Below are 72089 nucleotides of genomic sequence, written 5' to 3' on the forward strand. Positions count from 1 at the left end.
ACTCATGTTGGTTTTGATAACACTTCAGCATGGCACTAAAACTTGGAACTGAAACAATGTGGATGGCTGTACTTGCTCCTGTTGGGACATTAGCCCACTGTGACTTAAGTAGTGAAATAACTGTGCTCTGTTTATTGATATAATCATAACTAGATGTTATTTTTAATGATGTGAATTACTGATGCAGGTCTCCAACTTGTATCTGAGAACAGGCAATACTTGTACTACATGAGACAATTGACAAGGTTTGATTGCAAAACCTCTGATGCAGTCAGTGTCAGGTCAACTAACATTTCATTTTACAAAGATCAAAAGCAGAAAAAGTCCATATAACGTGTCTTGATAAATTAAAACAGCCTCTTTCCTGAACACGAGATCTTCAGGAAATGTTCAATAGACTTTGTAGTGCCATAAAATGAGATGTTTGATATGATTTGTATTTTTCCATGTGAGAGTATATCATATTATAAATACAATATTATAATATTGTATTATAAAAACAATCAATGTTTTCATATAAACTGGATGAATTGGAGACATTGCACTCTCCTTGTTGTTGATTACTGATCTTACTTCACTTTGCAACTTTGTTGAGAAAAGTGCTTTACAAATATAGATTTATTGGCATTTTATTTATTTATGTACACAGTATCCGTTCCTTCAATTAAGTTTATAAATAACGTTGCCCATAATTTACAGTTCTAGTACATTCAGGTCACTTTCATGTTGAGCAGTGATCGGTGATTGCTATTATGAATATGTTACACGGTAAATAGGTTACAGATAACAATAAAGCATCAAAACACATACTCAATTATAACATTATACATATAGTATAATTGTAGATTTTGCACTCAATGACTATTGCTAATCAATGTAATGCAATTATATCTTAACAGTATATTCATTGTTCATGTTTTCCAAACCAATAGTACAGACAACTACAAACATAAATAATTAACACTGACAACAGCATGTATATTACATACCAAACATATAGGTTGTAATGGAAATCCATTCTTAGAAAAATGCATTAGCATTTGCATGTACAATATACATTTGTAGAATTCACACATCAACAGAACAACAGACAAAACAACAGAACAACAGAACAATGGTTCTCAACCTGGGGGTCAGGACCCCCCAGGGGGTCACGAGATAATCCATGAATAAACAAACCAAACAAAAGTGCACATTTGGCCAAAATAAAACACAAAGATATGTACAACTTCTATCTTCTTGGCAGTGCATTTTTTAACAGTGTTGGTCATCAGTGTCTGAGTTTTTTTATTTCATAATTGCTATTTCCGAACATCAGATTACAATGTTTATGTTACAGCTGGCAATATATTTGAGCGATGCATTGATCCTATGACCCATCTCTGAGGACTGGACTCTGGTCAGGTGAAACTGTGCATGGTGTTGAGGTTCCTGATCCTCTCCCTGACTCTGCTGTGCTCTCTCTCTCTCCCCTTGGTGTGTCTGAGAGATCACCTTCAAAACCAAGATTCGTCTGCCCCTGCCTGTGCCGCTTCTGGACCTCCTCAAAGATTTGCAGAACCTTCCGAGCAGAGAAATAATAGCAACAGGCATAGTGTGAACATACACCGAATTTACATAATTTGTGTATAATGAGTGGGATGTGAAGGGGAATTTATAATACCTTGGATTTAGGGATGAGACCCACTCTGAAGAAACCAATATGTCCTGTTTCAATCTTGGTGCAGTCTACCACAGTAGAAGCAATATTCTCTGGGGATGGTCCATCGCATAGCACGCCATCCACCTAACCAAGCAAAATACACATATGGTTTGCCAGAAAATCAAAATAGCAATTGCCTCTTGTATTTAATAAAGCTGAAATATTGTCCCCACCTTGTCGCCCAGCTTGGCATAAACTTGGTTGTGGTGAGTTGTGTCTGCCTCGCCTGTAGGGTTGGCTGAGGTTACAGCGATGGGCCCCACCTGTATGGAAAAAAAATGGTTGTATTCACTAGTTGGTCTGCTGGTCTGACTAGTTTTCATTCACAAGGCTTTAAGACATGTAGCCAACATCATTGAAATATTACCAGATTAATGAGGTGCGTGGCCACAGCGCAGTCTGGGTTTCTGATCGCAATGCTTTGTGGAGTTCCAATGTGTTTGGCTGCTTCCCCTAAACCAAAGGTGTCCATCCACGGGCCTATGTAAGAGAGGAAACCAATGTCACTCTCAAAATAAAAACCATCATGCACCCACACAGGCACACACACACACACACACACACACACACACACACACACACACACAATTACCTCTGGGTATGACCATGCTGATGGAGGAGGGCCACGCAGCCTGCATGAAGTCCAGGAGCAAAGGGCTCAGCAGGTGTCTGACTGGCTCCAGCTGCTTTATGGAGGAGATCCACAGAGACATGGGCCGGTCCTGGGCCTGCTTCTTCACGCTAGAGTCAAATACAGCAGTTACGGAGTAATGAGAATTAATCAATTAACAGATGTGGAAAAGGGGACCCATGTGAAAACTGAAGCTCACTTGAAAGCTTTGATGACAGCATCAGGCCTGTTGCAAGCTGCCACTAGCACATAGACGGTGTCAGTAGGCATTCCACATATGCCACCATTTTTCATGATGTCTGCAAAGGGAGAAGATGACAAATAAAGTGAGTCACATAATTTAGGAAACCAAAGGTATAACTTCATAATCGTTTTTGACTTCTTCTCACCTGCGATCTGCTGGACAGAGGTGGCCTTGCGGGCTGGTACATGTGGACAGGCGCTGCTGGCTCCCCCAACCCCAGTCAGCTTGACTAAAGGGTCTCCCAAGGGGATCTGCGGGGACTGGAAGGTGCTGTTGAAGAGGTGAGCCAGGAAACAATAGAAACTGACAAGGCCAAAGATGATGGTGACTCCTATGTCATAACCGTAAGGCAGTGCGTCTACTGCGTCCAGCAGGAAGCTAATGAGGATGAGCTGGAAGGTGAAGGCGTAGGCGAACCAGGCTACATTCAGAAACAGCGCTGCAACTGTCACTAAACAGTTAAACAGCATGAAGCTAATGATCCCGACGGCCACACTGAAGCTTCTGTTTTCACCGTACAGGCCCCCGTATCGTGTCAGCCCCCACACTGTCCACATCATCCCGTAGAGAATAAAGGCTGTGCTCTCTAACGTTTTACCACGAGAGAAAGCCACAGAGCCACAGAGCAGGTGGAGCACCCCACCAGCCACGACCGCCCAGGGAAGGATCAGCACAGAGAGAGGACTTCTGTCACCAACAGTGGCTGTGATGGCAAAAGCAGCCAGCACGCTGCAGGCATGGCCTAACACCTCTGCGCCTGCATATTTGGAGTAGCCCAGGTAAGGCGCATGCAGGTCTTTATCATGGGGTCTGAGAGTGAGACCATTCATCCTGGTCACTAAAGCCTTGAACCAGCCCTGCCCCGTGGGAATCTTCATAGTGACGACCATATTGAATGTGGTAACTAAAAGCATGATGGCAGACACCACAAATATAGCTGCCTGTACGCCCTGGGCACCTCCGTGGAAGAAACCTTGAGGCTGGGCGGCAATGGCAATGCAGTATGCCACAAAGAAAAGCTGGTAGAGCCCATCCAACAGGCTCTTCTGACAACTAAACACAGCCAGGATGAAGAAGAGCACAGAGAAGACGACAGGGAAAGGAACAGGGGAAAAGGGCCGGATGGAGTAGTTAGTTAGGAGAGCGCTGTAGCCCTCGGCAAATCTCAGCAGAGCCGTGAAGCCAAAGAAGGTGGCGGTAAGCGTGTCCATGGCGCGGTAGAGGAGGATGCACACGCCGAGCTGGAAGACCCCAGCTGTCCACAGCCAGGGTACGTGGCCTGTGAAGAGCTGGGGGACCACACCTAATAGAGGACAGGCTAACACACAGGCGGACAGCAGGTTCATCACCAGGCCCACTGACACTACATCACTGCAGTCCTGGTTCTGCGTTGTTTTCAGCTCAATCTTTCCCTTTAGGCCAGTTCCCGGAGCTTCCACTTTACCGTGGGTGATGAAGGACAGCAGGCGTCCAAAACCAAAATAAGCACCCACCAGACAGACAAGGAGGTAATTAGCAGCGGTAGCAGACTGGCCAAAGCCAGTGGCTGACAGACCGGCGATTTGATGGGCACAAGCTAAGCTAATGCTCAGAGCTATGATAAACAGAACTACTTTCTTTACTAAGAGTGCAGCTATGCCTATGAGCAGCAGAGCCAGAGTGAACGCCGCCAAGCCGGGGACCAGAGATGATCTCAGCTCTGCAGGTCGCAGCACCCCCTGCCCCAGCAGAATGTACACCAGGCCCGAGCCACACCACAGGGCAGACACAGTCAGACTCAGAGTGGAAAACAGCTGGGTGCGGGACAGACTACGACACACACCTAGGAGAGAAACAGATGGGAGGGGGTGGGAGGGAGGGAACAGAGAGCAAGTCAAGATGTTTACTCACAAAAAAATCTGCAAATTAGTTAAGCAAAAAACAACTTGTGATAACCACGTATAAAAACAAACCTGCGTAAGCTAAGAGGGCAGCGATGATAAGGAGCAGGACCCCCAGTGCAGTAGGGGGGATGAAGTTTTCTCCAGGGGAGCTGGCATAGTCGTTCACCAAAAGCAGGAGAGAACCTGTCGTTGAAAACAAAACCCATTATCCTGAGGGGCCCTGAAAGTATTTTCTATTCAACTGTTCTATCAGGGACTGACTAAAACTAACTGAGACTTACTGTATTTAAAGGGTTTTTCAACATTTGCTAAGAATGAAAATCACTTGAAGCAGATGTGCTCTTGCTCCCTCCAATGGCATACATAGTACACTGCAATTTATTTGACAAGAGCAAGTGCATCTACCTATTAGGCACCAAGGTTTTGTTGAGAAGTTGCGCTGTTTATTTCCTTGCATTTATATATACAATTTTCGCTAAATTATTAATTTAAAAATATTAAAAAATATATAGCCTATCTACAGCATTTATGAGTTCGAAATTATGCCTGGTTTTAAGTCTCTCTAGAGTCTATTTCTGGCCAATAATTAATTAATGATACTGTATCTATTTTCTAAAGCTGCTGACTAACAGGATCAAGGAGATTTCATTTGCAGCACAAAACATACACCACAAGATCTTGGTATTTACTTCACAGCCAATATTGACCTCTTTGCAGATTTAGATGATTCATCAGTGTTAGGATACTATAGCCTATTTATATAGTATATGCTATATTTAAAAAGTAGAGGTCTGACATTGTGTTTTGTTTGTTTTGAGATTATTCTATAGCCTATGGCCTCGGTATGATTGTGGCAAATGCTTAAAAAAAATACAGACTTTTGAGCCAACTTCAAATCAAAAAGTATAAAATATAGCTTACCTGCAGAGATGCCTAGAATGCCCACGGAGAAATGAAGCGACTGGAGGTGAGCCATCGCGAGAATGAAGGCTGAGGATGTGGAGTCTTCAATTTATACAGCCGCATGTGACGTCAGCGTGTACTTGAGAGAAAAGCTGCGCCTCACCGGGAAAAACCCCCGTTAAAACAAAATCCTCCCCAGCCACAGACTGATGTTCCTGCAATGTTCCTTAACGGACCTTTGGGGGGTCTGTGGTAATACAACGATACTCTATTGGGACCTTATTGTATTTTATGGCATTTTTTTTTTAATGGCACCACAGTGATATAGGCCCTATAGGATATTATTATACAGTTCATTGATTTCTGCGGATATACTATGTATCCGCAGAACAACAATGTAGGCCTGTATGGTGTCTTTCTAAAATTTACCATAGCTTTACTATTGTTCTTTTTCATAAGGATTACGAACCATTCATCTAATTCCAACAAAACAAAACCTACTTTGTATTATATTGTAATTTTGTATTAGGCAAAGTAAAAGTAAAAATGTAGTATTTTCAATCATGAAATAATTATATAATTTGGCATTATAGATGCAAAAAAAACCAAAAACGCTATTAAAGTCAAGTAGAATAACGCTATGTGAATATATGTCGAAAATATTCAAAATTATGAACCTATTTGAACAAATTCATGTCAATATTTTAGACATAGCCTACTGTATGTGTACATGTGCTATTAGCAAATATATTAGCTTGGCAAATGTATTTACGGTGTACTTACATACATTCATTACTAAAGCTATTGTTGGTTTAGTATTAATGATTTATTGTACACACCACATTTTTCCATATTTTAGAATAAAGACATCAAAATTATGAAATAACACAAATGGAATTATGCAGTGACCAAAAAAGTCAGGCATGGCCAAATCAAAACTATCTTATATTTCAGATTCTTTAAAGTCGCTACCCTTTGCCTTGATGGAAAGGCAAAGGCTGTGGAAAGAAATGTATATGTATACAGGCATCAACTTCACTTTATATTTATCTAAGAACCAAATTTCAAGCATTTAAGCATGAGCTTTAGATCAAAATGACTTTGAGATAATGAAAAACATAGTGCATTCAAGTGTGAACATGTTTCAGAGGAGGTGTGCTGGTTGAACTCTGAAGCACACTCTTTATACTCTTATATATATTTTTAAAATTTTTAAAATTTTTACATTTTTGAAATAAAATTTAACTTTTAAAGGTTTTAAATATATTTGAACACACATATGCACATAAGTGTGTTTATTAAAAACTCCACCACATAAGCTATTCTAAGTATTGGCTCTCAAACACACAGCTTTAATGCCATGAATTATAATATGCTGTTTAAATGCTGTTTTATTGTTTTTTGAAAACTGAATTTCGGTAAGGTGGGGAGTTATTGACCGGAATGATTCAGCAGTTTGTCTCGAAGGCTACCATAAAGCCTACTCTTTTTCCTCCTGCATGATGTCAGCCTGTGGACAGGAGGGTGTGGGCGGGGACAGCAGAGGTAGGCAGGAGTATAAAGAGTGTGCTTCAGAGTTCAGCCAGCACACCTCCTCTGAAGCACGCTCACACTCAGCGTAAAGCCAGGCCACCGACCTCCTCCAGGTGAGACTACACACAATATCTTTACACCTGTTATCGAAACATGGCAACTTTAGCAACATTATCATTCATACTTTATAGAGGAAGAAACATTGAACACATGTTGAACATAGACAAAACTCTTGTGATGAAACATGAGGCACCATTGTCTTTGCATGAGTGAAGCTGTGTAAAGTTTGTGAGAAGCTCTATTTTAATTTGTCCGCTTACACACCCGCTGTAAGTACTGCTTACTGATTCACACCGGTGGGGTTTTTGCACAGAAGACTCCAACCTCTTCCTGTTTAGCTTGTGTTTACTGAGGCCTTTCTGCGTCAGCGATGTGTTACCTGGCAGCTGCACTGCTGTGGGTTTTCTATCACCTGGCTTTGTAAATGTTTAATATGAACATGAGCACCAGGTGGCTTATGAATAGTGCTAAGTCATGCTGATATCACGAAATGAATGGGCAACCAACACTTTATCTATGTTATGAAAGTAATGAGAACTGATAGCTGTATTTACATATCGTTACTCACACTAAGAGCACAACTGCCTTTTGTGCACCTCCTATTACTTCTCTTGGAAAGACTCCAGATGTCTAAATGTGTGTTTTGTGTGTGTGTGTGTGTGTGTGTGTGTGTGCGTGCGTGTGTGTGTGTTACAGAAACCATGGTGAAGCGTGTTGCAGTTATTCTCTCAGGTTGTGGAGTGTATGATGGCACAGAGATCCATGAGGCATCCGCTGTCCTGGTCCATCTGAGTCGCGCTGGGGCAAAAGTAAGAGCACCTGGACACCTAGTTACAGAGAGAGACAATGATCATTACATGAACATTACTGTATTATCTTACAAGCTGTCAGGATTTTCCCCAGTCCCATTTTTAAGCTCTTTGTGCTTTGAATGGAGGCCAGGCTCAAGAGCTTGCACACCGTCTACTTTTATTTCCAATTATTTCACTGAACCAGAGAACTGTGATTTAATTAAATGGTAATCTGGCCCTAATGAGATACACTTGGCCTCCATAACTGCTCCAGTGGGACTCCAGCCCCACACACCTAGCTGTGGAGGCTGCTGGCTCATGCGTCCCGCATAAAAACTTTTACTTATTTGCGTTTCATCTCCCTCCTGACCCTCCCAGGTGCAGATGTTTGCTCCTAATGCAGATCAGATGCACACTGTAAATCACTGCGAGGGGAAACCCACGGAGGAGAAGCGAAACATCCTGCAGGAAAGCGCCCGCATCGCCAGGGGGGCTGTGACCGATCTGGCCAAGCTGGACGTTGCAGCATTTGACGCCGCCATCATTCCAGGTGAGATCGGACTCAGACTCGGCCATAAAAGACAGTATGGCGTTGATGTACAGCTTTCACCTCCACTTTTGTAATATACTAAAAGAATCCTCCTTGTATGTGTTTGTATTCAGGGGGCTTCGGTGTGGCAAAGAACCTGAGTGACTGGGCAGTGAAGGGGAAGGAGTACACCATCCAGCCCGATGTAGAGAAGCTCATCAAGGCCTTCCACAAGGCTGGCAAGCCCCTGGGCATGTGCTGCATCTCCCCTGTCCTCGCCGCCAAAGCCCTACCTGGCTGCGAGCTCACCGTGGGCCAGGACAAAGAGTGTGAAAAGTGCGTGGCATTGTGATTAACGGTCAACACCAGATTATCGAAACGTGCGATTTACAGTCCTAACTCTCCCTTTCCTTATCCTTCCTGTCAACAGATGGCCGTATGCCCAGACGGCCAGTGTCATGAAGGAGATGGGCTGCAAACATGTGAACAAGAACGTTGGGGAAGCGCACGTCGATGTCAAAAATAAGCTGGTCACCACCTGTGCCTTCATGTGCAACGCTCCGTACCATGATGTTTTTGATGGAGTGGGTGCCATGGTTAAAGAGGTGCTGAAACTGGCTTAGAGAATGTGGAAAGTCATGCTGGATGTTTGTATTTATTTACCACAAAATGATCCAATCAATCCAATGACTTTACTGTACTGACATTTTGTTTAATCTCAAGTTGCAGCACCATTTACACCACTCTCACCTTAACTGGTCATTCATCATATGCTGTATTGTACATGTGTTGTTTTAAGATTTTCAATAAAAGTTGATTTACTCTTAAGACTACAGTATTGCAGTTGGTTTATTCTCTTGAAATAAAATAAATATATAATTACTTTTTCCTGGAAATCATAAAAGTTCTACACCATAAATGTGGTGGAATTTTCTTATATCTGTGTATTTGTGTATGAAATATAACCGTCTTTAGACTTGAGTAAATAATGAGCAAGACTGAATGGTCACTCAAGCCCATATTTAAATGTCTCCGTGGGTCAGGTTTCAATCGCTTGTCCAGGGAGAGATCCACACTGCTTCTGCCTGTCTAAATAAAGTGGAAATGCCTGTGAAGGGTTGATAAGCATTTTTACCCACCAAATCCTTGCATGGTTCAGTCATTAAGTGGTTTAAGCATCTAACTTTGGAACAGCATTAGTTTTGCTGAAGTACCATGAAGTACCATTATTAACATTGACCATCCATCTAAAGTGTAGTGCACCATCTTTAAATAAATGCCAACACTGAACCATTTCTGAGATGGTAGTAACTAGTATATACAGTATGTAACACCAAAAGTAATTGTGACTTTTGGAATTGTTAAGCACTTTACCTTCTTAGGTTGTATAGTAAATATATCAGTAATAGTACTATCAGCTCTGGGATGCACTTCCCTCTATCATTGCTTCTTGTTGGCATGACACGTCAACCAGGGAGCTGTTGCTACAGATGCAGCGTATGTTTTCAATTTTTATTGGAAATATGCAGCGCTGCTCATAGACCATAAAAAGAAGACTCCTGCATGCATTGCATCATTGGTTGATTGCACAGATTGAGCAATATATATAGCTCAATATTGTTAGTGTGTTTGCTTCAGAACCCGATGGGCGTGACTGGAAATTAAATGATTGGAAAAAAAAATAATAATAATCAGCCAAACATAAATGAATGGCAAAATTGTAAAATGTCTGTTTCTACCTGAGAGGTTGCCGTTTTGTATAATATAATTAGTTTTGTTTTTATGTTTTCCAAATGGTTAAACTATGTTTTCCTTTTCATAATTTCATAGTTGTCAAACATAATTGTTCAAACAAAATGTGGCAAATCCACATTTATTTTATTTACATTAGTGCTTATAATGAAATATTAGCCTACAGAAATTTGAAATTTGAAAATAGCCAGTTAATTCAGAGCTATATTAATACATTTGCGAGAAGCTGGCTCCTCCTTGCTCCTGCTCTCCACCGTAGATCATGTTGGTATCGCAATGCCTGCTGGGTAACCCTCACTTTTACACCAGCACTTTAAGTGCCTCATTTTCAAGGGAACATCGGAGGGCTGAACAACCACTCGCCCTCGCTTCATTTGGCTCACCCTGCATCATGGCGGCGGCTTGCGGGAACACGCAAATTCGAGGGTTAGTGTCTAGGTCAAGTGTTCAGGGGCCGAACTGGGACTGGGGATGTCAGTCCAGCTGCAGGGCTGCTGTTCTGTAGCTGAACCTGACCTCTGACCTCCCTGCAGAAAGCCAAAAGAAAATGTAGCAAGCCAAAAGAAAAAGTATTGTAGTCCTGAAGTGGCAAATAGAGAAATCCTTTAAGTTGTACAAAGTAAAACTTTTTGTTTGAGTACAATATGTCACTTAATGTGTCACATTTTGATAGCTTTTGTGCTTGTGAGGACGTGTTAATGTATTTGATTAATTTAAGACAAGCTTGAAGAAGAATACTGCTTAGGATATGAATTGACATTACAGAGTTAAGTCTGAGTTTGTGACAATCTAGTGAAGCATGACTCTAATATGGCTCGTGAGGAGTTTGTATTTCATGAAAGTGTTATCAAGACATAATAAGAACATGTACACTTACAGTATCCTTGGAATAATTCTGGATACATTTACAGTCATATTTTTCTACTTCTTTGATGTAGTCTACTGTTAGTGAAGCTGCACATCAGCTGTTATGCAAAACTGGAAAACGATTTTATTCATGTGAATCTCAGAGATTCAGCAGTATTTCCCTTCATACAACCTTTAAGCAAGTTCTGTTGTCAGTTTATTTGGACAATTATAGCAAAACTTTGTGAAACAGTATGAAAAAAGTGCTCCAGCTAAATCTGTATATGGTATAAAATAATAATGGCCAAACCGCATGTACATGAAAACAAATTTTATTAATTACTAAACAATTCACAGTTGATACATTTCAAGGCTTTTGATGAAATCACTAGAATTGTTTGCTTTTAATTCAATTGCTATAGGTCTACAGTTCACATAAAGATATATTTTGATAACAATTTGAATTTCAATTTGTGTGAAGTATATATACAGATCATTTAGAGTCACAGCACTATTATGGACATTTTAAACAAGACAGATGGACACTAAAACCATGATCCCCAGTGCATGAACCATGCTGTAGTGGCTTAATGCACCTCTATGTTATGCTAAAAGTACATTATGAACAGAAAACATTTTGGTCTAAATGTAAATACAAATGCTACATTTCAAAGCAATGTCAAACAGCTTCACATTTTGTAACTATTAAATATCAGTTATTGATATTTTTATGCACAGTATTATCATAATGGATTAAACATACTACATTATTACATTGTTAAACACATACTAAACATAAAATTACCATTTACCATTCCAAGTATGAGATATTTCTGAAAAGTGCGTTAGTAGTTGTAGTAGGTCAGCAAGCAGAGAGAAGCCAGTTAATATTCATTGGCTTTTGTTAGAGAAGTTATTGAACTGGTCCGTTCCACTGGCCAACATTGTCGCATGGAATTTTCTGGGACGGTCAGGATCCTGCCGGGAACACGAAGAGAGTCAGCACTTTAAAAGTCAGGTACAATACACAGTCTTACGCCGTGAAATCACATTCCACACTGAATATAGGAATAAAGTTGTATTGAGGTTCTTTTCACCTGTATGGGGTATGCACAGGTGGGGACATAACGTATCACGAAGCCACAGCGCCTTCTCTGGGATGTGTTAGGGTCACTGGCATGGACCAGGAGTCCATCGTGGATCTATCAAAACACATGTAAAATCATAATTAATTTAATGAGTGTAGTCCTCAAGTCCATTAATAACCTGGCCATCCCCGAAAAAATGAACTTACAGACATCTGCCCAGCTAACAGAGGGCAAAACACAGCATCCTCAGCCTCCACCAGGTCCTCTGGGATCTCCTGATTGACTGACAGCATGTTGCCAGGGCGGGTTGCTAGGTGATGGGGCAACACGCCAGAGCAGTGGCTGCCTATGGGAGCACAAACACACTTGTAAACATTCATTTATTACTTTTATAGTGCAGGTTGTTGATTTCAGAAAGTACATCTTATTTGCAGTGGCTGTTCCACACTGGAATGAATGAAAGACCTTTTTATCGTCTTGGGAGTCTGGAAAATATTTTCATGGAGATATTTAGCTATGGTCCCATTGGGAGGCTGCAGTAGGTAATGGCAGTAGGTAATGGCATACACCAGCATGAAAAGCATAAAAGCATAAAAACAGAGGAGTCGTGGTACCTGGGATGACCTGTAGGGCGCCGTTCTCTTTCACTGAGTCATCTAAAGCCAGCCACACAGAGAGAACAGGACCTCCAGAAATACCCCAGTACCTGTGACCACAGAAAGTTACACATTGATAGCAAATCAGTTTTGTTTAATCCAGGAACCTAGCCAGGGTCTTTAATCGGTATTGCCAGTTTCCACTATGACTGCGACATTGGTTATTTAAATTTCAAAATCTACCTCATGTCTTGATGCCAGGCCACATATGGCAGTCTGTCGGGTTTCACTTCCTCTTTCTCACTGGACACAGTGATGATGTCAGACTTGGCAGTGGCGGGGTTGAGTGTGGGGTATTTACAGATGAACCGGGAGTCCAGCAGGATGACATCAGGGCCCAGGATGGCTTGGACCACTTGTAGGACACGAGGATGTTTGGCCAGGCCCATCACCCACTGGTACTGAAGGTGAACATTATGGAGGCTGTACTGGGTGTACTCTTCACCTGCAGACAAAGACATAAGTAATGTACCGTTAACAGAATAATGATTCCATCTAAATATCACGCAGCACCTGTACAGCAACACTTATTTGCAATCCCATCATGTCTTTCTCATCCTCTTTTATTCTGTTTTATATGGAACGTCAAGCTTAACTGTACAGAAATGCAGGGAGCTGCTTGTATCCATTACATTACAGTGGATCCACTGTCTGGAGGCTGTATATTGTACTACAAGTCCCATCCCTATTCACCTACTCGGGACTTATCGGTTACTATTTCCACTCACTTCTTCTCCCCATCTTTTTTCTCCGTCTGATTCCCCTCTTTTTTTTCCATCCTCATCTCTTCCTCCCTTGGCCCCAGACTCCCCCATCTGCCGCTGGCACTTACCAAATTCCTTCTCCAGCTCAGAAAAGGCATGCCTGGCCTCCCTCAGCTCTGTCTCGTCCAATATGGGCAGCGCTGAGAGGTAGCCCTGCTGGTTGTAGGTCTCCTGTAGCTTGGCCATGGATGTAGTCATCTCTATTTCTCTGCTGCTGCTGCTGCTGCTGCTGCTGCTTCAGGCTTTCTGCTGCTACTTCACTTTAACTTCTCTTCCAACCCTGCCAATTTATAAACTCGAGACTGCAGGGGAGTGGGTGGGGGGGATTAGGCAAAAGGGAAGAGAAAGAGAGAATAAAGTGTGATCTGTCAAATGACCTGTAATGTGTCCAATATTGTGCAAGAATGTCTAGAGGAGACAGAGAGATAAAGTTTGCTCTACCTGGCTGGCTTGATGTGAAATATAACATTATAACCCCAGAGAATATCCTTAGTATCCTTAGTAGCCTATCTCTGAACCAACTGCCCATGTTAATACGACTCACTTTCAGAAACAAATACGGTCTGTTCACCTAAGGCAAGTCAGGTCAGAAAATGAACAATGCTGTACCCTTGTTAACAGGCAAGGCGAAGAACACTAATAGCACCTCAAATATCCTTATTTAGCCTAGGTGTGCCTGTGAGAAACATCAACACTCCACCTGTGCAAGGAAGAACTGCACTCCATCCTACCTGCTATGACTGGTCTAATAATATAGAGGAGAGAGAGGATAGAGAGGACACACTGCACAGTAGAAGCATGCCAGTGAAAACCTTTGAGTAATTATTTGCTCTGCTCCTTACCTGTCTGCTGCTCAGTTGGTCTTCTCTTCTCTTGCTCCCTTTCTGGCTCCGAGCTCGAACAGATACTGCCTTGCTCCTGCATGCCAGGCATTATATATACTGCACAGACGGGTTGGGAACTCTAAATTCTTTGTCAGTCATACAATTGTATTCCAGGTAACAGGTGTGGCCATCAATTCTCAGTGAAAACATAAGCAAGAGGGAAAACCGATCATATGTTATGACACATAGCCTACTTCCTTTACACTGTTGTGACGTGTAAAAGGTGTGGGCAACATACAAAGAAGTTTATAACATAGTAACATGAAACCTCCCTTTGGGCTACCTGTGCTATTACTAGCCACATTCACAGGGCTTGTGCAAGTCAGCATGAAGAACCAGATATTCAGTGATTTATAGACAAATTAGCTGTTTTAGTGCTGTCTTTCATTTTGAAAAATATAAAATAAAATAAAAAAATGCAATTATTGTTTTTTTTATTTGAAAATTGTGGCAAAGGTACAGGCATCAATCATACAGTTACAATTTTTACAGTTGCTATTCCACCAAAATTCATTTCATTTTGAAACTGATATAAAACCTTTGGGACCATTAAGTTACATATTAAATTAAAAGTTCCCCCACAGTGACTCATTAGTCCTTCAGACCAACCTTCCCAATCATCACAACCTTATTCAACTCTCCTGTTTCTTTTCAGGAACTCAAAGAGTGAAAGAGTGATGATTGATAGGACAAAGGCACTTTTCATATTGCATATTGTGTGTGTGTGTGTGTGTACGTGTGTGTGAACAGGGTCGGATAGGGTCTAGATAAGGAATGTGTGCTAAATGACATCATATAAACTTGAGTGCTGGTCTAATTGAAACTGACTTTTCAAAGATAAAGAATGAATAACTTACAGGGGAAAACCCCATGCTCTCCTCTCAGATGTATGGCCAACATTTCAGCCGTCTTCAATGGATAAGTCCTATTATTTGGTATGTTTATTATGATTTATGATTAACACAGATCCAGACATCACCAAGTTGTTGACCCACATACAAACAATGATTACGTTTCCTAACACTAAACTTTCCCACTAATTGAGGATGCTCATTGTATTGGCTGTATGGGATCAGGAAACAACAGTGTCCAGTAAGAGAGAAAAAACATCAACTCCGTTTACTGAAACCATAAACAATAATGTTGCCTGGCATCCTTATTAGAAGTGATGGGGTCACAGATTAATGTGTAACCCAGCTGTTGGCCCATTCAGTCATTCCCATTTCCCAGGGTCTAAACTCACACCTAATTTCATACACTGTTTGTGTGTGTATGTGTGTGAATATCACTTGTTAGAAACACAAAAGGCAAGAAAAATATTTTATGAAAAAGAACACTTTATGACACATTGTAAAAAATCATTATAGTAAATTACCATGTAATAATAATAACAAAAAATACATAAAATAGGCCTATTGAATATGGTTAATTGCTATGCTCTTACAACTGCACAATAAAATGACATAAGTCAATAAATTAATAGACTATAACGAATATTTTGATTATAAAATTGTATAAAATCTTATTAAAATGCACTTTATTTCATGTGTTTTAATATTTAAAAGAACAGTAAAGGAATCCCACATGGGCAAAAACAAGCTTAAACAGAAACATTGCAAGGATGTTGAGTGAATAACTTAGTGAAGAAAACTCCAGATCCACCAAAGAACCAAGGACCAGTGACCAGGAAACAGTGTCAAGTAAATATTTCAGCTTCCTTCACTAAACAGTAAATTCTGAAGGGTTCTAGAGCCCCTAGCGGCCATGTTGGGACACTCGTAATTCCAGTGCAACGGCCTGATAGTCTGACTTGCTGCTGTCAACAGTGTAACATCACGGTCAGCTCTTGCTATGTGGATGGCTCTTCCAATCATAGACTGTAAAAATAAGTTTCCAATACAGCAGGAAAATCAAAATCACATTATAGACTTCCAAAAATGGCCGTACACGAAGGAGAAAGAATAAAACAAAGACCATGCAAGACAGACAATCAGTAGCCCACAGGGTCTGCTCAGATCATTTAATATCTGGTGAGTAATTTTAACGAGGGAGGCCTAGCTATAGTTTTCCAAATACAAGGCTTGGTAGGCTAAGTAAGAGTGAAAACAGATTTGTTTACACAGCCGTTGATTTACCTAGCATAACTAACTAAGTTAGCTACCAAGATTGGTAATGTTAACTGTCTAATGCATTTGGCCAAAGTTACAGTAACGTTACTTCCCTAAACAATTGCTATTTTCTCCCTAACACTTAATCAGATGTCAGTGCCGTTTTAAAGAGTGTGAAAGACGTACTGAAAGGGTGACTTGAGTCAGTATTCCTGGGTTCATGTTGGTTCACCAGCAAGACCAGTTGCTGGTTTTCCACTTGTCAGATAACTTGTCAGTTTCAGCAGAGCGGTACGTGTGGTTGCTATGGTATTTAGAACGCTTCTGCAAAGGTACTGAGGGAGTTACAAATTAGGATGTTTGTGTGTGTGTGTGTGTGTTTGTGTTTGTTTGAGTGGGCCTGTTCGTGGTTTTCTCACTCTTCGTTGTCCTCGCTACAGTGCTTGGGGCAGAGTGGGTGGTGCTGTTTTCGTTGCGGCTGTGTGTGAGCTCTCTCTCCGCTCGGTGTGCTCTTGTCTCCCCGCGGTGGTTGCTGCTCGTTATTGCAGCGGTGGATGAGCACGGGGTCCTTGGTCGGAGGAGTTTTCTTCAACAACAGCCGCTGCAGCATCTGTTTGTCTGACCGCTCCCGTCGGAAGTCATCCTCGTAGACCTTCAGCTGCAGCAATGCCAACGCCACAGATACAGAGTCAGGAAAAGGACATTTCAATGAGAAACGTATTTAGAAGACATCGGGCGAGCAGCGCAAAGTGAATTCATCCCCATCATTTGGCAAAATAGACAACATATCAATGTGTATAAACATCTCAACCAGTCCCCAGGGGTTATTTATTTAAATGAGGCTTCATGAGACCATATGGTTACTATGTCAAAACTGCCAATGCCTGTTCAGCCCATATTTAACTCAGTCAAAAGAGACAATCTGTCCTTGTTTGCTGTGATACATGATGGTGAAGTCTCAAAAATTGCATTATCTTTACAGTCTGGCAAGCACATTAATCTTTTGTTGTTTGTTTTAGGATCAAGATTAGGCTACAGATTAAGATTAATATATATCTGTGTGTGTGTGTGTGTGTGTGTGAGAGAGAGAGAGAGAGAGAGAGAGAAAGAGAGAGAGAGAGAAAAAGAGAGAGAGTGAGTGTACGTGCATGTGTTCATGTGTGCATTCGTGCAAACGATAAAAACACTGCCAGTTCACGGCTCTAACCTGCTCTTGCAGTAGTGCCACCTGTTGGCGCATCTCCTCCCTCTTCTTCCTCAGCCTCCGGTTCTCCTGCAGTGTGTGTTTGTGGTCCTTGTGCTCCGTCTGATAGTCTGCCTCATAAATCTGGGTCTGCTGACACAAGACATCAATATGGCAATGGGCCAAAGTCTTATCTTGTGATCTCTTGATAGATCCTGTTATGCTGTGTGCAAATTTCAGATGGTGAAGAGCCACCACTTGGTGGTGCAGTTCACCATCTAATTCAAGTGCCCATTTAAGCATGACCATGCAGAATATTCCCCCACAAATCTTCCCCTGGCAACAGTGTGTTGACATCAGTTCTGCTCTCATCACAAAAGAAACAGTAACATTTGTGGATACTAGACTGAAGGGAACCACCCACCTGACATCTTAGCGCCTGCAGCTGCTCTTTTAGGTCCTGCACCTCTTGGTGGCAGTCTCCCAGTGCTCCCAGTTGGGTGCTGCTGCTGTGGCTTTTGCCCCGCAGCCCTGCCTCTGGGCTGAAAGAAGTTGGGGAGAAGCAGGGTGGAGGGGCGTGGTCAGAGATGTGGCTGGTTGCTAGGTCAGGACCACCGGGAGCACCGGCGGTTGGGCAGGAGTCTGGGCCGCGTACCATAACACCAAGGCTGCCCTTTAGGGGGGGGCATAGGGGACACCAAGAGGGGAGTGCTACTTTAGTCAAAGATTAGAGAATATAGACAGACATAAAAACAGACAAACAGATTAACTGGCAGACATACAGACTTAATGACAGATAAACTTGAGAGGCAGAGTACCTGTTTGGCCAGTGTCCAGTCTCTGGCAGTGTCTGCGTGGTGCATTCTGCTCTCCAGCGTTCGGATGTATTCTTGCAGGTCTTGGTTCTTCTTTAGCTCCTGCATCAGCGCCTGCTCATAGTACTCCTTTGCACTCTGCAATCCCAAATGCGCTCAGTGTAGATAGCATGCAAGTGTACCAGGGGTATGTTATCTAGCACCATCTATACCACATATACCACCTTCTAGTGCAAAAGACATCACCCAGCTGTTGACGCTTTCGATCATCTCTATTTTTCTGGGTCTATACACTGAACTTCAAGTGTATGTGTGTGTGTTTACCTGTTCGTGCTCTACTTTGAGCAGCAGTCGGTTGTTGAGCTGTTTGATGGCGGAGTTCTCCTGCTCCACAGCCTCCACTCTGTGCTGTAGGCCCAGCGTGGCACTGCGATACACATGGTCCCAGTCCTCGTTCAGCTTCATCAGCTGCAGCACATCATCATCACATCACCTTCGTCATTGCCATGGTTGTCATCACCATTGTCATCACCACCACCATCATTCACATCATCATCAGCATCATCTTTATCACAATATCCCAGCGTAGGCAAATTCAGGTCAGAGGTGAGACACTTCACTCCTCTATGCCTGTGCGCTATCAAACAGCACTTGAATAATTTTCTACAAATCATGTCTCTAATTTACGGAGCAGTGTCTGATTAATAACAGGAAGTAAAAGTTGTATCAAAGTGAAAAAATTAACTTTATCTATGAATCTTCACAGCTTAGCAGCAATTTTCACACAACGCCCACAATCCTCTGCTATTCAAAAAGACACAAAATCTCCAACATCAGCAACACAAATGCGCCGTGGGACTGTGCAGAATCTGTACTGTAGTTTTCGGTGATGTTGTACCTCTTTGTTGACTCTGCGTAGCTCAGTGTTCTTGTTAAGGAGCAGCAGCTTCTCCTGGTCAGTGGAGGTGACCGTCATGCTCTCAGTGATCAGAGTGACCTGCTCCTCTCCGGACAGCAGCCTCTCCCCCACAGGACCCACATCCTCTACCCTGCAGAACACACACACACACACACACACACACACACACACACACACACACACACACACATAGAATATGTGCCATAAATAAAATCGTGATGGAGAACATTAGCAGAGGATTTCCATTAATAAGCACACACACGTACGCTCTCGTTAGAAACGTCAAGGTACTTTTGAACACCCACTCGCATAGAGTGCACTTACAGAGAATCGAATCGGAGCTATTATGCACGCCCACGCACACACATGCATGCACTCAGACACTCACACACACACATAATCATTTCTCTGCTTCTGCTCCTCTGGCCAATCAAAATCTTTGTTTACGATCAGATGTATTTGCATAGCCTCTGGAAACAATGGGGCGATGATCCCTTGAAAATGTTGATTTCTGCTGAACCATTTGGATAATACCACAAGAAAAATATTTGCAAAACACTAATTAGCCAGATCAGCCTCCTTTTCACCAATCCTGTTGTTATGTCTTGTGTAAAAGAAACAGCCAACGGGGGGAGAGCAGGGATGTAAAGCCCAGAGGGGATGTGCTCATGGAGGAACACAGAAGGAGATGAAACTGTGTATGCAGCCCCCGGGGTTTCTGTTCACAAACACAGGACTGATGTAACCTAAAAGAGAGCTAAGTACAACGGGAAATCACAATCTGCAATCACCTCTCATCCCCCTTAAGGCTAAACTCCCCCGCAAACACATGCTTTCATCCACTCATGAACAGTGTCTTGCTATGTGAAAAACAGTGTTACACAAACTCAGAGAAATGTCAGGCTATACAAATAGGAAGATATAGGCTTAGGGCCTTGTCATATCCAACTCCTATAATACACAAGGTTGTTTTCTCTGCTAACATGACATATAAGGAGTTATTTTTCCTCACAGGCTAAATGTTCCTCTGGAGATTTCTTACCAGTAGCATATAGTACAGTAAGCATGCCATCATTATCATGATCACATCTGTAAGGTGCTTGTTGCTGTTGTCTTGTGAAGACCTTGTAACTCCAGTTTTGGTGATTTTCATGTTTTCACTAAAACACAAGCCTGTTTTTCTAACTTCCTGAAAATGTGACATTTTTGTTTTATCCAAGAGTGATGTTATGTTCCTCATGAAATACAGTGCTAGTTTCCAGAGAGATATAAAGAGATATTGTAGTGTAAACCTACATGGCTTTATCAAAAGAAACAAAAAAGAGTTATTGTGTAAAAAGAAAGTTTAATATTTCTCTAAATCTATGCTCTATAGCATCTGTCATCCCTCTGGGTTCAACAAACCAGGAAACGGTTATCCAAACGGTGTATGTGTCCTGTGCGCAGCTGTGCATTTCTTTTAAACTGCTGCTGACTGCAGGAGTAAACAATGTCCATAAGTGATATGTTCACAGCACACTAAAAAGTAATCCGACTGACTTTTTATTATTTTAGTAAAGTTCGCGGAGCAAACAACATGTTTCACATCTGCTTCCTCAGGTTTGCTCTTAACTTGCTGAAAATGAAAATAATAAAAAAAAAAGAATATTACATGAAAAAGAAGACAGTCAGATTATTTTATAGTTGGCAATGAACATATAATTTATAAACCAGGAAACGGCTCGAGTGAAGGCTCTTTTTGTTCTCTAATGTGAATGAATCATTCCACACAAAAAACAATGGTTCTGTAGTATGGGAAGTGTAGGTTGAAGGGAAAAGCCGAAGCTCAATTATGAAATTAAATGAAACGAAATGACAGCTCAATTATAGTGGCAGATATGAGCACAATGTACTACATACTCATATCCAATAACCTGTCTTGGAGACTCAGCATTGCGTATTCAGTCAACCCAGTGGGATCCCACTGTTCCACGTCTCCCTGATCCACTCCCTTTTCTGTTTCTGCTGTTTCTGACAGCTGATATACAGTATGTGACCCAGTTTCAAAAAGTTTTCAATCATATGCCATCTTGGAAGGACACCAAGATGCCACTGCTTCCCCCAGCAATATGGTAATTTATTGTCTGGGAGCATGATAAAGAGGGAGATAATATCTTCCCCTCTTGCTGATGGCAGCTCTGACAAATATCACTCTCACTCTAGATGTATCACCATTTGCAAGAGGTCGGGGGCCAGAGTCTGCTCCCCTTCTGCTGAGGAGAAGTGTGGAGTTTCATTATTTCAACTTGGTTATTCAAAAGCAAACTAATGATTTGTGGAGGTGGTGTGGTTTCAGGATTCACCCACTAACTGGGCCCATGTTAAGAACTATGCCTATTTGTATATTAGTTGTTTAAATAGAAGTGACCACAAACCATATAAATATAAAAGCTTTAGTGATACTAGTAGGCAGTGATATTTTTTCCACAATAAATGTATGTTTTTTTTTTTCATTTTCTGACTAAACCATTACTCCTTTGCTTATTCTTCCCATAGTTCATCCTATTGACTTCATGAGATATAGCCTCATGATGAAGTATCAGTGTTATGATTTGTTATTGAACAATTTGTCATGCGGTCATTCATCTTTATGACCTAAGGGGGAACTCCGCACTCACTCCTTATTCCTCTTATTGAGTCGAGGCCTGTGTTTTATGAAACTATCTGACGATGTCTGAAAAATGTGATCAAACATATACAGTAATTTGGCCAGACTCAGGATTTCACAGAGTTTCTAGCTTTTCATAGATTACACAGATGATGATCTGCCAATAGTGAAAATGAAACTCACATGTACATCTAGCACACTCAGGCTCAGTTTGTCTAAAACATAGTATATTCAAGGAAGGCAGGTAATTGTGTGAAATGTTGAATTTACACATACATACCATAGTTCTACAGTGGGTTTGTGTTCCTGTTGGCTCTGAAGGAAGGTGTTGTCACTCTGAGGTGAAGAATCTGCCTCTGTTGCTGCTGTTGATGAAGACGAGGATAAGGGCAACGACAGCGTACCTCCATCCATGACTGAACAAATCTTAATACACTCTGAAAGAGCCAAAACGAACTTAAATGCTGCTATAGAGGCTGGGTGATGTTACTCTTCATAATGTCTCCTGTAAGCATGCGGCGGAACGTAAATATGGTCATCAGTGTTGATACGTAGCAAAAGAGGAAGCAGCCTAGACCGTGCCCCACGTGATGCAAAGCTGAGTGAGAATAGGAAGTGACACCGAAAAACCCTGAGCTGAGTTTCTGCTCTATGTAATGGACTGCCTTTCGCAATGTGACTTACAGCAGTTCTGGTGAACTTTTTTTATTTATGTCACACAGTCTGATGGCCTTATATGCTAGTTGTTGTCTCAGCTGACATATTGTGTTATCTTAAGATCATATGGGAGAAACTCCACTCATACATCATGGTAGGATGTGTGTGTGTGTGTGTGTGTGTGTGTGTGTGTATTTGTGTGTGTGTGTGTGTGTGTGTTAGGAGAGTGATACCTGTAAGCCAGTCTGTTGTTCTCTGTTTTTAAATGAGCAAGTTAGAAAAAGGCTAACAGATAGGGGACAGAATAGAGATGCATAATTTCTACATGATTATGTATTTGCATGGCAAGTAATTGATAATAATGATAATGCAAACATTTATTCATGCCAAATAATGACGGGGTCAGGGCTGATTGCATTCGGCAGTCTACTCATCACTGCTAGTGGGGGATGTGGGCTGCAACAGGTTAATTAGCAAATCACATGTTCATCCAAGGAACAATCAAGCGAATTAAAGGATTTTTGTTAATTATGTTCCTCTTAGACAGGCTAAGCTGTCTTTTATTAAGACTAAGGAAATTAATTTGCCAGCCTACTTTGCTACATGTTCTCCTCCACCAACTGAGTCCGATAGATTCAAGGCCATTAGTGGTAAAGAATTTGTCTGAGAAGTAGAAACAGCGTGGAAAATATGTCTGAGCTTTGTGACTCTTACACTGCAGGGATGAAAATATTCTGCTCTACAACTGATGAAGATCTCTCATATGTGATCTGCAGAGTAAATCTCCAAGGTAATAAATGGGAACAAAACGCCTTCCGCTTTATCAGTGACACTTGTCAGCATCACTAGGGCAATTCTACTCACAGTGAAACAGTTTCCCTTAAATTAAAGTACATGTTGTACCTCATTCCATTCAAAACCACTTGATTTGATCAAATAAACCAATGCTGCATTTTTTGCACGTTGACCCTACAGTGAATGAAGTTTATTGTTGTGGTATCCACAGGGCCGAGTTAAAGGATTCCTCCGGTGCTGGTGATAGTCTAATTTTCCAGATTGGCAGCTCTCCCTTATGAAATTGTTTTTATTTTTAAACCTTTAGATAGAATAAATATTTTAGATTTCCTGAATTTTATGTAATTGTCCTATCTCTTGAAAGCAGTGTCACAGCAGAGACCAAACTAGCTTGTTGTTATCAGTTCCTACTAATTTGTGGGATGAATTGTAGAATGATAAAATTTGTTTATTCCACACAGACTATTTTCAGGTGGATGAACACGCTTTCATGGCTGAATGGTTTGATGTAACCATGCAAGACATTACAGATTGGTGAGAAGTGCCGTGTAAGGCGGGACTTCGGAAGTAAACAAACCCAACTCAGGTAAAGTTGTACACTCGAGTATGATAGACCCACCAGCTCTTGGCCTGTTCATCCAATGAGTGTGCGCATTGATTTGAAAAAGCGCAACTTTCGTCAGTCAGGAACTACTTTTCATTCACAAATAAAATGTACTGTATATTGTATGCTTTAGTGTTTTATGCTTACTTCTTCAACCCATAAATCTACTCCTTGGATTACATTACTACAGATCTCATAAATTTGAATTTGATATTGTAAATGACGAGCGATATCATGAATGGGATTGAATGACATCTACAAGGTAGGGATATGTCTCATTTTAGCTAATTGTGTGATAATGGCATGTAAACATCATAGCAATCAAGCGAGAGATGAGATGGGCCAATCTAGAAAATTAGGCTAACTTTCACCAACGCTGAAGGAATCTTTTAAAGTTGTGTAATTTTGCTATCTGATGCTCCAACATGAGATTAAGGCAGAAGAAGCAACAAAATGTATCAGTGCTGCCCAGTAGCTCCGACTTGCTCCAGTGATTCCATCCACATGCCTATGCCATCTATCATGAACGCCAGTCAGAGTATTGCTGTTCCAAGCAGAGGCTTTGCTGGGAGGCCCAATGAGGGAGTAGCGATGCAGTGCCTTTATTGACCCAAGCCTCTGTCAGAGCCAAGGACAAATGGGCTGCTGCTCCACAAGGGGATTGATTTTTAGTCTAACAGGAGATAGTGGAGAGGGATAGGGAGTGTCCCAGGGAGAGGGGACTACAGAGAACTGGGTAGTTCTCCTGAACTACTGCTATATCTACGGAATTGAATTCTCCACCAGCAGCTGAAAGGTGGAGTTTCTGTGTTGTAGTCCTGGATTGGAACAAAACACTCTCCACCAGCAGCTGAAAGGTGGAGTTTCTGTGTTGTAATCCTGGATTGGAACAAAACACCCCATTAGCACGCTTTAACAGTAGCTGCCTCTGCTGATCCACGCTAATGGTCACAGCTGCTTCATGCTAAGTTTCCAGCTGCAATAGTTTGACCAACTGTACCAGGGTCAGTGATTGAGTGTTTGCCCTATGAGCCAGCATCTCAGCATGTCTCAGATATGATATATGAAACACAGTCATAAGTGAACACTGGCGTGTGTGTGTGTGTGTGTGTGTGAGTTGCTGTCTGTATATATTTTGTATGCATGACTCTGGGTGAGCCTGTGACTGGAAGTGCATGCTCTGGAGAATTCCTGTTAACTTAACAATGCATTAACCTGTCAGTTTAACCACAAAAAGAAGTGACACACACATACGGTTATGGCGGTAGGGCAGTATACCTTTGCATGCAACTCACACAGACACACACACACACACACACACACACATGCATACACACACTCCAAGTATTAGTGCTCCATGCGTGTGCTAACTGGCAGAAAAAAATGAGAATGAATTCAAAATAGAAGTGAAATATTTTCTATGCATGCCACTGTGTTGCATCAATTATAGCTTTGAGCTTATAGAACATGGTAGCTGATTTGCGTGCTGTACATGCGAATGCACGAGGCAATGAGGGAGGGAGAGAGGGATGCACAGCACACAGAGGCATAAATCATTCTTGTCCTGCAAAGAAGAATGAGTTTGCATGCAGACACAGGCAGCTGAAGGTCATTTTAAATGCAGAAGCTGTCAATAATAAAAAAGGCTTTTTAATTAAGCGTCTGATAGAACATGATGGCAAGCTCCGTCCTCCTGTCAGTGGCATTAGCATGAAAAAAGAAGGAGCATGTGCTTGCAAATGGAAGAGATGCAGTTGTTTAAAAGTAAACATGTATAGAGCCGACCCATGCTGTTCCAGAGACTGCTGAGTAAGGTCATGGTGACCGACTTGCTTATAGTACATCTGTGTTTAGCATTGTGTATTGCATCAAATCTGAACACTGCTTTGTTACAATGGCAGACAAACAAACTGAAGAAATCTGTTCAATGGGCAGTGGGACTGGAACATAGTTGTACAGATAAAGCAAACCCATAGCGCTTTTCAGTTGATTTTGATTAGATGTAATCATGGGCTACATCTAAAAGTACTGTCTCCCATCCAAAACAGAATTCACACAAGCTTTTGTATATTTACAGACATGAAAAAGTCTATTGCAAAGTGAGAAACAAAAGAGACTGTAAAATGTGATGTTGTTTTAGAGATAAAGTCTGAAGCGTCGACAGACAGCCAGGCAGGCAGGTACAGCGGCTGACAGAGACACATCAGGCATTGTGTCATGCACACTCATCATAACAATGAAATTAAACTTGATACATTTAGAAATATAATTACTTTGGAGATTTAAAGTTGATCAACCTCCTCCAGCAATATGAAACAATAAGAGCAGAGAAAATAAGGAGCTTAAGAGCTTTAAGAGATTCTAGCTTTGTTTCATTTAGATGAATTGGCTTATCTTGTTTTTAAATAATATTGTTGGAAAGATCAGGTGTGAGTCTCACAGTACATACACTCAGTACATCATCATCCAGGAGTAGCTTCTCACTGTAGCTGAATAGCCCTTCGTTACAGAAGGAAGGGCTGGCAGAGTTCAGCGAGAGTTTTAATGTGGCACTCTCTATTAATTTGGCCAGTTAATCACAAATGCTCACTATTCCCCATTAACTAAGCTTTTAATGCTCCCATTAAGAATTAATGTGACCCTACTCTGCACTTCAACATGGGTGGGCTCATTAGGGAGAATCTCTGAACACGGCTCTTCTCTGCCCTGCCATGACACAATACATCAAACCCCTGCTACGCTGTCTGGATTATGTTGTTGGGGATCTAACCTGGTAAATCTAAATCTGCAGCCCAGCCAGTCAAGTCCTTCTCCATCGCTTTCCTTTGATTTCTTTGCGTTGCGTCGCGTCGCGTCGCGTCACGTTTCCTTTCCTTTCCTTTCCTTTCCTTTCCTTTCCTTTCCTTTCCTTTCCTTTCCTTGCCTTGCCTTCCATGCTCTTCCATTTTCCACCTTAGTGTTGCTCCTTGTTTCCTTGATTCCTTCCTCTCGTCCTCCAGCTGGACAGGAGGAAGAGAGCCAAGCACTTTGCATATCTGGCCTAGACCTCCACTGGCTAGTTATGACCCCCATTTATCAGCTGCAGAAATTATAATAGGTGACAAAAAGATGGAACAGCAAACGTCTGATTTTGTGGCTGAGTACAGACAATAAGAGCGGAGGGAGAAATACACTATGAATCACAATCACAGTGCAGTGGGAGAACTATAGTGAAATGTTGCCTGGATCTTTTTTCATTTAATTAGAAATGGTGCTGAGCTGGAGTGGCTCTGCCTATCACATTGGCTAGGGGAGGAAGAGGAATGGGACCCCAGCCACACAAGCATCCATCAACACACCTAGTGAATCTGTTTGTGTGTGTGTGTGTGTGTGTGTGTGTATAATAGAATGTGTGCAGGTGAAAGTGTGTGTGTATCCGTGTGTAGGTGTGAGGTAAAGTGAGAGCAGCGGGAGTTTGTAATATCACAGCAGGCTGCATCCGAAAGGTTTCATTTTCCACATCCCCCTGCACCCTAATCTGTGCACTGGTTTAGAGATGGAGAGAGGAGAGTGGGATAGCGGGAGAGAGGGAGGGATTGGATGCAACATGTAAAGCATCGGAGTATCTGGAACGATGTCAGAGGACAAAATCAAAGAAATCAGACTCTTGGCAACATAAGGTTCCAGCACCACAAAGGACACTTCACCCCCATCCACTTATCACTTAGTACAGCAACCCACTAGCTGAGAACCGGACTAATCACCATACATCTAGTATATTCCGACATTTATTCTGACATCACTACACAATCTTACCTCTCCATGCAGAAATTAAGCAGGTACATCCGTTTTACAGTGTGATGCGGAATGGAAATTTGCCCAAAGCACAGGGGAATTGATTTGACAAGACATGCCATTGACGATATCAACCCAGCATAAAGTGATAATCAGCCATGAGACAATCAGTAAAGGCGCCATTCATGCGCTGATCATTGGACCGCGGTGTGACCTTATGGCCGACCGAGCCCAGTATTGATCCCGCCCCGCAACCTTCACACTGGCCATGACAATAAGCATTCTCATAACCCATATCACGGCTCCTGTAGAGCTAATCTCAGCAGCAACGGTCTGAGGTAATTGTATGATACATCATATTTCCTGGCCAACACCCTACTGCCGTACTATTGCTCAGCCACATGAATGAATGTGTAGAGCAGCACATACTTGCTGAGACAACAGAAATTCCCATTACAATCATTTCAGAACAGTGTGTGGCCATTACCAGGCAGAAGCCAAGTAAATGGAAATTCCATGACCTGTGAAATGTGTATTTGTGTACTGTACATTGCATTGGTAGCAGTGAAATGCTGTGTATGTGTATGTGTTCCCTCTGTGTGCTTGTGTGTGTGTGTGTGTGTGTGTGTGTGTGTGTGTATGGCTAAGGGATATGAACTGAGCCCTCAGGGGATGGGGCGAGGCATGAAAAGGCAGCTTGGGTACTGAACCTGCAGGCTCTGGATCAGCCTGACAGAATCAATGGGATCAATTAACATGGGGGGCAGACTGAAAGCAAACACTATATCAAATCCATCTGTAATCCACTGTGTGTTTCTCCGTGTGTGTTTGTGTGTGTGCATGAGAGAGAAACGGGTGTGTGGACGCTTCAAGGATCAGCATACAGTATGTGGTAAAAGAGAAAGTGAAAGACAGAAGACAGTAATTCCCCTTCATAGGCAGCAGATAGTCTGAGCTCATGAAATGTGACAGAGAAAGAGAAGAAAAAGGAGCAAATGGCAAATCCTCATAACACAGAGCTGAGATGAGATGAAATTAATGAACATGACAGATTTGCACGCTTCATGTTTCAGTTCTCTTTCGCGTAATGAAAGACCTAGATCCTTTTCGCTCTGTGTTTAATCCAAATCCAATTGGCAGAGGAAAAAATAAACAAGCCAGCAATCGCACATGAGAGAACCATGATAAATGTTTCAGAGGGCAATCTACTGGACTATATTGAGTCGGTGTTAAATGAAACCGACAGGTCTGCTCCCACTTGACCTTTTTACTGGGGGCAGAAGTGTTGATGCGACAACTTCCAGTCAGTCATGTGTGAAAAGAAATGTGACAACAGCCAAGAAGGGTATATCCACCGTGGGTCTCATAGCATGGGCGCTTCAGGGGGAAATCCCGCTTCTATTGTGCTGAAATTCAAATCATCCTTCTGTGAGACAAATACCTGCTCTGGGGCTGTTATAGCATGCAGGGGCAATATCGCTCCCCTGTTCCAGACAGTTGGTTTCTGCTTTTCCTTGCTTCTCATTTGCTCAAAGCCAATATGACTATTTATGTGGGGAGCTAGCAAATGATAAATGATGGTGTGCTGCCTAATAAATATGAAATCCCTGGATCATTAGCTGGATTAGATTGGAGGGAAAAGTGCATAATCAGTCCATGGATGCACTGTAATCATGGAGTCATCGATATCAGCACATCAACTAACCCAGAGAGAGAGAGAGAGAGAGAGAGAGAGAAAAAAAAAGAAAGAAGGAAAGAGAGAGAGAGAAAGAGGGAACGAGAGATCTGAAACAGTGGATTTAATAATAGACAGTGAGCAGGCCGAGGCAATTACTGAAAATGACCATCTAGTTAGCATTCAAATGGGATCACTGTTGTCATGGACGGTGGGACAGTTGTTTAGCCTTGGAGCTCGGAGAAAACAAAGACGAAAGTTTCCTCTCAGTAGAATGGTAAGAGGACTAGAAGAGTATGGAGGACCTGAGTGAAAACGGAGGAGAAGAAGATGCGCTTTACTGTGTTGTCAAATTTATTGTGCTGACAACACCTTAACATCTTGCGCGGGGCTCTTACCTTAGCCTGGAGCTAAGGCTCGGAGACGGTGGAGAGGTGGCGGCGTGGCGTGCTGCAGCGGGGCGATCCCTCCAGCTCGCTGACAGGCCAGTCGATGTGTTTAATCAACCAAAGACCCGCTAAGGGAAACAGGCTCTGCATCAAAGAAGTGCTGATACATTGATTCACCTCACCTCCAACCATAACAGCCTATCTGCTTTGCCTGATCCAGAGCACCCACGCACCCTCACACACACACACACACACACATGACCGAGAGAGAGATAACCTGTAGGGGAAGATATTGAACAGGCATAGCAGGATATGTCCAGTTGCTAGATCAATATTCTTCAAGCCTTTCGGTGTTCTACCATCAGAACAGGCCAGAATTGATGTGGACTTCCTGTTTAATCTGGTCAATCCTAATTTCACAGAACACATTTGTGCTTAAATTGTATCCATCCTGATAAATGTGATGTTGAAAACAAGTTTCATAGCTCTGCTCGGCTACAAAGCTGACTGCAGAGCTCCTTTGATCCGCTAATGCCCACATAGATTTGGAAGCTCTTCACCAAATCATAAAGATGAGGTATTATCTCCTAAATACTTGGTCTCTGTCTCACTTTCACTGTATCCTTCTGGGACCATAAAAGTGAGCAATAGATGATGTCGTTGCCCTTCATGGGATAGTAACTTTTTCCAGAGACTGCTTTCTTTTAGCAATAAAATGTATTGGAATCTCTGCGGTATGGATACACAAGGGTTTAGAGGATGAGATGAAACAATCCTCGTCTAACTGAGACACCCCACACACACACTCACGCACGCACGCACACACACACTCACGCACACACACACACACACACACACACTCACGCACGCACACACACACTCACGCACACACACACACACACACACACACACACACACGTCCATCATGCCACCATCATGCTTCCCCTTTATGTCAGCATGCTATAGTCTCTGAAGAGGTTTATTTCTGGTACAAATTTCAGTGGAGCAGAGGAAATACATTTCCTCTAATTTATTCTTTCTACGTATCCTTTGACTGGAGCCCTCTGTCACACATCCAATCTCCTGAATATTCCAAAGAAGATAAAGCTCACTCATTTCTTCTTGCAGATATTCAAAAAAGAATTAACAGCAAAAATAGCTTTCTTTGAGGATATGCCTTGTAAGATTACATTTCCTCTTACATCATCCCTTCCATCTGCTCCGTCTGTCCTGCCGTTCCCAGAAAATGGCTGATGAAGGCACTGCTGCAACCCTCTAGGTTTCCTCATCCCTCCCACTGCCCCTCGCCCCGGCCCGGCATCGTTAGCTCACCGCAGGCCTAATTGGGCTGTGTCTAATAACTGCTGTCCCCAGGGTGTGCTCTAATGAATAGAGAATATAATTAATGCCACGGTGACGGATATTGGCTCGCAGCCTTCAGGCGGGACCTGTTCAACACTCGACTTCTTCACCAACTTCTAATCTCTCTCTCTCTTTCTCTCTCTCTCTCTCTCTCTTTCTATCTATCTAGCCCTCTCTGTCTCCACGTATTCCAAAGGCAGCTTACTGCTGCATCAACTCCTGTGAGCGATCAGAGCATTTGCATTGTGTTTTCACCCAAGTTTCACCGTTTGGATTCTGCTCCAGAATGATTGAAAAGTTACAGATGCGTAAACTTCCATTTGAGCTACAGCTGATAGAGTGAAGCACTGAAATTGCCTGGCATAATATTGATATTAATCCTATTGTAAACAATGCTCTGGTTGTCCGCCCCACTGCTCTGTGCTCTGCGCTCTTTCTATTTGCAGTACTTACTGTGAATTTTAAGCATGTTTGTGTGTGTGTGTGCGAGTGAGTGTGGGTGGACGTGGTTGTGTATGTGTATGTGTGTGTGTGAGGTGCCGGTGCTGTGTCAGCGTGTGTGTCGATGGGGCACCGAGGTGAATCCAACAAAAGGAGGAGGAGTGAATGACCAGCTGCTCTGCCCCTCAGTGAGCACACCCGCAGGCATCCATCTAGCTGTCCAGCACTCTGTCACACCTCACAGGAAGAGGCTGATGGATTCACCCTCGGTCCTGCCCTCTCTCCTTTCTCTCTATATGTCTCTTCTCTGCCCTCCCGCCTCTGTCTGTCTGCCTTCCGCTCCATCCTTCCATCTTCCTCACTTATTTGTACCTTGTGTCCATTTTGGTCCCCCCCCCCCCAGTCTCTTCACTGCCGTCTCCTCTGGGCTGCTGGAGGCAGGAAGAGGCAGAGTGAGAAAGAGAGAGAGAGAGAGAGAGAAAGTGAGAGAGAGAGAGAGAGAAGGTGAGAGGAAGATCATATGGCAGCCAGGTTCATTGCTGAGGGCCTGAGGGCAGAGAAGACGCTGATACCCATGATGGCCTGCTGTCTGTTTAGGATACAACGCCAACCTCAGTGCCAGAGAGCACAGCAAAAAAAAATCATCAAAAAAGTAATGTTCGCTCAGTTCATTCTGCTCTTCGATTGTAGAAATATGTGAGAGCTAAAGTCATTTTGTGGCCATTTTGAGCTTGGCATCCATGCTTGGGTTAGGATAGGCTAAGTCTGTATGGCAAACTACCACCCCCTGCTGGCAGCCCGGTGCACCTACACCACACATATAGGATTACTTCTAGGTTGATTGGCAGTGGATCTGGCCAGGCATGGGTCCAGGGTAAGCTCTTAATGAGCCTCCTGTCGGGAGCAAAATGAGAGAGGAGAGGAGTAGAGGATGAGAAGAGCTGGAAGGAGACAGAGGGAGAGAAAGAGAAGGAACGAGAGAGAGAGAGATAAATGAAAGAAAAGAGAGAACAGAGGTGAGAGTGGGAAAGGAAGCTGTGGAAAGTGTTATAACGAGGTGTTGCTCTGGCTCTGCAGCTCAGGCTGGCTAGATGTGAAGTTCGGCTGGTATATAATGCTTTGGCAGGATTAGACTGGGCAGTAGAACAGAGATCTGCAGCCTGAGAGGCAACATGCTAATGACCATGCTAGAGATGGATGGACAAATGACTGTATATTTTGTCCATGTTTATGTGCATGTGTGTTTGTGTGTGTGCATGCGTGTGTGTATGTGTGTATATGTCCATGGTTACTGCGGTGCTCCTTCTCCTTGACTGACAGGTCATTAATGAACACAGAATCCCACATATTTATCAGGCTGACAGACTAAAGCCCGACCATTATGTTAAAAACATTAACAGGCAGCCGAATTTATGACATGCATGGTCCCCGTGCCAGTTGATTGAAATAGCTGTAAATGGATTAAATTAAGTATGCAAAAATCTTGCTGTTTGACTGGCATAGAAGAAAATCCTACTTCACATCTGTGATTTCACAGAGAGGTTGGAGGCACTGTAGTGTTTCTCTATGGGAAAATAATAATGCCGTTGTTGGGCAAAATCAGAATTACCCTAAAAGAAGCTTAATGTACAAGGGGAGATGTTCCAGGTGAACTAGCAACATGGAAAATGAATTACAGAGAAAGAGAAATTGGTGTGCACGCGCACACACACACACACACACACACACACAACTTTTTATAAAATTAAAAGGCCTAATTGTTAATTTTTTACATACTTAATAAATGTTCTGACATGTTTTTACTGTGCCTCAACCTCTACACTCTCTCTCTCTCTCTCTTTGTGTGTGTGTGTGTTTTGCACTACAGACTAGTTTTGCTATAAAAGCTCCCATTCAACATCTTAACATCACAGCACACTACACTACGCTGCACTGACCTTGGCTGTAATTGCAGCAGGACCTTTTCTTTTATGCATTGGTCACCAGGATAGAGAAATTAAATGTCAACCAAGCCTGAGGGGGGGGGGGGGGGGGTTGAGCAAGGTATTGCATTGTATTGAATTGGAACCTATCCAAAATGTCCCACAGCCATTCCCACTGCTCCTCTGCTCCTTACTACAGACTCCCAGTCTGACCATGTACACACACACACACACACACACAAACACCAGAATTTCTCCAACAAATGCTTCTCGGAGAGACGTCAGAAACAGTGAAACTCTCCACTGAAACCAATACTAATGCAATTATATGGGAGTTTTATTTAATTGCAGAGGAAATACAGAAAACATTGAAACTCTAATATGGGTACACACACACATACACATGCACATTCTCCTGTACACACATTCACACATAAACATAGGCGCGCACACACACACACACACATAAACATAGGCGTGCGCACACACACACACACACACACACAGACACATACACACATGGTGCTAAGCATTACAGAAGACAGAGGGGTTGAGAGTATTCACATTTGGAGGGGAAATAGAGCATGTGGTGACAGCAGAGTGGTGGTAGTGTCCAGAGGGATTCAGCGATGTGCAGCAGAGAGGAACAGTCTTCAGTCAGGGTCTCTCATAGAGTCACAGGGGGAGGAACACAGGACCAGGCTTTCTAAAAGGTTTTTCTGTTTCAGAAATTATCAAAAACCTCCTTTTTTGTTTTGCACAACAACTGTCGCCTCATAAGTTTCATTCGATCACTCCAGTTGACAAATGTTACGCCACGACCAAGTACTGGATATTGATTCAAGATATTTGTTTGTTCCTTTAGAGTGAGTCCTATTTGCTGTATTTGTTTGTGTGTGTGTGTGTGTCTGATATTTAATACCAAATGATACAACATTACAATATATTTTAAGTTCTGTATTCATATGGGCTGCTCATGAAAACATCACTGACAGAACTAGTAGGAATGACAAGCAAAAGCAGAAAATAGACTTATTTGATGTTTTTATCAAGTTGTTAATATGAAATGGCACATACAAAAAAATGTGTTGCACCCTCATTTCTTTTCTTCATCAGTGGAGCAGCAGCAGAAAGCAAAAAGCCCTCAGCAGCCTTCTGAAGACACAAATGACATGTCATCCCTTGGCTTTCATTATCTCTGAAAATGGCAAAGGAAGGTATTGATGTCTCAGACCAACAAAACTGTCACAGTCCAGGTTTATTGAGAAGGACAAGGAATCTTTAAAATGTAGTATTTTTCATACGTATCACTATACATGATCTGGGTTCCAGATCATGTGACCCTAGTATAGTTTCCATCCATAAGACAATGACCTTTGGTGTCTAATATACAACAAAAAGAGCACCTTACCATGTCATCCCAGTCTTTTCTTTTCTGCAGTTCTCACCACCAACTTGTATCTTGTTGGCTTTCAGTGGATTCTCCACCAGTATTTTCTTGTTCAGGTGGAGCTTGACCTTTGCACGGTATTTTCAACAGAGCCTGCTGCTGAGAGTTTTTTGCAGCTGGGGATCTCAAATATTTTCAGAATCTCAGAAGTAAAAATGGGAGCAATTGTGTTGAGGAAATGAGGACTCAGGATCCCTAAATCCCTCTTAAGACTTGGGTTGAATCTGCCTCTAATCACAAGGAGAAGTGAGTCCACCATCATCATTCAGCTGGTGGGGGAAAAGAGCTTTTGGAGCAGAAGCCGTCAACCTTGTGCAGAGCTCCTCCAATACCGCCCATGTCATACTAATGGCCATGGAAGCAGCACAGAATGTATTGCTAGCTTGTAGTGGGTGCAGCCATAGCATCATTGCAAACCAAAGCATCATTGGAAGTGAAGGGAACAGTTTCCCCTATCCACTTCTTCTGGGCTTTGGAGGCTGAAGCAAGGCTCTCTGTGGCCGGAGATGAAGATAGAGATGGCCTTCTGCACCTGGTCAAAGATTGCACGGTTCCTTGAAAATTAAACTGAAACAAGGTGAAAGAAGATCGACACCTGAGCTGATGATAACATTTGCTATCATCCATCAAGAGCAAAATGAAGGGGAGTCAGTGGCCGGGGAGAAAATGTGTGGCGCATTCCAAGCCCCTCAACGACTTTCAGTCTCTCAGCTCAATGTATCTCATTTTCATTTGATGGTTAGTCTTCCAAATCTGATGCAAAACACAGAATTTGGCCTTATTCTCCATGAAAATTATGCAGTGAAATAGAGCACACATATCCAGAGAGATTTTCTACAAATTCTGGGCAGAGATGAATTCAGTTGAAAGCAGATAGTCTGCACACTGCTCCCCATTTTTACATTTCAACCATGAGAAAAGGGAGGGGATACATATTAGGGGCATCATTCTATTAAACAGTGTGCAGACTTTTAATTACACATATGAAAGCCCAAGTAAAATGGGACCATCTTTTAATTTAATAATGACAGCTTTCTTACAAGTACCACTGCAGTGAGATTCTCCCCATTCACCAGCCCTATCCTACAAATCCTTGAAATTAAACAAAAGGATAAAATAATTTCTGCCAAACTGCATCCTTTATAGGTCAAGGGATATTTTATAAAGAAATGGGTAGTTATTGTGTGACAGAGCTGTACTTACCACTCTGTAAGTGACAAGCCAGTCACTCTCTGTGTTCACAACCTTCCATGTCTGTGTTTGTGTGTCTAACCCTACTTATACTTATCCAGACAACCTGCAGGATTTGAACGTAGGAGGAACTCTTTCTCATACTCCTATCACACAGTAAAACTCAGAACAATCAACCTAGACGATCGCAGCTTGTAACCATCACATTCTGGAAACGTCGCTATAGGAGAATCCTCTCTGCATGATTTTCCTCAGTCAGTTTGACACAAAACAGGTCTGCTCTACTGTGTGCCACTGCAGTAATGAGGAAGTTAATGTGCGTTTTCCTACTTGAAAATGGAAATGAAATGTTTGCATTCTATTACCATACAGATGGTATGCCTCAGCTCTGAAGGCATTATCATATATTTCACAAGACAGTTTGTGCTGTTGTAATCCAATTTATTCATGTGATGTTATAAATGTGTTCCAAAATGATGTCAAATCTGGCTGCCAATTCTGCTCCATTGACGTCTATAAGGGAATCGGCTTTGCTGTTTCTTCTAAAACTATTTATTTAACTGCTGAAGAATTTGATCTTGGTGTTGATTCAATTATTCTCTGAATACAGATTAAAAGGGAGGGATTCTCCCATGGACCATTTCTGCCACATACATTAATCCATTTTGTAAAATGAGCAGAGCTATGTTTACATCTTAGCACTAAAGCATATTAGGAATAAATCTCCTCTAAATTACTGTGAGAAGAACATGAGAATTTTCATAGAATGAGTCAAGATCCTCGTCAACAAAGCCAGCGTTGTTTCAGGCAGCAATATACAAACAGATTGAATATCCTTCTGTCTTATGCATCATGTCTAGACTGTTATTCCACTTTATGAAACTTGTAGCTTGTGGTTCAATGGCCGTGCATATGGGAGCCACTGTGTGTATGTGTGTGTGTGTGTGTGTGTGTGTGTGTGTGTGTCTTTGTTCTTGATGGTGTCCATGCTTTAAATATGTGTGTTTGTGTGTGTGCATGTGTTTGTGTATGTGTTTGCATGCCTGCAGATGCCTATATGGGAGCAGGTGTTCCAGTGGATGTACAGGTAATAACATTGGATACGTTTGCATGCACACAATAATGCCACTGTTGCCAATACTGCGGTTAAGGCAACGGTCCGATTAAGCCGTCTACATGATTCTATAACTTGACAACTTGCCATAAAATCCTGTTTACATGGCTGAAGTACGTGTTTTGATGATCCAGGGAGAACTGTGGGAATCAGAGGTTTTAAAAAAATCTATTAAAGTTCATTAAGGAGGTTGAAGTGAGGGAGTGTGGATGGGTTAGTGCCACTGGTTGAGTTTTGCTTTTTTAGCTCTTTAGCATGCAGCTATAAGTGCTTTCTATAATGTCATGAAACATAAACTCTATCTCTGCGACTCGTGCCGCCAGTCCTTTTGGTCTAGCAGACTACAATTCCCTTCAACCTCCACATAACAATCAGCTGGGACCACAGTTCAACCACAGTTCAAGAAATGTAACTGGTGTCTATTAATGCCAATAAAATCGGATTACGCAATTATGCTGACTATGGCTAAGAGCATAATTGCACTGATTTAATCAGAATCTGGTGTTTACTCTGCCTTACTTGCATTATTGCCTTAATTGCATTATAATTGCATTTTTGATGTGCATGTAAATGTGGACATTATTTTGTTCGAGCGACTTCAGGGAAGCATCTTCTGCCGACACAACCTTGTCGGAGATTCTGAGAGTGAAGTTTCATAGACAGAAGCTTAACATCAGGTCCTGCAGTATGAGAGGAAATGAGACACAACAGTGAGGTAGAAGAGCAGAGAGAAAGATGGAAGGAGCTCTGGCAGAGAGAGTTGGAAAGAAGAAAAGATTGTTGGCAGGAAATATGAGAGAATAGGGGAGGAAGCATTAGTTTGCGAGAGATGGAAAAGTGGGAGAAAGACAGACAGGACAGCTGAGAAACAGAGATGGAGGAGGGAGGGAGGGAGGGAAGGGGGGGGAAGGCTGATTGCAAGGAGGCAGACAAGGTGGGAGGGCGGTGAGGAGATAAGACACAGAAAGATAGAGCCTCACAAATCAGTTGTGTGTTGATGCTGTGACACTGGAGGACTAGTCTTCAGAATGAGAATTAACGTGGGAGCTGCAAAATTAGCACATATTACCATAATCCCTCCCTTTCTTTGAATTTCTTTTTTATTTTCTGTCTGTCTCTCTATCTCTCTCTCTCTCTCTCATATCCCACGTAGTCTCCTTGTTACGCCGGTGTCATTGTGTGTCTTTGCTTCCACAGTGAACTGTAGCTAATAGGCAACATCTCTAGATCCGCCGAATTGGTTTTGCTGCGCAGGGATGATAGCAGTCATATGGCATAAGTGATTCGGCATATGCAATGTGTTAATACATCTTGCAATGTGTGATATACATGCAAGATGTATTAAAGGAGGGGAGGAGCCTATGGGGAGATGGAGGATTATAGAAGAGTGACTGAGGCTGTTGCTCTGCTTAGAGGTGAGTCATAGGCATCCATCGGCTAACTGGCAGTCCCAGTGCTTCTGGAAACTGGATTACTCATGAAGAGATGCAAAGTGTGTGTAGCCATGTGTATCCAGGTGCTCAGAAGTGCCCAGGTCTGTCTATATATTTAAATATAATGCCTAAGTTATATTCAGTATAACCTTGAATGGACATAGTGGAGTGGTAAATCACTGGCTCTCTACTCTCTCCTCTCTCACTTTCTTTCTCTCCACCCTGGAATCGATACCCATTTACAGAAATGGAATGCAGAGGAAGAAAATTGAAGTGCTTATTAAAAGCAATGATGCTGGACTCTGGGGGCAGAGTTGTGTGTGTAGAGATCCCTTCGCTTTGCCTTAACATTTAGAGATGAATTCACAGGCTGGGGCACACACACACACAGATGCAAACACACACAGAGTCGTAAATACATGCGTTGATCTCCCTCAGGTCCTCAAGGGAGGTCCTGCTTTCCTGATATACCTCCCTCGAGCACCACTGCCCAAGACCTATGTTCTCTGTCACACACACACATACACACACACACAAAACACACACACCTTCTCCCTCCGTCTGGCCCCTCCCAACTACTACTGGTGGGTAGCAACGTCATGCTCCTGCTGCCTGGCAACGCCTCTTCACTGGAGGACGAAAGTGCTTCATTGTTTTTCTGCCTTTCACAGCAGCTGTCTCAAGGTCTCTGCCTCTAAGGGAGAAGAGGACACCTTTGTTTTTCTGTGTGCATCTTTGTGTGTCTGTGAATCTATGTGTGTGTGTGTGTGTATGCTGGGATGGGATCTATGAAGCAACATGGTGGACCCTTCGGCACAGGAGGGAAGCGGAGTATCCAAGGTCTCCATTAAAGCGCACAATGATTCCCCAACTCACTTTTGTCTCCTACATCTCGGCGAGCTTTATAGGAAACAGATTTTTGTGACAGAACATTCTTCGTTTCCATCGCTGGGGCCCTGAGAGTGAGAGAGAGAGAGAGAGAGAGAGAGAGAGAGAGAGAGAGAGAATTAGAAAGAGAGAAAGACAGATACATAGAGAAAGAGAGACAGAGACGCAGAGGGAGAAAGTCCGTCATTGTCACAGTTTAAGTGTCCAATCACGTAGAGCTACCTCAGACATGTCCTACTTAGCTCCAACTTGGCTCCAGATCAATGAAATGTCACCTATCACCAGAAGCATGGTCTCTCATACTAACCCTGAAGAAAGCATGTGAACACAGATTTCTCTCTCTCTCTCCCTCTCTTTCTCTCTCTCTCTCTCCTTCCTCCAGAGGTGTTAGTGGATTCAAAGGAGCGTTCTCCTCCTCCCTCTGCTCTTTATGGTAAAGTGCCATCGCTGGGGATTTTCTCACAGCTGACCTTGCATTCTTGCTAGCAGTAATGACTATCCTGTCCAATCTGAGGAAGGGCTATTCTGTGTGATGAACAACACACAAACAGCAACAGTGGGTACACACATGCACACATGCGTGCACACACACACACACACACACACACACACACACACACACACACAAAGAGATACTTGCACATGCACACAGACACACATACTTGCATGCACAGACACACGCACACGCAGTGGTACACAAACATACTTGCATGCACACACATACACAGCCACACAAAAACAAGGGAGTAATCATAAAGTAAGGGCAAAGACACTTTTACTTGAAACCAAATTGCACCATCGGGATCAGAGCAGATAAAATGGGGTCTGGGCAAAAAACGAAATAAAAATGCCATCCCAAACCTTTAATATAACAGCACAGCCTCCATTTGATTCTCAAGGCCTGCAAATTGGTGCAGGATAGATGGCGAGAATGCACCTTATCTTCTTTCAGCGCCCTGTCACTACTTTGTTTCTGTTCCTTTTAGCTGGTTTCAGAGAGAAACCGTGTCTCTGATAATGGCGCTCAGTGTCAGATACACTTTCACCTCCATTTAAAGGGGCTTTATTACTCATTCACAGGGGTGGGAAGAGGAACGGAGAAGAGTAAGGCTTATAGTTTATAGTTATCGCTCCTGTGTGGCTGTACAGTTGTTGCCAGGCTGTGAAACCAAAGGTAAGATCAGACCATTGCAAGAAATGAAGTTGAGATTAAAGTGTTCATGATGGAATTGGAGTTCAATCATACAACTATGCAAAGTCTCAACAATAACAGTGTTATGTTTTTTTTTTTCAGGTTAGGAGTCAAATGTATTTTTAAAGCTCATTTCACAAACACAGTTACGCTGATTTATGGCAAGGTGTGTTATCAGAGCGCGACAGCAAGAGCAAAGAGAATTGCGGCCTCATCATGGAAAAATGAATGTGTCATGCCTTGTGGTGTGCTCCAACTTGTACTCTGCAGTGGATTATTGTGCTGCACATACTGAAGATGTTCCTACTGTTGATGCTCAGCACAGTCTACTTCCTCAAACATCTCCAATTTATTCTTCACGGGACGTAATTAATTATGACAAATGCGTGCTGACATAAGCTCTTAACTAATGGCAGGAATTTTACCAAACCATCAAAACAAAGCAGGAACCCCACACTGCATACGACAGCAGACTCTCCATCCGCATATACAAACATAACCGCAGGACCTATAAACTGTTATGGCACATTGTGTAATGATTAAAGGTCATTGTTTTCGCTCCTGCAATTCGAGTTAATCGACTGGAGCTTTCTGCTAGAATAGTTTATTTCGTGGTAAGACAGCTAATTACAGAATGGAAAATAAACATTCAAGCTTTAACTCAGAAAGTGCTGATGAGACTTACAGTGATATTTTCTCCAAAATCTTACACTCTTTAGTCTAAAATCAAAGCTATTCACTTCATTTGACTAAATTGTATTGGGGGAACTAAAGCATGTTATATGGGCTTGTTAATTCTACAATGTATGGGTGAACTTAAGGAGTAATTTTAGCTAATTGTGGGTTTTAATGACTTGGCTCGGATGATTAAGGGTTTAAACAATTGATTGATAGCATATTTTGCTGCCTTTGATATCTGGAAAGAGAGGCAATTTTAAGGAAAACGTAGAAGATTGAGATTGTGAACACACTGTTGTGTACCGAGGGAGATAAAGATCAAAGCAAAATGAAAACACTGGCAGAGTCAGAGGGTGCCATTAAAAACCCCAGCAAAGTTCAAGTTCTTACAATGAACTAAACATTTATTTAGAACTGTTTTATAAGCCTCATTTTATACTCAGGCAAAAGGAAGCAATTACCCAGAGTGAAGATAAACCCTAAAGCCCTGATTTAGATGAGATCTGACCACAGTGGGATATCTTTTATCCTGGTTTGAAGCATTTGCATAGCGCTCTACCGCCATAAGCAGACTGTGAAATAAGGGACTTATTGGGCTTATTGTGTTCTTATAGTGGTAAGTGATTGCTTGAGCAGAACTGGCCTCCCACCAATCTCTACTCATGCAATTACTGAGTGGAACTAGTTGGTACTATAGTTAAAGCACCCCCTCTGGCATCACCTGAAACAGATGAATAGAAGGACAAAGATGAGGTGGTGAAGCATGTTTTGGTTGCTAGTCAACTAAGGGTGTGTTCACACCAAGAAGCTAGTTTGGTTTGTTTGGGCAAGTGAGAACAATGGCATTCGAACTTGGGTGGCACCAAATAACTGTAAAACATGCACAACCCCAAAACATGCAGTTTTATGAGTGTGTTGTTCATTGTTCGACCGCTTTTGGTTCGACCAGTTTTATGGGTATGAGGGAAACGGAAGTTGACATCTGATACCCAGCACGTCCTCATTCTTGGATAGTGTGGCATAATAAAATGAACCAAGGGTAAACCACAGCTTGGACTGATGCCCATATTCAGCTGTTTCATCATGTGTTCTCACCTGGTATGAACACCAGAGAAGGTAAATTACGGCAAAGAGCACAGACAAATCCATCATGCTTAGTTAAAGTGACAGGACTGGAATCAGATTTGTTTTGACTCCTCCGTTCCGCAGATGCCAAAATCTCTAACAAATCTCAAACAAAACTCTGAGTCCATGTCACTTCTGTTTACAAGCCCTCGTTCACTTGTACTGTAATTGGGCAGTCTGAACCTAAATGAACCAAATACAATAATGCAACAAAGTAAACTTTTGAACTATGGTTTAGACCAAATAAAATAAACTGTAGGTGTTATTGCCCCCAAAGAAATGCTTAAAAAGTTCCCTTTACTCATTAACACTACCTTAAATATTTAACACTTTTGCAGAGAGAAAGCACGTTAACCATTACTAGTTTTGAAGAAAGGCTATTTAGCCCTCTAAATATTCAGCCCTGTGCCAGAGACTGCACCAGATAACAAACCTGAACCAAGTGAGGAGATGGATAATGCCTTCATCCCATAATGAAACAGTAAGAGTCTTTCACTGATTTATGGTAGTAGTTAGGAGCAATAGCAACTTTTTAGACTGCCATCAGAAAGTAATGTTCTGAATAATGATATATGCTGCTGGCTTCAAGTATACGTTCTGCAACATCTGAATCAGATAAATGGAGAATGAAATTTCTCAAATCACGACAGTCACAGAGTGTGGCTCATAGTTTTGCTTCAGGCTCCACAGCTTCCTTATCAGAACAGCTTATCACACCACTTGTATTTCTGTGAAGGTCTGCATAAACACAGATATAAGGAACAGATTTCAAAAGTTTCTGCGCTCATCTGCTGTACATGTGGATATAGACCAGTCATTTATTTTGTTGATCTAGATTTAACCTTTATCTGTGTTTACAAAATCAGTTGCAACTAGGTAAACAGGTACAAACATAGAGTACAAGGACAAACAATTCACACAATAAAATCCGCTAATGTTTTTGTGCCTGCTGGTTCAGAATTTAATGACTGGATTGAATCTGACCAGTATTGCGCAATATAATAAAGTGTCATGCTCTGCACGCTCTACAACATGATGTTTATATCAACATCTTATCAGTCCATGTAACCACCATCCCCATCTATTTTGTAATGTATCAAATACTGAGGACTCTGCACCATAGTGACTATTTTAGGATGGAAAAAGGTCCATATGGGTATAAAACTGAATACTGAATCTGAGTGTCTTACCAGCCAGCAGCTATTGTATACTTAACAAATACAGAATCCCAGTGGTTGGTCAGTAGTGTGCCACAAGTTTGAAAACAGTGCACAGTGTGTGATCCGTCAACACAGCACATCTCGAAGGTGTCCAAGACAAATAGTAACTGACATCATGCTGACATACCAGTCCCAAAGTTGTCCACAAAGTCACAGAGTGCAGTCTGATGTTATTCCTGCCTGTAGAGTTTAGTATCTATGTACAAATAAAAAATGGCTTTTATACGTTTTGTTGAGTTTCTTGTACCAGTAATGCAGGGGAAGCAACATTATCACATGTTTTTTCCACTCCGCCCAAACAGTAACTTATTTAGAGGCCATCTGTGGTTTATAAATTTGGATTTAGCTTGCTCAAAGCGAGTTTGTGTTTTACAATGCTGATCATCAGATTTCTGAAGTTTGTACTTTGCAAGTTGGAAAGTACAGTAGGGTTGTGCGTGTGTGTGTGTGTGTGAGTGTGTGTGAGTGTGTGTGAGTATGTGCGCATGCTTTGTGCTCTCTCTTCCAGGAAAGGCTCGGGGCTCAGGGCAAAGAGATGACAGATGCTGAGAGTGAGGGTGTGAAGATAGGGAGAGTGTAGTGTATCTCCGGGTGTCTCCAGTGTGGAGAAAAAAGACAAGGGTTTGCATGTCATGTTTTATTTTTTTTGTTTTTTTTTAACTGTCGCTGAGTCACTCTCCAAGTGTGAGACTTGGTCCTTGTCTTGGAGCTGTCTCAAAAAACTTTCCTGGAACAAAGACGGCAGACAGAAGCATAGTTCTCCCCCTGTGCGTGCTCTCAGATTGTACTGCTGTAGCAGTGTAATGCAATTTGACTTCCACCCATCCGCCGGCTGCTTCGCCCCACAGCATACACAGCTTTGAAGGAGCCAAACTGAACCAGTCAGCCAGCTGTGACTGTGGAGCAGCGGCATTAGTGGAGACGGTTGCTGCATGCCTTCACTGTGCTGTGTGCCTTGACAGCCTGACCTGCCTGTCCTTCTGTCCTCAGCCTCAGCTGTAAAAGTATTCACTGGATCATTACAATCCTGAACCAATCCTCGGTGTGTAGTGCAATGCTAGTCTGTGCTACAGTTCTGACCTGGAAAGCAGCTGATTTCCCCTTTCCTGCCACCCATCCATCCATCCATCCATCTTTCCATCGTTCATGGCCAATAGTAAGGCTAATTCCTCTGGGGCCTTGTTCGTCGATGGCCGCCATAGCTTCGGGTGGCATTTAATTAAAAGCTGTGGCCCTGGCTGTGCCGATGTCAATCTTGATAGTCAAATGCATAAGGCGTGGCCAGACTACCGAAGTCCTGGTTATGTGTGGAGGCCCACATGCCTCGCTGTGTTCCTGACTCAATCAGCACAGGCAGGTACATCTCCGTGGCCCCGCTGGCCCCGTTTACATCTGCCTGATTGGCTGTGTGGCTTTGGAATCTGTTTGTTCCCTGCCCCTCCGTGCATACCACTTCTGCATATAAACACAGATGGCTTGAATCCATGTCTGCATTCAGAATGAGGTGGAACGCAGCAAGCATGGTTATTTAGGTTTTTGGTCACAGTTTGTCTTATTGATTAATTGTCTCTTTCTCTGTGCGTCTGTGTCCATCTGTCTAACTGCTTCTCTCTCTCTCTGAAGTTCTCCCTCTTTCTCTCCTAACTTTAGCTGAAATAAAACCCTGTCTATTTCATGATTAAAAAGTGCTTTTGCTTACTTCAGTCTCACTACTGGCATTTTGCACTCAGTGTCTCAGTCTGCTCCATTTCCTTTGGAGGAAACCTCTTTGATACGCTCCATTTAATAGACATATGACTCTATGCAGACTGTGGTCTCACATACAGAAAATACCACTATACAGGACAATATAGGAGGATAATTCATGATGGATAGCTATCACTTGGATGAAGGTGTCTTCTTCTATAAAGATATGCAGCATTTTTTGCAGAGAACTAAAGATACAAAATGTTAATCCACCCACAATGTTTCTTTCATGACATCCGGCAAGTGGTCTATGGCATTTTCTTCCTGACTCTGAGAGACAGAGGGCAGGTGGAGTCATTTGTCATGAAGAACAATTAAAATAGCTCTTTTGGGAGAAACGTAGAACATATGGAATGAAAATTAATCGTGTTAAAATGTCATTAGAGAGAGAGAGGAAAAAGAGAGAGAGAGAGAGAGACTCAGGTTGTTTACCACTGCCCACTCAGTGACTGAGAGGGGAGACCATCAATTCTCTACATCCAATCAAGCAGGACTCTACCTCCGTCAGCACACTTTCATCTGTCAGGCTGCCTCTGAACACTGAACCTGCCCCACGCACACATTTACACAAATACATACCAGCGAAATCCAAACATACAAAACGTACACATGTGACACGCAACACAGGCTCACACTTATCAGCACAAACACCTGAATGTGTGCACACAGTCACACACTCAACCCCTCTCCCTGCAAACAAATGTGCTGTAATCTAAGCTCCACCATGATGCAAATGGAAAACACTTAACAGCGTCAATATTCCGCAAAGCTTCCTCATTGACATTAACAACAGATCCACTTTTAGGGAATTTATCTGGGCGTGCGAAACACCAAGAGTCAGCATGTTTGCATAATGAATTACTTTGCATTTCAAATTCAATTTGAAAAGTAAACATTTCATTTGGACAGGGCAGCCTGAGGGTATTGATCATAAAATATTACAGAGGCAAAGCATGCGTATGATTTCTGTGTCCTGATTTCAAGGTCCTTTAACACTCTGCAGCACAGTGTTGTAAAACATGACCAAAACATTTCAGTTGTGCTCTAGTATTTTCAGCTGTACACGCGTATAGAGACGTGGTGCTTGAGAAGGCGAATATGAGAATAATGTTTGTATAATATTTAGCACACTTGGGAGTCTGGCCTGTCAAATCATGCTGTCAGAGTTAACTAAGCAGAGAGTGCACTTTGTTGGCCCCTGACAGTTAAAACGGCACGTCTGGACACTGCCTTTCCTCCAGGAGACCCATCAAAGGAATAAGGTGTGAATTAAGCCTCTGCACAGTAATGCAACGTAATTATTCTATTTGGAGTGCTTGTCTCCCTCTCAGGGCTCTACCAAGACAGTGAGGAGCTCCTTCTGCCCGCCAGCCTACTTGGTTAAATATTGATGCCCTCAGAGCTGTCTCGGACCATTGTTTTGGCTGACTGTAACGTTGCTGTAGTCAGGTTACACCGCTGTGGCTGGAGCTGTGTAAACAGGCCGTCCCTGGTGTGTCGGCTAACCTGTGTTTCGGTGTCAGTCAGCCTAATCAGATACTGTGGGCTTTTTGTTCTCCGTCACGCTGGCTTCACACGGAGCCAACAGCCGATGGGGCCCGTTGTTTGATTGCTGAGGGTTTAATATGCCTGTCAATCACAAAACCTGTAGGTGCGCACATGTGAGAGGCACTCCGTCTAGTTTACTGCTTTACATTTCATCAGTCAGTCTTTAACCTGTTTCTAGAAGGACATTTTTCATGTTTTCTGGCACGATATGGTTCCCTGGGTGCTAGACTAAGGTCAAAACCCACTATTTCCTGTGATTGATGGAACCATTGGTTCAAGGAAACCAATTGTCCCAAAAGTGCCGTCCATCTGGCAAACTATTCTGGGAATTGTCTGCATTCAGTCAGGATGTCATTCTCTGGAGCATCAGAAATGGAGGCTGCATTTTATGTGCCTCCACAATGGCTGCCATTTATAAAATCCCAATTTCCCAGTTTGATGTTTCCAGTGAAGACCTTTTTGTCTATGAGGAGTTTTTCCCCAAAGTGGCCATTTTCTTAAGTTTCTCTTGATAGAACATCTTTTCTACTCCGTCATTCCAGCTCAGGCAAGTTGAAAAGAAACAGATTGGGTAACTGTGCGGTGAACTTCTTCAACCCCCCACTCAATAGCACTTGAGAAGTAGCAGTGGTCGATGATTTCCTGTGGGCTCATTGTGAACAAACCGTCAGCTTCAACCCCCCAAGCCTGGCCTTTTGTTCTGTGAATCTGGAGGGGAGCGAATAAAGCTGGTTCACTTTGAATGATGAGGTCATTAGCAGAGATAATAGGGCTTTGCTGTAACGATCTTAAAACTGGGATAACACATCACATTTTAAAAAGCTGATCTGCACAACCATAAGTCACAGGCCTCATTTTCCTAGTCAGATCTCTCCCATCACCACTGTAATTTTCATACAGGGACTAAATTTAACACTCCCACCGCAACGCCCGTCTGAACCCCACAGTCTATGACAGGGTGAATAATCTCCGCTCCCTGACGAAACATCTGACACTCAAATTATTTCTGCATTGAGATAATGGCAAGGTTGGTCATGCATTTTGCAGGCTCTAATGTGTCACAAAATGGAAATGGGGTTGGAGTCCTCCCCTATGTGTGTGTGTGTGTGTGCGTGTGGCGTGGAGAAAAGGTGAGGAGTGAATAGTTGAGTGGCCCTTTTCCTCTGTGTCTTTGTATTGTGTGAATGAGAAAGGTGCGATGGCAGAGATCATCATGAAACAAGGCAGATGTGAAGCGGCCCGTTAAAGGTACAAGGTCACTCTCTGAGGGAGCCACGACTTCACTGAATAAATGAACAGCAAGAGAGCTGAGGTGTTAAGTGATATGAAGCCGTGTGTGCAAACAAATCACATTTCCATATCATAGGTGTGCACACATACTGCAAAGAGACATAGTTAAACACACAGGTTTGTATTATTATACTTGTGAGGCCCTTCATTGACTAAATTCCCTAATCTTAAGGGGGCGGATTGTTCAAGTTTTATTGGTTAGAAATGTATATTTATGCGTACTAGTGCAGCATGAAAGATACTGTGTTTTCCAGGGAGTAAAAGTAATGGGAGTTCATTTTATGGGGACTTTAACCCTCTCCACTACATGTCTAACCTTAACCCTTACCCTAACCTGAACCTAATCCTAATTCTAACCTTAACCCTAAATCAAAGCCCCTTACTCCACGTTCATATTCAAGTCACTGGAACTCATTTCCTACAGAGCTGAGCAACCAGGGAAACTTGGCCAATGCGCGTGCGATCAATAAGCTTGTTGGACGAGAAAAGTTGGCCACAGCTGATCATTGGCTGTCAACAGCAAATCAGATTTCTGCACTTCCTTCATAGCTTCCCAGTTCTCCACAACTTTTATTTGAAAGACTACAGGAATAAATGCCTCAAAAAAGATGCTTGCATCCATTGTTGGGGTTGGTGATAAGCCCTGAAGTACCTAATTAGAGCTTGCTAGCTATGTTAACTCATCAAAACCATGGAACATTATGAAAGGCAATAATAAAGCAGTTACAAAATACATGATTTGTAGCTGCAGACCAGTACATAGATGCAATCAGAGGCTCTTACACCACCCACAATCACTCAGAATAGAGTGACACATTAACCAAGCTGCTAACAGTGTGAATGTGGAGTCACAGAAGCAAAATATCCTCACTTTGGCCACGTTTTGAACACACATTTGGTCCTCCCAAGTACAGAAATACAAGAACACACACACACACCTCCGTCCCTCTCTCTCTCACTCTCTCTCTCTCTCTCTCTTTCTCTCACTCTCTGTCACCCCATATTCCCCACTTGGCAAAGCTCAGTGACACCCAGCGCCAGTGTTCTGAAGTGTAAATGGAAGGGATGTTATTTTTATGCTCAGCGCAGTCCCGTCCTACTGTAGATGAGAGGTGAGATTTCCGGCTGCCAATTACCGCAGAGCATGGGGAGGTCAAGCGGAGCGGCCAGGATCCAGCAGCTCAGCCCCGGCTCTGTGGAGATGACCCCGGGGGACCTCAGCGCACTCAGCTGAACCTGTTAAACCCAACGAAAGACGGTCTGAGTTACTGGACTACGAAGGCGTTTTCTTGTAGCGGTGCGATGACGGCCGATGCAACTCTCGACATATTAAGTTTGTCCAGATGTTACATAATCGGTGGGCCTCTTGCCAGACTTATTACCATTTTATGATTTATGAGACATAAAGTGTTAGGTTTAGGGGTATTCAAGTGGTTCATGTATCTTCTCTCCTCTAGGATGAGTGAATGGCCTTGAGCATTTGATATGACTGTGGAGATTTCCATTTCCTTTATAGATTTTAGGCATTTAGCTGACGTTCTTATTCACAGTGTCTTGCAGTGAGTGCGGCAGTAGAATATGCTTCAGTATCTAAATCACCGACATTACACGCAACCAATAATAAGGAGTGTAAGGGTCAGCCAATAATCCTGTGACCCTACAATGATTATGTGAGAGACAAGTGCTAGGAAAAGAAAAAAGAAATAAGAGGTAAGTTGAGAAGTAGAAGGAATATTTGACTTTAACAGAACAGCATATTGCAGTGAGTACAGGAGGTAGATATGGGATATGGGACAGAGGATATCACTCAGGTAGCAGAGGGGGACAGGAGGGCATGAGTTACTTCTTAAATAAAATGAAAATGTTCATGGGAAATGCTGTTCTGACAAGAGTGGGAAGGCCATTTCACCATTGGGGAACCAGGAGGGAGAAGAGTTGAATCCAGGTGAATCCGCAGCATAACTTTCTCATATGCAGGACTTTGGGTCACATGTTGATTTGACATTTCTGTCTGCTGTGGTAAGCAGTGTCCAGCTGGAGAGGCGTAGCCAATAACAGAGGGGTGAATAGTTCTAGCTAGCCGGGTAACAGGCTAGCAAACCGGATTCACCAGGCCCATTCATCTTGATGGTACTATTGGTCATCCTGGTCTCCCAGGCTGTATGATAGATGATGTGACAAAGACACAACAGGACCTACATCCCCACATCAATCACCACGCTGGTATTTACACAGCAGGAGAGCAGTTAACAAAGAGACAGACAGAGATAGAGAGTGAGTGAGTGAGTGAGAGAGAGAGAGAGAGAGAGAGAGAGAGAGAGAGAGAGAGAGAGAGAGAGAGGTTGGAAGAAAGCACTGCAGAGTAATGTAACGTCTCTCACTGTGGCTTCCATGTGTATTCTTCCACTGTTAACTTTAATTACTGTATATTGCAGAGAGCATGGAGAGGCACACCTGTCCCATTCTCCTAAAAACACACACGCACACGCACTAGCACACGCACACACACACACACACACACACACACACACACACACACACACACACACACACACGCACCATCTGGCTCTGACACTTGTGAAATCCCACTAACAGACCACAGGGCCACAGGGAAATATAGATATGAAAGGACTGAAAAGTCTTGATATCTGCACTGAACAGAGCACTAACTTAAACCCCCATAACACTCATAAAGTTGTCAAGTCGCTGTCAAACATATTTCAGTACCCATAAGATTTCCTCTTCCTTTGTCACGGATGGCTTGTCACTTACTGTACATCTGTTATGGTTAGATTTATTACATGACGATAACATACATGGATCCCCTTTATATTGTCAGTGTTCTGCAATGACTTTGTGTCTCTAATTTTGACATGTTTGCGACTGACAGCTGTCATTGCCCTCTGCATGTAGAAAATATTCCATGACCCTGAGGCCAATTCATTTTAAATGTCAACAACGAATGAATGTCAGTGGAAAAGAGTATGTGTGTGTCGGTGGGTGCATCCATGTGCATAGACGCGTGTGTATGTGTGTGTGTGTGTGTGGCCAGTCCAGATCGAAGTTTGGGGGGATAATGCTGACCATACCACCTCTGGGATGGGTCGATGTTTACGCATGCACATCTCAAACAAGTGCATGTATTTACATAACTTGCAATATCTTATGTGTGTTTTGTCCTGGAGGTATAAGCAGTGTGTGTGTGTGTGTGTGTTTGTATGTGCGTGTGTGTGTCAGTGTGTGGAAGCAGCTTTTTCAGGTGAAGGTTGGTGGTGGTGGGGGGGGGGTGTTCTGCGATGGGCAGAGGGGGCTGTGCGGTGTCACATCAGACGGTGACAGATGTAACGGAGCAGACGAGATGAGTCTGTGCTGCGAAGAGGAGCGCAGCCCTTCCCCGACCTTCCTCCAACAGATGTATGAGCTCTGCCCGTTGTGTATATGTGTGTGTGTGTGTGTGTGTGTGTGTGTGCATGCATGTGCTTGCCAGTGCATTGCATGTGTGTAACCACATGCCACATGCCACGTGTGTGCATATACGCATCTCAAGCATTTGCCTGTGGTTACGTCTTATGAGTGTGGGTCATATGCAATGTGCTGATTATCCGGCTCTATATTGTATAGAGCCTTGCCATTCCCATGGAGACGGCGATCTGTGATGACTGCATCCAGTAAACATACATACAGTGCCACAGCAGGCGTAAAGCTTTTGACACGCCTGAACAGGGCAAACTTCTTTCATGTTTCGATCAATGTCTGTGACACGGACATTCTGCTGCTTCGTTGGTAAGGTGTGACTGTGCTGTGGCTGTGGCTGTGGAGCCGCTTGATGAAACACTCCTGTAACCCCTCTTACACAGGTCTTTCTCTGCTCTGTTCTGGGAGCAGGCAGCCATCATGAGATTACATTCAGACAGGCACATATGGATGTGTGGATGTATGGCTTTATAGTGTGGATGTACTGTATGTATTAATGGATGCATGGATGGATGTGCAGAATGTTGGATGGGTGCTTAAATGGATGAATGGATGATAGATGAATGTGTGTATCTATAAATGAGAAGATGGTTGGATGGCTGTATACGCATACATGCATACATAGACACACACACACGCGCTACCAGTTGTGAGGTACTCTGGCTGTCAGTGGATGAGACAGACAGTCGGGTGCTGTGAAGAGACAGGGTTTGTTATCTCTGACATTTTAGCCTTGAGCTCATCATGGCTCCTTTCAGAAGCTAAAACTACTTGGTGATGTGATGTGGCCATAAGGTTTTGCTAAGAAGAGCAAATGTGGTTGAATCATATTCTGGTTAAATATGTGTAGCTACTTGTAATATAACTTCTGTTTTACCTATTTCCATGTTCACAGATTTCTTCCCTATAAGAAGCACCACCTGTACAAAATATAAGTATCTATATCCTTGGTCAGTGTCACAAACGTGCAGATTCTTCAGTGATAATTTACACTCTAACACTCTAATTTTAGAGTGGAACACTTGATTTGTTTATTGTTGAAATGTATTAATTAATATATTTTATAATTGAATTCATTCATTCATTCAATTCATTATCAAATCATGCTATAAAGAAAAAAATCTACAAAAAAATCTACAATTATATTCTCAAGTAACGCAATTCAATTGATAATGCACTGGTATATAGGGTGAAATATCTGATGACTGACTGAATTTGACTCCTGGTGCCCACATCTTGCACTACTGGAAAAAAATAATCCCTGAGATGCCACTTTTGGAAAACAATTTCTGTTCAGCACTAATAAACCAGTGAAAATAATTAATTAGATGCTTGTGAGCATCTTGCCAAATGACAACGCTGATGATGGCTTAGTGCTGAAACGCGTCCGTCGTTTGTGCTCTATAGCTGCCCATTTAATTAAAAACACAAAAGGACATTATGAGTGCTGGCTTTTCTTTATTCTATTAGCACATACCTCTGTCAACACTGAACAATTCTCCAACTGCTGTTAGACCCAAACACACCATTCCTGTCACTTACATTTTAGGTTAAATTGTTGAGCCTGCAAACACACCCTTGGGATTTGGAATCAAATCTCTATCTCTGTTAGTTTCATAGTTCTGGCTAAAAATCAATAATCGTGGAATGGAGGAAATCTTAGATCCAGATCACCACCAAAATCTAATCCTTGGCCCAAGGCCTATCTGTCCCCAAACTTTTCATGGAAATCCTTTTATTAGTTTTTGAGATTTCCTGCTGACAGACAGACAGGGGTGAAATCATAACCTCCTTGGTGGAAGTAATAAAATAAAATCACCAATAATAGTCCAATTACTACAACTGAACGACTAACGTTACTGCCAACATACACTCAGCATGTAATGTTACATCCTCAACAAAGGATTAAGCAACTCTTACAACAAGGAGTGACATAAATTACTAAACTTAAAACAAACCATCATTTTTTTGGCACAATTTACCAAGGAAGCTAAAATGAATTTTGTAGTAGCTAGCAAAATATTTCTTCAAGCAATTGGAATTGTAGAGAAATGGAAAAGCAATCTTCAAATGGAACTGCAGTAACTTAGAGGCAATCAGCTGTAAACTGCTGTAAGCTTTAAGCCGATAAAGGTTACTAGAACAGGCATTTCAGATGTGCTGTTCAGCAAGGACCTAATGAAAATACTACAATTTAGCAGTATCAGCACACATACATATATGATAGCATACAAATTGAAATGTCTCTAGTTATCCACAGTTCACGCTTATGACTTACATTCATTTACCACAGAGTGCTGACAGGTCTTGGCCATGTTAACTGTGTTATAAAGCCTATACATGAGAAGGTGTGGATGGAAGTTGAATAGTTAATCAATACTGCAACCGCAAAATAGAGACGCAGTGACTGTATGCAGATAAATCCATGTGCCTAGTCTTTTCGGCAACGTGCCACAGAGGTGAAGGAGGAACTGTCAGCGGCAGAGACAGAAGACTGGGCATGTCACAACAATGATGTCATCAAATAACGGCAGCTGAATCAGACCGCATAAGTCACAACTCTGTGAAAATGCCACTTGTCTATAGTCATTAACATCAAAAGTTAAACACACACACACCTCCAACCACCACTCCAATCTATTCATCAGGTGCAAGGAGCGTTCCTCCCTCCCACAAATAGGAATTCAAGGGACGCTCCATCTCCCGTTAATATATGATTAAAGAGGAGACCCGTCAGTCTCAGAGCACTCTGAATTCTGGCCCATTCTTCTGCTGCTGGGTTCAGTGGATGCCTGCGCCTTGAAAGCGACCCTCGCCACTCCTCGCTCTTGTCTGCTCACATCATTCACTGCCACAGCAGACAGGGCGCGGTCGACATCAGAGATAAAGGGTCACATCAGAGACATCGCTCTCCCGAAGCCGGGCTCGCCCAACGAACTGCTTCTTCTCTCAAAGTTCTCAGCCGAAGTCGTCAGCGTGTTTGTGAAAAAGTTATGAAAAGAAGTTAGGTGTGTTCTTCCTCATTACGTTTCCCAATTATTGATAAGAAAAGACAACTTTATTGCCGGTCTCTGTTGCTCACTCCCTTTCTCTCTCTCTCTTTCTCTTCATCTCTCTCCTTCATCAAGTCTCCATCTCTGTCTTGTCTCTATATTCCTCTACTTTTCTGCCTCTCGCTCTCTCTCTGTCTTTCTCTTTCACTCTTTCCCTCTCTCCATCTTTCCTACAAATCAATAATTTCTAATAGATTCAGGCCATGATTGAGTATAGATGTCAGTTTTCCACAGGCTGGAGGAGAAGCGTATTAATCACTGAAAATGTCTTTTTATTATTTTGCACCATAGAGCCCTTTATCCCCTTCTCTAGAGAGCCTCGGGGAGGCACAGGCTGATTGAGGTGTGTTTGTGTGTGTGTGTGTGTGTGTGTGTGTACGCACCCATATGTGCGTGTGTGTGTTTGTGGGACTGCGTACAAAACCACTTCTTAAGCACCATCACTGGGAGATATTAAAAATATCATCCTATCCCAGTAAATGTTGTCTGTACACACAAGCACATATTTTTTTTTCTGTGAAACTGAAATTGCACTACAGTCTGAATTCAGCCTCATTTGTGAGTTAGCCACATCATATAATAATGATTTAATCTCAGCCAATTTAAACACTAAAAATAGTGGTATTAAGCAGCTATTCTGGTGATCCAAGACTGCATAGACTGGCCAATACATTTTCTGTCATCAAATTACGAATTAGCTCAAGAACTATTGCCAAGGCAATTGTCATTTAGATTTTTTGTTGTTCAAGGTCAGAGAGAGCATGGCATGCCTATGCAATAGGTGAAAAGTGATATTGGCAAAGTAGTCCTATTGGCAACAACAACACTAATAATAATGTGATACTTCATCAATCTCCATAGGAGAAATTCTCTTAAAAGCCTCTGCATCCTTCCCCTCCACAGGGAGGTCAGAGGTCAGCACAGTGACCTGCAGCTGGCATGTCTTACTCAAGGACTCTTCAGCAGGGCGGATGCTTGCCAACACAGGGGCTCTTTGATTGAAAAACTGCCATGCTGCTGCTGTTAAGGTTCGGTATGATCCTGTAAAAACTGCAACAAGTACAAAGCAATCCAAATCAGCCCACTAACACATGCATACCGACTTGTGGAGTGTTAAAATAGAGATGTAGATGTGTGAATGAAACCGCTCTGAAGGCACATCGGTGTGCCTTGCCAGAAATTGGCATCCTGCTGGCCAGACCGCATGGCAGATGCGAAGTCAGAGGATACTAACTGGCTTCTGCCAACGGTGCCCATTATCTGCTGGGCACACACACAGGGCACAAGGTTAAACTAACAGCCCTGCTTGTCCCAGACCGAGCCTTGCTGACCACACACACACACACACACACACACACACACACACACACACACGAATGGCTGACACTACAATACCAGAATATTCTACATGTTATGCTGACAGCTAGGTTTTGGTGAATTTCAATGTGTGGTGAGGTTGTTCAACCATTTGTATTGGAGACGTACTGTATCAAAGTCGAGACAGAGAAGCATGCAAATGGCATGCATATATGCTCAAGGACTCGCACGTGTGTGTGTGAGAGAGAGAGACAGAGAGAGAGAGAGAGAGAGAGACAGAGAGAGAGAGAGAGAGAGAGACAGAGAGAGAGAGAGAGACAGAGAGAGAGAGACAGGAAGATAGACAGACAGAGAGAGAGAGGGAGGAGCAGCTTGCATGTAAACAACTCTATTAGTGTGCTACCCTCGGACGTTAGAGAGAGCCAAGGCCTCCATGGGATGTCTTTCTCTACTGTTCTGCCTAACCACCTTCCCCTTTTTCTCTCACTCCTCATTCAGGCAGCACAAGATGGCACATAATGGGATACTTAACAGACTGTGGGAGCCTCTATTGTTTTCCCTGTCACCTTTCATGCAACCGCTAGTGTTTTTTTCCAGTTGCTGCAGTGCAGGCAAGACCCCGGCTCTTATAAAGTGCTACTCGCCCTCTGTTCAGACGTCCATTTCACATTTTGCATTTCTGCTCCCTGTTATTTTACTATTCAATCCTGCACCTCATAATCCCATTAGTGTCAAAAGCCTGCTTTGTGCCCCTCAGTGTCTCATGTTCTCATTTGTCTCTTTGACAATGAGCCAGCAGTGAAATGAACCCCATTCTGGGCTCAGGAGGGGAGGGAGGAGATGAAGAGGAGGGGACAGAGGGATGGGTCGGACAAGAGAAGAGAGAGGAGTGGGGCATAGCGATTAGGGAGAGCAAGAAGAAAGGAGCGCTTGAAAGATGAGGGCTTTTGTTTAAAATGGAGGGGAGGAGAAGGTTGAGGGAGGAGAAACTGGAACTAAGGGAGGAAAACAGATGAAACATGAATAAAAGACAAAGGAGCGGGGAGGAGAGGTTCAGGTGTTTCCAGTCGCGGTGGGGATGAATGTGTGTCTGTGCTCATTCATTATCTGCTTTTCTCTTTCATTGAAACCCTTCATTCATGGTTTTACACCACCTTCAGGCACTCTGCAGTCAACATATCAGCTCACATAAGACCTCCTCTAATCCCCGCCTCCCCTGCAGCCTGCACATGTTCACTGCTACTTTATCATCATCCAAAGGACTAGATAGAAAAGGTAATTCGGTAAGAAATCTCCTCTTGTCATCAGCATACTCGTGATGGGGCAGAGCACAGGAATGCAAACATTTAACCTTGGAACTGTCTTTGGTTGAGATATTGCAGCATTACCTCCTCCTACTGCAGTACAATAAAAGATAGATGATAAGGCCGGTGTGCATGTGTGTGTGTGTGCTTGTATGTGTGGTTGCCTGTGTTCAAATTTCAAGCTATACTTCATACCTGACAGTGATGCCTCACAAGCGAGGGTTGATCCAACACATATCCGCAGCAGCCTAAACCACAATATGAACCTAATCTTGCTCAAGACACGGAATTTATATTCAGAACAGAAAGTCCAAAATTAATGAAAAGATTTGCGCTGATATTGATTCAGCGCTTAACCTGCTCACAGGTATTGTAACAGACTGAATCTCCTGCGCACACACGAGCTGCAACTGTGTTGTTCTTGCTGTGCCTCAGAGACACTGGGCCCTATCTTACACCTGGCGCAACGCGCAGAGCAAGTGTCAATGCTAGTTTCCGACCGACGCAGTTGTCATTTTCTCGTCCAGCGCCCACGTTGTTTAAATAGCAAATGTACTTGCGCCCATCTTTGCGCCCATGGGCGTGTTGGTCTTAAAATGAGGTGTGGTCAGGCGCATTGTTGGCGCATTGCTATCTTGAGGCAGCAGAAAGCGATTGCGCCATTGACCAACAAAAACCTGGTCTAAAGTCTGGCGCAGTATTTTCCTGCTATTTAAAGGGCGCATTATTCAGATAGTAAGATGTGCCTACATCTGTTGTGTTATACAAACTCAAAAACTAATAATAATATGATGCCCATTGTTATTGCCACACAATGGAGAGACACAATGACCCACAGCATCAATCAGTTCTCTCTCTCTCTCTCTCTCTCTCTCTCAAACACACACACACAACGTTACCATGCAAAATAGAAAAATAGGATCATCTACTATGAAAAATTGCACTTTACTTCGTTCCTGACATGCGTTTTGTTGCCAAATTGCCATATCTTTCACCATTATGCAATGCCATATGCCAAAAACTATGTGTCCCAGTCACCATTACGCAGTGCCAAATGCGCAACGTGCATGTCCCGTTAACCATCATCACACATTGTCAGTTGCTAAATACGCAACCTACAACCAAGAAAAATAACACAGTAAGCACAGCCCAGCAAAAAGTCATGAAAATAAACTGCAAAGGCATCTTACCTTCACCCGACGCACAACATAGGCCTACTCAACGCACACACACATCGCCCTTGATTGGTCAACAGCCTACATACATATTTTATGTACCCTATAGAAACATAGCGCTGTTATTTCAGAACCGACAGTTACCGACAGTTGGCGCAGTATCTTCCTGACCCAGGTATCGTAAATGTGCCTTTTGTTTTTGAAAAGAGTGAACGTAACCACGCACTCAACAGTTCACATTTAATTAAGAAACTAAGTACAACCCCTTTGCACCCAGATTATGCGCCGTTTAACTAGCAAAAGTGGATTTGGACATGCCCTAAATGCACTTGGGCCATGTGCTTTAGACCACGCACTAGATCATGTAAATAGGGCCCACTGCCTCTTAACGGTACATCCAACCATCTTGAACGGAGCATACATACACGCACACAGACACACACACACACACACACACACACAGCTGTTCAGATGCAAAGCCTAGGGCAGAGGCAGGGAAACAGACAGAAGCATGCTCTCATGAGAAATGAGGTACGTTATCGCTGTTATCTCCTGCCCCAGCTGGGCCTAGCAAGACACAATAACGTTGTCGCAACGATCGATGCATTTCCACCACAATTCACAGAGCTGATGGAGTGTATGTCAAACTCTGTCACATACTCTTTACACCACCTCTCCTCCCACACACACACACACACACACACACACACACACACACTCACCTGCCCACACGTTCACTGCACTATTCAATCAAAAGCCATTAACTGAGTTATGAGGAAGGTCAAAAACATCAAAGGTCACAGCAGCTAGTGGATGTGTTGGGAGGAAACTTTATTATGCCATTATGCTTGTTGGCAGCTTTTATTTGCCAGTGATGAAATTTGTGTTGTGTCACAAAACCGTATCTGATAGCTTAGTCCTTAAGCTCTTTCTCGCATACCGAGTATCTTGCATACTGTATCAGCTATTTTCAAAGGTTTCCATGCTCTTCATATATATACGTCTGAGAATCTTTGCTCTTTCAGGAATATGTGGACTTTAACAGTAGCATTTCATGAACAGTGTTTTTTTCCTTTCTTCAGACTATATCCTGAGTGACTTAACCTCTTACCACCTCAGCCAAGACAAACAGTGTCTTGTAATGAAAAAGAGAAGAACCGCAGGGAGTTTCTATGACAAGCCATGTCAGGATTTGTCTCCAGGTTTGCTTGTGTATATGTGTGTGCACATGCATGTGCTTCTGTTTGTGTGCCTGACTGAATGTGTGTTTGTGTACAGTGTTTGTGCGTGCGTGTGTGTGTGTGTGTACTTTAGATCCTAACGGGATGATGCAGAACCACGGGACTTTCGCTGTTTCCTGCTCTTTATGAGTTTCGTGATTAAAGGCCTGTGGCAGTGAAGACTCTTTTAATCTCCGTCTCTGTCTGTTTTCCTCTCTGTGGTTTTCTCTGGAGCTCCCTCACTCCCTCGCTCCCTCGCCCAACATGCAGCCTGGACAAGAGCCTCTTTCAACCAGCAGAACTCGGGAGCCTTGTCAGTCCCAAAAGACCACTTCCTTCCAACTCCTGTTTACAAGGCGAGCAATCGGAGAAGTTATATAATACCATAAAATACTTAATGGTTATTTACATTTAAATTCAGCATTTAACTGCAGTTAGGGGGGGGGGCAACAGTTGCAGTGGAGAGAAGAAGAGAAATAAATAGAATCAGGGCCAGTGAAGTGTGCAGTTTAAGAACTGTATCTTTCTCTTGGATAATTGAATTTCCCCTAAACTCTTCCTATCCCCCATGGAGAATAAAGAGGAAACCTGTGATTAAGTTGAAGGTGAGTGTGGAAGAATGGAAAATAAATTCTGTAATGAGTTGGCACATTAGATTTAATTTGAATGGTGTCGCGCAGTATTCCCCCGTTGCCCAAAGCAGAGCTGTGGGTTAATTGAGACAAACACCTGTAATCATTGCCATAGGAAGCATCTGTCCACACTCAAAATGAGGGACCCAAACCTCTGGACCTTCAGTGACCTTGCATCTGCATCTTTTCATCTATTCTGCTAGATAGATACACACTAAATACAAATACAGAATGCGGTATTGAAGAGGCTGTATTCTTTGGCACTCTGCAGGCAAGATGCACTCAAACAGACATAATCATCCATTAGCTAATTCATTATAGGTTTTACTCTGCCTGGAAAAGAAAGAGCCAGTTTGAGAGCCAGTCCATTTAAATCCGATGATCAGAGCCAGAGCACTGAGAACTGTTTGGGAAAAAAAAAGGTGTAGGCTACCTATCTGCGGAAGGTGAAGGGATAGAAATAGCAACGTCTCCTCATGGGAGACAGTGAGTGTTCAGCATAGGATGACGGTCGAGTAAATATTGAAATAGATATTTTTCTCTTTGAGTCACATATTTTGGGATATTTTTGTTTCATCATGTCAGGTAGAACAGTTACAGGTAAAGAGGAGGGGGGGCACCTGCACATTGATGGATTTTCTGTCTCTGATTAGGTTGCCAAGATGCAGGCTGCAAAGCTACTGGGTGATGCCTGTTGGGAGAATAGAAGCATATTGAGTTGACCAGAGGAAATGGGATAGGTCTCTGTCTCTGAGGTGTTCAGACTCCTCATTTGTTATTATATATTATTGTTATTATGATATTTTAACCATTCCTATCTCTCAGACAAGAACCTCAACCATACATGTATTCCTATCTGCACCACATTATGCTGCCTGTTTGGATCCCAGCCCAAGCTTACGATGATAAACAAAATAAGGGTTTGTTTTTTATATCTAGCAGCATTTTGTTGGAAATGTGTCACCTGTTTGTAATAGATTGCTAACCACCGTAGTCTGATCCAATTATCACCGCAGCAATGTAAACAGCCATGTTGCTGGCAGGAAACAGCCAGCAGTCACAAAGTCTCACACCCACGCGTGCGCGCACACACACACACATATACACACTTGTGCAGGCACACGCAAACACATACACAAGCAAACACTACACTGTATAAAACCATTGCTTCACTGCAGAAAAATGTCTTTCTTAAGAAGTAATTTAATCATACATTCAGCTTTGATATCCTATTTTTCTCAAAACAGGTAAAAGACATTTCCAAGGGGGTGAAATAATTTCACCTTAATTCTGTTTCCAGAATTCCAGAATTTCTCAAGAATTCTTAGAAATTTGACATTATCTTGATACTAGTGGAGCGATCTGCCTTATTTCAAGACTTGCACTTGATTCTCGGATATTTGTGAAACAAGTTAAACTGTATTGGAAATGGGAGAAATTAAAGAGAAACTACTCATCCCATTGGCAGAATTTTTCTTGTTTTAATAAATAGAAGATTTATGATTCAACAATGAATTAAAACACTTGCTGATTAAATCACATGGACATTTTTGCAGTTAAATAGCTGAATTAATGCACACATGCTTTATTTACAATTTTTCTTTCAGTCTTACATTAATTGAGTTATTTTCAACAGGAAATCTTGATCATTTTGTATGCGCAAATTCCTTGCCAGTTTTGATTTTCAGCAAAACGTGTGAAGCAGCTAAAATGGCTGTTTTTCCTCCTTGGGCTGCACACCGGTCTGAGCCCCTGGGGCTCCTGGCTCTGTGACTGGTGTGACAGACCGTCCAGCCTGGGCACAGTGGTCATGGTGTTGGTCTGTGAGGACAGAGACTCAGCAGACCTCCTGAACTTTTGGAGTCCTCCGTCATCCATCACCTGTGCTCTTGTGCCATCTTCACACAGACAGTTGCTTTTCTCCCAGTAACAGCAGACTCCATTAAGTGCAGTTCTGGTTTCCACAAGGTGCCCGCAAGTTTGGTAATGGAATGTGTGTTTAATTCAAAAGCAAGGAGTCAAGCAGAGGTCTCTAACAGTACTGACAATCATAATAAGAGGGGTGGTAGTAGCCTTAAAAGACTACACAGACTTTTTGGGAGTTTGGCCCATTGGTCACCCAATGTCAGATGAAAGGATTGGGACCAAAATCATCTCTGTGTTAATTAATCGCTTCTGAAAACAAAATCTCAATCCTCTAGTGAAGTCCATTGAAAATCAACAGCGCAAAAAACTTAAGCTGTCTGGCCAACTTCACTCACTTTCTGTGTAAACAAAACAAGTTATGCACAAAGTCTTGCGGGAAGAGAAATCCATTGCCATTGAAAGTTCATTCTTTTTGTTGAATTTTATGTCTATTACTATTACAAACCCCCTAAACAAGCCTGGCAGGTTTAGACACGTCATTAAAATGAACTAATCATCCAGCCTTAGAGCTGCTACAGGTTCTCATTTTCTCACTTTTAGTATAATGTTAGTCCCCATACATACGGTATGCTAAAGTATTACCATGTGCACCGGATATAACTATCTTCTGAAGACACAGGGATGATTTTGGTGCCTATCATCTCATCACAAACTGAGTAAGGAACCAATGGGCCAAACTCCCAAAAAGTCAGAGTAGTCCTTTATGGTTAAGGAAGAGGGCTTGAGTCTGAAGAGTAGATGGTTTGAATCCATGCAACAGCTGGGAAGCTCTGGGCAGGGAAAGTGAATGGGTACTATCTCCCTTTCTTCAACAAATAATGAACTTTAAAATGGACACTTTATGCAGTGTCTGCATATACAAAGTTACTTGACAGGCAGCTATTTTCCCGATTCGAGCATCTGACAGGAACCATGAAACCAGGACAGGCAGATGACCATGCCTATTTCACAGTTGAGACTGTGCCTGGAGTGCCATTTTGTGTTCCTCCGCACCATTCACAGCAATGAGCCATCCTCTGGCACCTCCACAGGCTGCCAGAGATATTTGGATGAGTATGTATGACATAGGTGTTTGATGGCCTATCATTCTTTGTCTAAACCGGTCTAAACCTAGAATATTGCTTTGCAACAGTGCTGACTTTGCTGGCTAATGTAAACTGTCACCACACATACTCTGCATAATTCAATACCCATTTTCCACCATACTTGGTATTCAACACACCAGTTGTTTTCTATCATAAGGATTTTTTACTCCCTGAGAGTAAAACTGCACAGACAGCACTGAGAATATGAATCATTCCAAAAGAGCAATTGGATTAACAACAGCTAGTGAAATATTAAGGAGTGAAACACAGCCAAAAAGCAGCGTCAACCAACTGTGAGTTATCAAGCACAGTGATCTCCTACTGGATTGCTTCAGAGAGGAATATTGGTTTCAGCCATTTCATGGTATAGCAGTGAATAATTATAGAAAGTGATGGTTCACCAAAGCGGAGGGGTTGGAGAAGGGTTAGAGGGATGGCTGGTCAGCAGGAGCTCTCTGTGTGTAAACAGAGAGCGAGCAGAAAGTTATATAATATGCAGCCAGAAGATACGGAGAAACACATACATGGACCTTATCAAACAATGCACACTCGCTTTCTTATTTGCATGCACTTGCTCAAGTGCATATGGTGCAGTGCCGCTAAGAGATACTGTTGAGGAGAAACAGTGAGGGGCGATTAATAAATGAATAAATAAACATTTTGGCACTGTTGACTTATTCATGCTGAGCTTTCAGTAGCTGAAATATACTCTGGGTTTTCTCATGCCACTGAGTAACTATGAAAGCCAAATGTGCAAATCAAATAGCTCCATGAAAAATGAATCCCTGTCTCTTTCTGTCTCTCTAAGAATAACACTGAGTAAAGGTCTATTGTCTGATGACTGAACATACACATGCCATTCACATTTCATAGTGTCATGCTATTTTTTTTTCCCTCTAAGAAGACAGCAGTTAAAAATGAGCAATAACAAGGCAAGGTATAGTATTATGGGACTACTATATTCTCTAAACTGATACTACAATGCTACAGGCACTTCCATTTTCTCCCAGCCTGGGCAAAAGCTTTGTACCTGCAATTTTTTTGTGATCAATATACTACCTACTTATTCTAGATAGAAAAATCCTAAATAGAAAACAAGTATTCAGTGGGTTTGTCCCATTTTAAGGAGGGTATAAGGTTAGTGGTGCCGGGTAGGTTAGGTAGGCTTGTTTTGTTTCTCCAAGAAGTTATTTTGTGTCTTGTGCTTTGTTTTTCTTCCTTGGGTTTTATTTTGTTGCATACTTTATCACATCATTTAGTTCTGTGATTGATTGTCGATGAGTTAGATCTAGGCAGGCTCATTCTTTGTTAAGTCCTTTGAGACATGTGTGTGATGAAGGGCTATATAAATAAATGAAATTGAAAATGAAATGAACTGATATCATGCATTCCACTTCAATGAGTTATCTAAATACAGACAGGCACATGGTTTATCTAAAATACAGACATGCACAGTACAGTTAGCCTGAGGAAAAGCAGTCTCATGTTAGTTTATTTGTACGGCCCTTAATCACAGTTGCAGTCTCAGTGGGCTTGACAACGCCCACATTATGAAACAAACAAACAACAAGCCCCAACCTTAGACCCTCAGTGAGAACAAAGAAAACCTCATTAGGAAAAATAAATGAAAGAAACTTTGGGAAAGGCTTCACAGAGAAGGGCATCAACGCCAACTCAGTCACCACGGTCACTGTCATTGTTTACAGATGATGTCACCGAGAGGAAAGATGTAGACAGAGAATATCAACAGGCCCAGAACAGAGCCTTGTGGAACTACTAAGTCCACATTATAGCGAGTCGACAGCTGCTGTACCACTAAGGGACTCAAGATGTCGCCAAAGTCATCAAGTTTCAAATTCTACTGGTAGTAACTTTAATTACTGCTTTTTTAAAAGTGGAGTGTACAGTACTAGTAGAGAGTGACATTTTGGGTCCTAAAATTGGTAAAAGTTCTTGAAAAGCTTTGCAGGACTTGCTGGCGATCTCATCTCTAATTTGAGCAATGTTACCGACAAAAATCGATAGTTATGCACGGTAACTGTAGTTCGCAGAGAACAGGGAGCCATTGGTAGACAAATGTTTTTGAGTGAGTTTCGCTACCCTGTCAAATAGAAACTTTGGGGTTGTTTTTATTGCCATTGATTAGCCAAGTGAAATATGCAGTTTTGGCTGCTGAAAGTGCGTATTTATAATTCAGTAGGCTATCATTCCAATTAAGACATAACATTTAAAGTCTAGTCAAACAGCATTTACACTCGACTTTTCTGCAAGCCTGTTTAAGTGCATGTTTGTCATTGGTAAACATCAGCACTGGTTTCTTAAAACTGTGTTTTCTTGTATGCATTTATGATGCGACCAAATCAAGTGTGTTACAGTAAGTAGGGTGGTATTTAGTTCATTAGCTCATTATAATTAACAAGGGTACCGATATGAACAGACAGTAGAGCAAGAATATTAGGCAGTTGTTAAGTGTTGTGACAGTGCAGAGTTGATAGGTTGGTAGGTATCATCAGGATTACTGGACAGGACAGTTCAACTAGGAATTTGATAAAGTAATGGTATGATAAGGCTGGTATATAGGAGGAGACTAGATGTTTAAACAGAGACAGCAATCTTCCTCATGCAAAAGCTCAGTAGAGCACATGGAATTTAGAAAACCTTTTTCAACAACTGGCCCTGCAATTTACCATCTTCCTTTTTATTCACCAGGTAAAACTGGGGGAAAATCCCCCTTCCCCTAGAAAATGTAACTGCAGCACAAGTCCCAAACCCGCCATATACAACATGGTCAACAACTGCTATGTGCACCTCATGGGCCTGCATAAGGTGGATTGATGAATAAAACGGCTCATTTGGCCAACACAGAGCACCGGTTAAAGAACATAAATCACAACAAAACTGCGACAGTCAGCATTTTCTGAGGAACAGAGGGTGGGCTGCCGCTGATGTGAATGTTAAAGAAAGGCCTAGAAAGCTTCTCGCAGGGTACAGGACTGTCTAGTAGTTCAAGTTGGTAGGGGGAGGATAATTAATAGCAGAGCAAACAGGATCAGATCAGAGCTGGCCCTCTCGTTCTGCTCCATTAGAGGGAGAGAGCATCATTGGCCTCATGTGCCCGGCACCAGCTGCAGAAGAAGGAAAAGCTGTCTGGAGTCCAAGTGGACACGCTAATGAGCTACTTTTAAAGGCGCGGCCCTGCAACTGGACCAGAGGCTGAGGCCTGGGGGATAATACTTGCAACCATGTACACACACACACACACACACACACACACACAAACTGGCATAGACACACACACACAAGCAAAAACACACATAGACACACACACACAGGCACAGACACGAAGACACACACACTTGCACAAATGTGAATAAAGTAGTTAAGTTGCTAGCCCAAACTATGGCTGTGTCCACAGCTAATGAGAGGAGAAGAGAAGAGAAGAAGAGGAGAGGAGAGGAGAGGAGAGGAGAGGAGAGGAGAAGAGAAGAGAAGAGAAGAGAAGAGAAGAGAAGAGAAGAGAAGAGAAGAGAAGAGAAGAGAAGAGAAGAGGAGAGGAGAAGGTTGTGGGAATGGAGTGGAAATACAATGGAAAACAAAAGTCAAAGAAGGGAGGAAGGGCACAATGACTGCTGGACTGGAACAAATGACAAGATCTCTCTCCCCCCGCCCCATCTCATAAAAGGCAGTAAATGAAGAGGGATCTCAGCACCCTGTGATGTGTGTAGCACACTACAAGGCTGCCTGATACACAGCACATTTGTCCCACCCTCCCCTGGGACAGGCTTATATTATTCTGCTGAGAGCTGCTGATGATGATGGGAGAATGAGACTGGGCAAAAATCAAGGAGACTCGCACAGAAAAAACACACACGCAAACAAACACGCATTGCAGTAGATGCTCACTCAAACATGCATGGACATATACACACACACACATGCACCCACACATCCAAGGGCAAAGTGATCCATTGCAAATGACATTCCTTCCTAAGCCGAGACCTCCACGGTCTCAAGAATCCCTTTAAGCTCCTTTCTCAATGGAAAACCCAAAATTCCCAGAGTTTACAGCAGGGGTCATTTGGCACTTATGCTCCTTTTGAAGAACGTGTTCTTCATGGCTTCAAGACTGACACAGAATTCTCCTTTTGCAATATGCCAGGCAAAATATGACATTAATTTGAACAAATGTTTAGTCGTTTTACTTGTATAATAGTTATACATTCATAGTATGTTACTATATAGTATACAGGCCTACTGTTTTTGAAAACAGTTTTTACACATAACAAAATGTCACCCCATAAATACATGCTATATTTCAAATGAAACATTATTTTGATTTGTTTTGTAGTGATTTTGACATTTTCATTTTAGGGTGGTAAAAAGCAAAGGGCAGCAAATCAAACCGGTCTAACTCATAATGTAGACCCAAGACACTTTTATGGCAACTTAGGAAACACGTTGAATTCAAAATTGTGCAGACAATTTGAGCACTCCTTATTTTTATCATTTCAGAGTAAAATTGTCAGTGTTCATTTAGCTCTTAAAGTGTTAAAATGGACTCATATAAACACTTTTAACACTTTCAGAGTTAAATTAACACTGACAGTTACTTACTATGTGCTGTAGGTGAAAATCATTCTTGGATACATAGACTGAATTTTAGCCTTTCATCTGTCAACAATATTAACTGGCACCCCATAAAGTGACATTCTGCGACTTGTGATTCTGCTGGTGTATAGCATCCATATCTGATACTGTTTTTTAGTCTTGTCATTCCCCCTTAAAATCAATAGCATCCTTCACTTTCATGACTACCTGAATAAAGCTAGTTTGGAGTGCTTTACGTTAAAGAAGACAAGTCTCATTTATTGCAAATCCCCACACTCCTTAGTCATTTCACAGCACTTCTACGCTACTTTAGCAGCCACTCATTTCCATCCATTGTTGTGACAGCCTGCTCACTCCCTTGTCACCGCAATTCAATCAGAGATGACTGGATACATACCTCAGGGCAGTTCGATGCCCTCAGTTTTATGTTGTCATATAGTTAGCGCAACAATGACCTGAGGGGACAAATTCACAACAGCACTAACTAATTCAAGGAGTGAATCACGGTCATAAAGGTCAAGTGACATCATTGTCTTGAAGTGAGTGTAACCAAGTGCCGTGCCTAGAGGTAAACAACGTTGGTCCCGGTAGCTAGCCCAGACGGCAGATGGCTGAAGTCAGAGGGTTTTAAATCCAGGGAGGGTGTTAGACATTGAATGGCGGCGACAGGGCGATGAGTCTGCCTGTTGGTTTTGTGGCACTACCCAAGTTGCATCAATCAAAACATAAAGTCTGCTCCCTATTCAAAATTTACTATGCTACCAAAAAAACAACAATGGTGAAAATAAAATAAATTCCTGTTTTGATGCCTACATGAACTTGAATCACTCTGATGACATAGTGAATTGTTATTCACTTCATTGGTGCTTGGGTGGAGTGATTGAGTGTGTGTGTGTGTGTGTGTGTGAGGGGGGGGGGTACGCATGATTGGAGTGAGTGAATCTATGTTGACTTTACAAACTCCAACAGTTAACACCAAAGTGCTGTGGTAGCCCAGTGTTGTTGTAACTAGCTGTAGAATCGCTGAACAAAATATATAATTCATGTGTTGACTTCGCCACTACAGTTAGAAAATGACTTTACACACCTTTTGGTATGTGAATGTATCGTGCATCGACCCCTGCTGGCTCGTGTTTGTGTCACTTCTATCGTACTGTCTGGTGTACGAGCGCACACTGTTAAATGGTGCATACCATAATTCCTCAAAGCACTGCGCAGTGCAAAAAGCATTACGAACAACCAATGATCGAATGAACCAATGAACACACAGAGCTTGGCTCTTACAGAGGGGCTCCTGATCACCTAATATAATATTCTAATAGGCTGCAAAGTAGGGACTATGGAAGCTAAGAGCGGCCAAGACTGCAAATTTTGACTTTAGTCTTGTTATCTCAAGATCACAACTTAATTATCTCATAATAATTAAATGAAAATGGTTTTCTTAAGATCACGATAGCTGATTGTAGTTGCCATTTCTGCCTGAGTCATACCTTGACTAAAGTTAAACCTGATGTGCTGATCAATCATGATCTCTCCTTCGAACATTGTCAAGACCACTTTAGCCTGTCTACACTTTGGCTACACTATCAGGCTTAAGTCAAGTCAAGCCAAGTCAAGTTTATTTATATAGTCTAATTAAGTCGCAATCTGGAGAAAACTATTTTTTGTTATCTCATGCTGAGAAAATAAAATGGTGATCATGAGAAAATAAAGTTTGATATTTGAGATAATGAGATAATTAAGTCATGATCTCAAGATAATGAGCAACCATGGTCGCTCTCAGCTTCCATAGGGGACAAAGAGAAGAATGGGAAATGTTTTACCTGTAAATATACTCAACTATCAAAAATCTTTAAGTATATTAAACAATGACTGCTATGAAAGGATGGCAATGTACATCATCCTTCATCATCATCAACTGGTCTAATTGATTGTCATCCTCTCAGACATTTTAATCCACCCCTCATGTAGTCTTTGTCTAAAACTGAACTCTTATGCAGGCCTGCAGCGTGTGTTGTCCTCTGACAGAAACATTTGCCAGCACCTATCAGGCTATGAAGTGTGCTAGACATGGTACGTTTTGGACTCTGAATTGAAACAAGTTCAGCTCTGTAAGAGCGCCAGTTGTAATCTGAAATAACCAGACCTCCTGTTGTTCTCAAAAAAGGGAGGGGGGGAGGGGGGCATGATTGTTTTGTCTAGGTTCAAACAGCCCTGCTAATTTGATCTGGGGCCCAGGATCCCAGGAGCCCAAGGCTGTTTTAGTGTCTTGTACTATTTACATGCCTGCTCTCTGTCTGTCTGTCTAATTCGCTGCTCTTTGACTAGCTGGACTTCTAGCGGCTATTTTTAGCCTCATTCCCATGATGATAACAGCCAAGTCCTTGATATGCCTGGGCAAAGAGCAAAGGAAAAAGAGTCTTGTTTTGGCTGTTAATGTGGACAGCGTGGATTGACTCAATCCATCATTCATTTTCAAAGGACAGTCCTGCCAGCTATGTGCTTTTATCACTTTAGTGCAGCACAATTGGTTAAACCTAAAAAAAACACACACACACACACACATTTCATTTTGACATTTGGTCGATAACATTGGAGGCTTGGACTTTCAGAAAACCCATTGGGAAATGCAATGCTTCAAGACAAATACAGATGTAATCTGTATGAGGGTATAGCAGCATTTATTTTTCCTATACAGAAAATGGAATCTTTTAATGTGTTTGGTAAAATGATGACATTATTTTATTGAATCTGTTTTTTCTTTTTTTTTTTACCGTAGCCTGGTTTGGCACCTTCAAGACCTTCAAACTTCATTTATACATAACATTACAGTATCTTAAGCTTATATAACTTTGTATTTTGCAGTTTTTATTGCACTATATTGAGCTATTGAGTCCCTGCCTATCAACTATTTGTTCATATGTGGTATATGGTGTGGTGATTTATGTGTTGTGCTTTTATAATGTGTTTTTATTGTAAATCCTGTCTGCAAACCAAGTCACCAAATTACACATATATTTAACTGAATTGAATTGAATTGAATTGAATTGAACACAAGGGCACTAGAGACAAATGAACAAATGAGAAGGCACTATGGTCAGAAAATGAACTATGAAGAAACATGGTCATGATAACTGTGATGAGAAAACCTCTAAACCTTTACATGCACACATTCATACACACATAAATACATACATAATTATTACAGATGAGTCTGTAACCTCTGGCATGGCTATTATGCTAGTCTTTATGACAGACTGGTAATTGAGTTGGTATCTTTTTGGTATTCAGGGAACGAGCCGTGTTTCTCTGAGAGTGCATGCGCCCTTGATCCAAGTGAGAAATAAATTGATTCATTTATCAAAATCAAATTTAATGTGGCACTCTACTGTATGTACCATTTAATTGGACCTCTTGCAGTGAAAATGTCAGTATGAAAATAATTACTGATGAACTGGTCTAGTACCGGAGATACTAACAACTAGTGGCAGTAACCACCACGCTTTCAGGCACATAAAACACTAATGATAGTCTGTGAGTTTTCTATTTAATGATGCAAGTGCAAAAAAATCCTTGTAAATATGATAAATGGACCATGGCCTCAGCATCACTCCTTCCACATCAAAACAGGTGAAAATCAGTAAGCAGTTCATGGTTAGTATTTTTTCCATAAACAGTCTCCTGGTTAAATCTCCCCAAATGGAAAGATCGCTGTAGTTTTATTGACTCCATGTTTTCACTTCAGGCTTTGTCTTCACATAATCAAAACAGTCAATCAATGTGTCATTAGGGAATACGGCTGGACGTCACATCAGTTCAGCCTAAGGTCAAAGTGGATATTACTTGTCTTATTTCTCATTCTG

At 42.4% G+C, this 72089-nt stretch overlaps 4 protein-coding genes across 4 annotated transcripts; 1 reads left to right on the forward strand and 3 right to left on the reverse strand.

Moving 5' to 3' along the window:
* Positions 1–647: 647 nt before the first annotated feature.
* LOC139649149 (uncharacterized) lies at positions 648–5436 on the reverse strand. The gene is made up of 9 exons (XM_071525481.1): positions 5382–5436; positions 4530–4643; positions 2723–4399; positions 2533–2632; positions 2295–2443; positions 2070–2182; positions 1876–1965; positions 1664–1786; positions 648–1561 (listed from the first exon to the last, which is right to left on the reverse strand). Exons 1-9 carry the CDS (start codon positions 5434–5436, stop codon positions 1370–1372), a joined length of 2613 nt encoding a protein of 870 aa, XP_071381582.1. The 3' UTR covers positions 648–1369.
* Positions 5437–6913: 1477 nt separating this feature from the next.
* Positions 6914–9096, forward strand: LOC139648983 (glutamine amidotransferase-like class 1 domain-containing protein 3, mitochondrial). Its single transcript, XM_071525270.1, has 5 exons — positions 6914–7009; positions 7653–7765; positions 8126–8297; positions 8411–8612; positions 8707–9096. Exons 2-5 carry the CDS (start codon positions 7658–7660, stop codon positions 8897–8899), a joined length of 675 nt encoding a protein of 224 aa, XP_071381371.1. The 5' UTR covers positions 6914–7009; positions 7653–7657; the 3' UTR covers positions 8900–9096.
* Positions 9097–11177: 2081 nt separating this feature from the next.
* LOC139649097 (probable alpha-ketoglutarate-dependent hypophosphite dioxygenase) lies at positions 11178–14307 on the reverse strand. Its single transcript, XM_071525415.1, has 7 exons — positions 14225–14307; positions 13451–13684; positions 12802–13063; positions 12577–12668; positions 12169–12308; positions 11972–12076; positions 11178–11852 (listed from the first exon to the last, which is right to left on the reverse strand). The coding sequence occupies exons 2-7, from the start codon at positions 13578–13580 to the stop codon at positions 11766–11768; spliced, it is 816 nt and encodes a 271-aa protein (XP_071381516.1). The 5' UTR covers positions 13581–13684; positions 14225–14307; the 3' UTR covers positions 11178–11765.
* A 414-nt stretch (positions 14308–14721) lies between these two features.
* Positions 14722–22446, reverse strand: LOC139648966 (TNFAIP3-interacting protein 1). The gene is made up of 7 exons (XM_071525245.1): positions 22219–22446; positions 19271–19421; positions 18697–18840; positions 18376–18510; positions 17982–18230; positions 17582–17707; positions 14722–17032 (listed from the first exon to the last, which is right to left on the reverse strand). The coding sequence occupies exons 1-7, from the start codon at positions 22350–22352 to the stop codon at positions 16790–16792; spliced, it is 1182 nt and encodes a 393-aa protein (XP_071381346.1). The 5' UTR covers positions 22353–22446; the 3' UTR covers positions 14722–16789.
* Between the last annotated feature and the right edge of the window lie 49643 nt (positions 22447–72089).

Source organism: Centroberyx affinis, unplaced genomic scaffold (assembly GCF_046629955.1).
Source record: "Centroberyx affinis isolate AG114_WGS23_722 - 3 ecotype Tasmania unplaced genomic scaffold, CSIRO-AGI_Caff_v1 ptg000108l_1, whole genome shotgun sequence".
Taxonomy (NCBI): Eukaryota; Metazoa; Chordata; class Actinopteri; order Beryciformes; family Berycidae; genus Centroberyx; species Centroberyx affinis.

Excerpts from the sequence above, each read along its gene's own strand:
- LOC139649149 (XM_071525481.1), bottom strand. The coding sequence starts at position 5,436 with ATGGCTCACCTCCAGTCGCTTCATTTCTCCGTGGGCATTCTAGGCATC. Across the intron at positions 2,183-2,294 it reads CAGCATGGTCATACCCAGAG|GCCCGTGGATGGACACCTTT; the intron begins GTAATTGTGTGT and ends TCTCTTACATAG. Across the intron at positions 1,562-1,663 it reads GTCTCATCCCTAAATCCAAG|GTTCTGCAAATCTTTGAGGA; the intron begins GTATTATAAATT and ends TCTGCTCGGAAG.
- LOC139648983 (XM_071525270.1), top strand. The coding sequence starts at position 7,658 with ATGGTGAAGCGTGTTGCAGTTATTCTCTCAGGTTGTGGAGTGTATGAT. Across the intron at positions 7,766-8,125 it reads TGAGTCGCGCTGGGGCAAAA|GTGCAGATGTTTGCTCCTAA; the intron begins GTAAGAGCACCT and ends TGACCCTCCCAG. Across the intron at positions 8,613-8,706 it reads CAGGACAAAGAGTGTGAAAA|ATGGCCGTATGCCCAGACGG; the intron begins GTGCGTGGCATT and ends TCCTGTCAACAG.
- LOC139649097 (XM_071525415.1), bottom strand. The coding sequence starts at position 13,580 with ATGACTACATCCATGGCCAAGCTACAGGAGACCTACAACCAGCAGGGC. Across the intron at positions 13,064-13,450 it reads TGAGCTGGAGAAGGAATTTG|GTGAAGAGTACACCCAGTAC; the intron begins GTAAGTGCCAGC and ends CTTTGTCTGCAG. Across the intron at positions 12,309-12,576 it reads CGCCCTACAGGTCATCCCAG|GCAGCCACTGCTCTGGCGTG; the intron begins GTACCACGACTC and ends GTGCTCCCATAG.
- LOC139648966 (XM_071525245.1), bottom strand. The coding sequence starts at position 22,352 with ATGGATGGAGGTACGCTGTCGTTGCCCTTATCCTCGTCTTCATCAACA. Across the intron at positions 18,841-19,270 it reads TACGCAGAGTCAACAAAGAG|CTGATGAAGCTGAACGAGGA; the intron begins GTACAACATCAC and ends GATGTGCTGCAG. Across the intron at positions 17,708-17,981 it reads TGCAGGCGCTAAGATGTCAG|ACCCAGATTTATGAGGCAGA; the intron begins GTGGGTGGTTCC and ends TTGTGTCAGCAG.